The sequence below is a fragment of the Theobroma cacao genome, chromosome 10, assembly GCF_053813885.1.
Source record: "Theobroma cacao isolate CCN51 chromosome 10, ASM5381388v1, whole genome shotgun sequence".
Lineage (NCBI taxonomy): Eukaryota > Viridiplantae > Streptophyta > Magnoliopsida > Malvales > Malvaceae > Theobroma > Theobroma cacao.
In genome coordinates, this window is record NC_142648.1 from 20,057,142 (window position 1) to 20,129,230 (window position 72,089).

At 33.1% G+C, this 72,089-nt stretch overlaps 1 protein-coding gene across 1 annotated transcript; it reads left to right on the forward strand.

Moving 5' to 3' along the window:
• The first annotated feature begins 26,285 nt into the window (after positions 1–26,285).
• On the forward strand, positions 26,286–31,118 carry LOC18586803 (AMMECR1 family). The gene is made up of 5 exons (XM_018129671.2): positions 26,286–26,625; positions 27,937–28,056; positions 29,376–29,490; positions 29,855–29,945; positions 30,595–31,118. Exons 1-5 carry the CDS (start codon positions 26,522–26,524, stop codon positions 30,798–30,800), a joined length of 636 nt encoding a protein of 211 aa, XP_017985160.2. The 5' UTR covers positions 26,286–26,521; the 3' UTR covers positions 30,801–31,118.
• Positions 31,119–72,089: the final 40,971 nt, after the last annotated feature.

The window sequence follows — 72,089 nt, forward strand, 5'->3', positions numbered from 1 at the left end:
TAGGGGATTGTTGAGTGATGATCCTAATGCACATATTGTAAGAAGATATACCAATAAGGGTTTTGTACACTATCCTGTAGGCCCATAATGCATCATTGAGTCTCTTAGCCTAGTCCTTCCTTGATGGAATATGACCTTTTCTAGTATTTGGTTGATTTCCCAGTCAGATACCTCAACTTGTCTGCTTGTTTATGGATGATATGCTATCACCACCTTGTGAGTTACTCCATACTTTGCAAGAAAAATAGTGAAGAATTTATTATAGAAGTGGCTACCTTCATAACTTATTATCGCTTTTGGTATGTCGAACCTTGTGAAAATGTTTTTCCATAGAAATTCCAATACAACCTTTGCATCATTGGTAGGCAATGCTGAAGCTTCCACCCATTTCAATACATAGCCCACAACTACCAAAATGTAACGATTGTTGAATGATGAGATGAAGGGTCCTATAAAATCAATTCCTCAAACATTGAATAACTCTACTTCCAAAATACTATTTAACGGCATCTCATTTTATCTTGAGAGATTCCCCACACATTGACATCTATCACAATGCAAGACAAAATTATTGGCATCTTTGAAAAGTGTGGGCTAGAACAATCTTGATCATAAGACTTTTGCTCCTAATACACTCTCCTCTAAGATGACCTCCATAGTTTGATGAGTTACAATGCTTCAAAACACTTTCAACCTCCTCGTCTAGAATGCACCTCTTCAAAACTTTATTTGCAAATTGCTTAAACAAATACGGTTCATCCTATACAAAAAACCTAACACCATGAAGAAACTTCTTTTTTTGATGAAAATTTAAGTTAGGAGGAAGAAGTTTACTTACAATTTAGTTGACGCAATCAGCATACCAAGGTACCCTTTTTTGATCAACAAATAATAACTGCTCATGAGGTTAGGTTATTACCCCGATTAGCATTGTCCAACCTTGACAGATGATCTACTACTTGATTCTCCATGCCTTTTCGATCTCTAGTTTCCAAGTTAAATTCTCGTAGCAGCAATATCCATCTTATTAACCTTAGCTTGGCATCTTTCTTAGCAGTTAGATACTTATTCGCAAATGATTAGTGTAAACACAAACTTTCATACCAATCAAGAAAGAATAGAATTTGTCAAATGCATACACAATAGCTAAAAGTTCTTTCTTAGTAATGGTGTAGTGCATCTAAGTTTCTATCAAGGTTTTACTAGCAAAATATATAGAATGAAAAATTTTACCTTTTCTCTATCTTAGCATCGCTCCTACACCATACTCACTATCATCGCACTTGAGTTCAAATGGAAGTGATCAATTAGGAACTATAATGATGGGTGTAGATATTATCCTATTTTTCAATTCTACAAACGCCATATGACATGCATCATCAACTTAAAGGGGACATTTTTTTCCAACAAGTTACATAAAGGTTTAGAGATTTTGAAAAAATCCTTAATAAATTGTCGTTAAAATCTGACGTGTCAAAGGAAACTTCTAATACTTCTTACCAAATTTGGTGGTGGAAGTTTCTCAATCGTTTCTGTCTTAGCTTTGTCCACCTCCAATCTTTTGCTGGAAATTTTATGTCAGAGAACTATACTTCCTGTACCATAAAATGACATTTCTTCTAATTCAAAACCAAGTTTGTCTCTTCGCATCATCTCAAAACCCTGTCAAGGTTCAACAAACAATCATCAAAATTACTACCAAAAACAAAAAAGTTGTCCATAAATACCTCAAGTGAGTCTTAGACCATATCAAAAAATATTGCAATCATGTATCATTGGAATGTGGTTGGGGCATTATAGAGTCCAAATGGCATCCTTTAAAAAGCAAAAGTGACATAAAGGAAGAGAAATGTTGTGTTCTCTTATCCTCTAGAGCTATCATAATTTGGTTGTATCTCGAATGCCCATCCAAGACACAATAGAATTCCTTCCCTGATCAACAAATGGTAATGGAAAGTGGTCTTTCCTTATGGCCTTATTAAGTTTTTGGTAAACCTTGCATACCCTCCAACTAGTTACAGTTCTCATGGGAATGAGCTCATTATTATAGTTAGCTATTACTGTCATCCCCTTACTTTGGTATACATTGTATCAAACTTACCCATGCACTATCTAATATAGGATAAATAATGCCAACATCCAACCATTTGATGATCTCCTTTTTTACCATCTTTTTCATGATTGGATTAAGTCTTCATTGATGTTTTATGGTGGCTTTATGACCTTCCTTCAATAGGATCTTATGCATGCATATCGAGGGACTAATCCACTTTGTTTGTAATCGTCTATCCCAGTGCCTTCTTATGTTCTCTTAGAATTCTTAACAACTTTTCTTTTTCCTATTTAATAAGAACAGATGAAATAATAACATAAAGTGTAGATGAGTTACCAAGAGAGACATACCTTAAGTGATTTATTAGGGGTTTAAGTTCCAACTTTAGAGGTTCTTCAATAAATGGCTTTGTTGGTGTAGATGTTGATAAAGCATCCAACATCTCATATTATGTCCTCGTGACACGGGAAGGGGCATCCAATAATTTCACACATTCAATAATTTTTTTGTCATTTTTCCCTGAATTAGCTATTGAAAAGCTTCAAGCAAGTCCACAAGGTGACTTTCCTCAAACATTTCTCTTGTGACTCTATCAACTATACTCACTGCATAGCACTCATCATGATCGTTAGCAAATTTTAAAGCTTTAAAGATATTGACAGTTACATTTTGTTCCTAGACTCTCAAAGTTAGCTCTCCTTTGTTTGCATCTATGAGTGCTCTAGCAATACGTAAGAAAGGCCTCCCTAAAATGATTGGAACCTCTTTGTCTTTCTTCGTATGTAGTACCACAAAATCTGCTGGAAATATGAACTTGTCTACTTTTACTAATGCATTTTCTACAATGCCTTGCAAGTATGTGATGGTGCATTCTGCCTATTGTAAAGTCACTATGGTTGACTTAATCTCTTCCAAGCCCAATTTCTTGTAAATAGACAATGGCATCAAGTTGATACTATCCCCCAAATCACTCAATGCCTTTGTGAAAAAATATGCTCCACTGGTGCATGAAATTGTAAAATTATCAAGATCTTTGAGTTTCAACTGAAGCTTGTTTTGTATGATTGCACTGCACTCCTCAATGAGTGCCACTATCTCAAAGTCATCTAATCCTCTTTCTTCAACAATATATCTTTTAAAAACTTAACATATGAAGGCATCTGCTCTGAAGCCTCTACAAATGGTATGTCGATGTGCAACTTCTTGAATACCTCTTTAAATTTCTGAAATTGGTTTTCTTGTTGCTAAGGAAAGGATGGTGGTGTTGTGACTATAGCTTCCTTCTCCTCACTTCAATTGTTAGAACTAACTATCTATGTCTCATTATGAGCTTCTTGTCAACTTGTTTAACTTGTTTAGTATTACCCTTAATCTCTTTACCACTTCTTAAGGTGATGACCTTCACATGTTCTTTGCCTTCCCTCTTTAGATTTGTCTCAATGTCACTAGGCAACGACCCTTGAGCTTTGTTGTTAATTGTGCTTGCTAACTACCTAACTTGCATCTTAAGGTTTCTCAACAAGGCTGCTTGACTATTGATATGGGAGTTTCTCTTGGCCATGTAATGCATCATTAAGTCTTCCATGGATGGCCTCTTTCAAGAGTGGGGGCTCTCGATTGATGTAAAATCCGACCCTATAAACACATGTCATGACATACATGCACTGAGTAGCATGTTATTACGCTAGGAAAGCCCCTAAGAATGACGAAACCCGGTATTGTACCTAACGGTACACTTGAGTTGATTTAACCTCGAACTAGTTCAAATAAGAATCATAGGATGAAATTTAATATTTTACAGTCTAGGAATGACTAAAAATGATTGTTCGGAGTTCGAGGGTTTATTTGGGGAAAAATTAAAAATTTTGATGTTTAAGGGCAAAATCATCATTTTGCCACCTAAGATAATAATTTGATCATGGAGTGAAAATTTTGACCAAGATTAACTATTTGGAGTATAATTTAATGATAGGAAGTGAAAATTTTCAATTCCGGCAATTTTCAAAACATAGGGGTAAAATGATAATTTTGTCGTCTCGGGGTAAAACCGTAATTTTCACCACTCAAAACTTGTCAAAATCATAGGATTTATTTATTTTTGGTATGAATAACTATGGTATTTTAAGTGGTGAAAAAATTAAAGTTTAAACGACGAAATTTTAAAAACGGGCCAATGGAAAAGTGATACATGGCACTTTTTAATAATTTAATATTATTTTAAAGGAAAATCAGCCCATTTAAACCCCATATCAGGTGATGGTCGGCCATAAGGAGAAAATAAGAGAGAAAATAGAGAGGAAAGGAAGAAAAGAGAAAATTCAAAGGGGAATTCACGTTTTTTGTCCGTTTACGGGTCTAACGGAAATATTTTTCGACTTTAGCTTGATTTCTACCTTTCCTATGCCTTTGTTTCCATTTAGCATGCTTGAGGAGAGAGATCAAAAAGTGATACCAAGGGCTGGCCGAATTTCAAGGGGAAGGATTTTGAACTTTTTATGTTTTGATTCTTAGTTAAATTGGTAGTTTTGGTTAGTTAAATGTGTATAGAAATCAAATAGGGCAAGAAAGCATGAAATTCTCACAATACCCACCCTTGGCCAAATATTTAGTGATGTACAATGATGATGAACTGATTTTTATTCTAAGAGAAATGAAGAGAAAATGATGAAAAATGGTTAAATGTGATAGAAAAACAAAGTGAAAAATTAACCGAGTTAATGTCCCATTTTTGACCGAATTTTTCAATGAGGAAAGTGAGCTGATTTTGGTGATTTTAGAGAGTTATTGGCTGATATTTAATGATTAAAAATGTTGGAGAGAAAATGGGACAATTTAGAGTTAAAATGGAACGCGTTAGCAATGTATCGGGTAAAGTGTCAAAAATAAGTTAATACCGCGTTTAAGCCGTTTTAGGCTATTGCATTTCATACCATGCATTAGTATAGGATTTAAGTCAATTATATAGTGATTTAGCATCAATGTGGTGAATTGTGTAATTTTTGCAATGTGTCTAAAAGGAAAGCCTTCCGGTAAAGGCAAGGAAGTCGTACCTAATGAATAGTGATTGAGGCACCGAGAAAGCATTTAATTTGTACAAACTATGAGTAAACCTATTATTATTGTAAATTATCTAGAGTTTATTTTTAAATGCTCTTTATGTATTTTATGAAACAAAAATGAGATTAAAATGGGACTTTTGATGTTTTAGAAATAAATGTGACTAATAAATATATTGTGTTGATTATCTGAAATAAGAAACTTTTGATCATGAAATTGAGTAATTGGAGGCTACCAATTGTCTTGAAAAATATATTTTCTTATGAATGGCTTATGATAAATGAGTATATGTAGCTATATTTTATAATTGCATTGAGAATTTATGTAAGCTGTCTTTTACTATGCAGGGTGGATAAATAAATAAAAGCCATGTTATACTGTCAAAATTTTATTAAAATTGGTGGGTTTAGTCACTGTAGTGACGGGTTTCTGTGGACTGCCTATTAAAGGGGTACGGTAAACCCGGTTGCATAGTTACTCCGGTTGTAGAGGCGATGAGGGTAACTCCCGGGGTAGTGTTAGAGCTCACTTCACGTCAAACCCCCATGTGAATGTGTAACTCGGACAACGCCAAGGAACGGCTTGTTTTCAAAACTAACATGTGTTTAACATGTAAATATCTTAACAACCTTGGCGGACTCAGTTAGATGCCTCGGCCAAGGTATCCCCGATGACTAATTTTTGGCTTGAGCCCTATTTCTAATAAAAGTCATAAGCCTTAACAACTGTTTTGGTAAATTACAAATATTTTATGATTTAAGAAATAAATTGAAAACCTTATGAAATGGTTTGTGATTTGTTGTTTAACTTGCCTCCATTTTACTCGCCTTTAGATATTTATAATAATGTCTGTTTACTCATTGGGATTGCAAAATCTCACCCACCTCCTTTCCAAATATTTCAGGCCTGTGATAGCTTGTAGATGCCTAATTTTGTCGAGGATTCTAGTTGACCCCTTTATCTCACAGACAGTAGATTACTATCACCAACACTTGGTGTATTTATGGGCCACTTATCATTGTAATTATTATTATACATTATAACTTTGTAAATTATTGTATGTATGAATTTATTTTACTTCCACGTTACAAAAGATTACTTACACGTGTTTCTATAAATATTATTTTATATAAAAATACTATATTTTAATCAATATTTTGAATAATAATGTTTATCTATAAATTCTTTTAAAAAATAAATAAATAAATAAATAAAATAATTTTTGTCTTTTGATTTACTTAAGTCAGAAACGACTGGTAATTGTTTAAAACGGAATGTTTAACAACGATTGCTCACAGGAAAGGCAAGAAACTGATACGTAAGCCTTGCAGGGTTTCGATTGGCATTTCGGGTAATGAGTGTCAATCGAGATGTCGCGGCGGTTGTCATGAGCCCGAGGGAGGTTCCGGGTCGTGACAATTGATGTTAAAAACCAAGTGGTTTATTTAGTCTCGAACTTGATTTTCTTTCATTGTTTCCCCATGAGAATTTTGGATGGTTCCTCCATCCAGGATTATGGGTGTTGGAAAAGCTGTTGCTGTACCTTCTGTTTTTGATGAACTGAATAATCTCTGTGCTGCTAACTAGTCACTAATCACTAGTGTGTCCTTCACCACAATATTTACACACTATAAAAGGACTTTGAATAGGATTAGTGCCAAAAGAATCAAACTTTTTAGTTGGAGCAGCTACTTGTGCGGTTAATGCTGTGATGGCATCAACTTCATGAACTCTAACTACTCTTCTGTGTATGGATTGGTTTGATGGCAATTGCTTGACGCCATCTCTTCTAATAGGTCATACGCATCATCAATAGTCATTCCCATAAGAGCTCTTCTAACAGATACATCAATAGTGTCTTGAACTTGGCTACGCAATCCATTGTAAAACCTTTGCACTTGAAGTCATTTTGAAAGACCATGATGGGGGCAAAGCCTCAGTAGGTCCTTGTATCGATCTCAAGCTTATACAATGACTCACCATTGAACTATATGGAAAAAGTGATATTGTTCTTCATTTTTGTTGTCTTTGCCAAAGGAAACTGTTTTGCAAGGAACTTTTGGGCTAAGTCATTCCATGTTGTGATTGAGCCCGTGGTTGATGAATTTAACCACATCATTGCTCTATCCCTCAACGAGAATGGGAATAATCTCAATCGGATGGCATCATCTATGACCTCGTTATGTTTAAATGTGTCACATATATCCAAGAAATTTGATATGTGAGCATTTGGGTCATCATTTGGAACACCCCTAAATTGGATTGATGTCTAAATCATAGTGATAATGGCTAGCTCATTCTCAAAATTATTTGCTTGAATGGTTGGCTTTCTGATGGTTAATGAATACCTTTAACTAAAGGAATGACATAGTCCCTTAACGAATGATTTTCTTCAACTAGCCTCTCTTGGACTTGCAACTCTCTTGGTTGTTTAGCCATTGTATTGGAAGAAACAGAATCTTGTTGACTTTTTCGTCTCAGTCTAGGAACAACCATGTAGCTTAAGATTCACTTAAATTAAGCCATATTCCATCAACCTTTCAACTTCTTCATATTATATTTACTTATAATTCTTCAACCAAATCCGCTCTTTATGTTTTTTACTAAAATTTGACTTTAACTTCATTTCTAGCTTCATGTATAAGCTGTTAGTATTTCTAAGAGGCACTTTAACGTAGCCATGATACATCAACTAACTTATAACTTCAAATCCAATCTATCATTCAATCCTTCATACTTTTTTCACCATTTGACACTTCCAATCATACAAGTATCAACCTAGCATTGGGCTTTTCCATAGTATTTTAGTTCAACGATGCCACTATTGACAAACACATTCTCATACATCTCATTTGTTTAAGTTAAAGTTCAAACCTTTCAAAGATAGTCTTAGATAACCATAGCTCTATTCTATCTACAAATTTTCATAATTCATATCTCATGCCATGAGAAATCATATTTTTCCATAATCATCTTGTTCGCATGAACCTTAAACTATATGTCAACTAAGAACTAACATTATCATGTTATCATCTTGCCTTAAACAACTTATGACACAGTAGCACATCTTTATAATATCTAAGCTTTAAAGAATCACTACAAGTCTCAATTCTTATGACTTGTGCTAGAACAACTTATAATCACAACATAAGATAACAAATAACATGTTAGTGGCCTTGTCACATGCCAAATCTTCTAACGAGCCATTACAACGTATCAGGCTATTAGTTTTTTAGGACACTGCTCACCAATCTAATCTAGTTATTCCAAATCATCTTTTTTTGTGCAAATTTTCCATATCCAACCTTAGTCTTTACTTACAATACCATGACAATTCCTCATGCTATGATAATCAATGAATAAAGAGACTTACATTATGTCCCCAAAATGAATAGCTACAATCGACCTCAAATTGCAAATTATGATCATCGAGATCCAACTTGAGTACTTTTCCATTAGATTAAAGCATACCATAGAACAATTTCCTCGTCTACTCACCATAAAGCCAACCCATTGCATGTGCATGGCTGGAAATAAAGCTCTATCACGGCACTATGACACTCATACCACTTAATAATCAAGATTGTTAAGTATCTTGTATTACCAGTCTTGACATTTGATACTTAGATTATTTTGACACATTTTGGGGGCTTAAGTGGCTAGACTTTTGAGATTTTAAGTTCAGATTGTAGCATTTTAGGTGTTTTTCTAGTTTAAGTTTGATTCCATGTTGAGTAGTTAATTTAACTTATTTGAGTTTAATTTTATGTTATTTTGTTTCAAATTTCTTTAAGAATAGTTATTGCTAGTTTTTCTTATTGCTTTTGTGAGAAATTTGATTGAAAAAGGCTCATTTAATTAAAATCCATGCAAGTATGGTGGTGGTTTCACATGCATATGTATCAGTATTTTGACCATATCTCTCTATATAGAACTCCAAGTGAAGAGATTCTTGAACTATTAGAACACTAAGAGAAAGGGATACAAATTTTATGTTTACCACTTCACCCAGTTCTGATTGAATCGTAGTCAAAATATCTATCTAAGTTGGAATATTGTAGCAGTATGCATACACTAAACATGATGCGGTATTTGGAGCATATCTTTCACTCCAAAAGTTCAATTGATGTGATTCATGAGCCATTGGAAAGTTAAGAGATGAGACTAAAACTTTTATGTTTACTGTTTTGCCTAGTTCAAACCCAATCAAGGTGAAGCCACTTAAGACAGCATGGCATGAGCACCACAGCATTAGAGAACCAAGGTCACGATGCTGAGAATCTTATCATACAAACACCCAAGAGCATGGCACCACAGCACTGAAGAAATAGCATCATGGTGCTACCAAAGTTTGCCTTGGTATCGCACTGCTACCCCAAGTTTTCAATATAAAAATTTGATGAATTTTTGAAAATTAGGTTACTTAGAGCCTATTTAAAGGACCTCTTTCAAAAATTTGAAAGGTGAGGCAACAAGTAACTATTATGGAGATTAAGAGCCAAGAACAAAGCAAGAAAACAAGAGAATTTGAGAAAGAATTAAGATTGCAAAGCTTCAATAATTAGTTTCTTTCTTTACTTTTGTGTTTTTCTTTTTTTCTTTGACTTGGATTCATGGCTAAATTTCTTTGAATATTGTTTTTACTAGATATTATGAGCTAAACTATTTTTCTAGGATTGTGGTGGATTTCAACATGTAGTTTGAATATTAGCTTCTCTTTTATTTATCATGAATGGGTATAGTTTTTCTTATTTAAATATATTCTTAATGCTTTTGATTACTTGGCCAACTATTAACTAATTTGTGAATCTAATTAAAACTTGACAGAGAGATTCTAGATTGGACTAAAGGTTGAATAGTGTATGTTCACATCATTTATGGGATCTTCTTCGCGATTAGGGTAGACATATGCCAATTGCAATACATAACCAAATTAGAACACTAGCTTAATGAACTGTATTTAATTGATTCCTATAGATATATAGTGACCCAATTAAGTTAGGTATTTGTGCAAACATCTCGATAGAGACTTGTACATAACTTTAGATTCTAGGTTAGTAAAACCACCCATGAATGTAAACAACAAGAGAAACTGGTATTGGATGAAGTGTTGAATGAACCCATAATCATAGGTCTTTAATCTATTCTTTCTCAATATATTTAATTTCTGTTGATTAATTTAGTGTTTATTTTAATTTCATTTTTAATTAGTTTTTCTTTAATTTTCGGATTACTTAAATAAGATTAATTTGTTCTATAATTTTAGTACTTAGTGAAACTTTAGAAACAAATCCTTTTGGGAATGATAATCTAGATTGTCTATATTTCTTATTCGATACATATCCTTGAATGTGCAAATTCGACACCAATTCTAATAAGTCATCAATTAATCCATAATAATATCCTTTAATTGTCTGTTATAATCCTATCCATGAAAGCTGGCTATATTCTTGTAAGGCCTTCACACTCAAAATCCATTCTACCATATCTTGGACATAAGCCATCTAACTCACCATAGATCATATAGGCACATCTGAGTTCTTCATCATCTAGTCAAGCCTTTCAACTTTTTATAAATTCTAAGCAAGTGACTTTCCTCTAGGAGGAGTGCACTCAAATCCTCAAAATCATTAACATAATTCTAATACTCTAAGGTAACATCAAATATTGTGTATCTTTCATATACTAAATCAATCACTAGTTTGCGTTACTCCATGTTTTAATGCCTTAGCCATCTATCCATAATTCTTTATTTCATCACCTAGGTTTGCACCAAACCAGATGATCATCTATAACATCATGAAAATAAATAAGTATCATTATATCTTATTGTTTATGCTCTAGCAAATCTAGTAGTCCTAGGCCACTAGGATTGAGGACACACGACTTTGTCGTTGTCTTATTAAGAGTCTCTTACTCTAACATTGTGATCTAACCATGGCTCAAGATCTAGGTAGCATCCGCACCTAGTCATGATCAAGCATCAACATAGATCTCAATCATAAAGAACATCAATACATCATAATTTCAACTTTTAGAGGCTAAGATGCACATGTTCATTAGCAAAGTATCTGCTCTTGTTGGTCTTAAGGCTCAATCTCACCTACCACGGCCTCTAACTGTGGGCATATGTGGCCTAGTCATAACATCTACAAGAGTCTTCTACTTTACTGCGTCTACCACAGCCTCTATCTATAGACATATGAGGCCTTACCATAGCCTCAGCAAAAGCGTCTTGCTTTAATGCATCTTCCACGACCCTAGCAGTGGGCATCTATATCCTAGCTATAACCTTTGCATGAGTCTTTAGCTCTACCGCATATCAAAAAACCTCTCAAGTTCTAAGTGACCTAATCACATAATATAAGACTCTTTTTTAACAACTCATTTCAATCCTAAACATAGCACTTAAACATAACTTGGGTTGGTAGACACACAAGGAATCATACACAAGTCTCCTATTTTTTATTTATGCTCAACTACACAAAACAGAAACAAGATTCTTACACACAACACCAATGTTCTGTTTCACAAATAAACAAGGTGACCCTAAGACTCTACAACCTAGAGCTTTGATACCAACTTTGTCACATCCTGTTTTATGGTAGGACATTATTGGTGCATGGACCCAAATGGGTATAGCCAACTAGGCCTTAGCAAGCCTCAATACATTCATTCATTAAACATTCATAGTCATGTTCAGAAGCATACACTAATCATCCATGAGAAAACATTGTGAAAACATGCATGCAACCATAAACAACAATACACAGTTATGGAACTTCTCAACATAAGCAGTGTAAGTGTTGGGCCCAAAGAGAGTGCCAAAAGGGGGTGAATAGCACTTTCAGAATAGCATAACAATTCATTCCAAGTTGAGAGCTAATTGAGGGAACTTGATAATGGAAGTTTAATGCTTGTTGGAGGAGTGATTTAAGAGTTAAAAATAAAATGAAATAAAAGAAAGTAGACAAAGCACAATGATTTATAGTGGTTCGGTCCCCTTAACCTACATCCACTACCTTGATCTCCCATTCAAGGATTTTCAAACCAATTCACTAAAATCAGTGGAATTCCTAAGCTTCCCCCAATCTTTTACAATGGCTTTTCACAAGCTCAACCACAACCTTAAACACTGGTTTTTTTTTTGGATCAACCAAAACCCAAAACAAACTTTTCTAAGGTTAAGTTAAAACCTACAACAACCCTTCGGAGTGCCTCATACACTCTATCTAATCAAGAAATGAAGAAAAGATGAAGTACAATTGATCATCTAGCTGATATAAGTTGTTGCAAAGACCTATTTATAACCACCAACCCTAAAAACTCATTTTCAGATTGGCTACATATCATTAATCCACGTTAGAGCACCATTACCTTGCTCTAAGGGTGTTGTAGTGCTCCCAACTTATAAAAATTTTTTGTATGTCTTTTAATCGATGCCATGATGCTCCTCCTTAGGCCTTATGGTTCCAAGTTCTTGGGTCTTTATATGGATGCTATGATGCACCCTTGGGTGCTGCAGCCTTGAGCTCCACAAGGCATCGGAGTTGCCAACTCTTATGCTACCTTGGTGTAGTCTGCTGCAATGTCTCATTTTAAAACACAATTTTCTCCTATCTCGATGCTGTTGTAGGTAAAATGGTAAACATGAAAGCTGTAGGTCTACCTCTTATATTTGCAAAGGTCCAAGCATAACATTTATTGGATCTCTGTAGCTCAAGTCATGACCAAAACACGATAATATGTTCAATAAAAGTCTACACTTGGTCTCCATTGCCTTGTTCACCAACATTCAACTTTTAGCACATGCAAACCTACAATATCAAAGACCAAATCAGCATTGACTTAAATAGAGACTTTCAATATGAATTTGAGTTAAAATTACTAAATTAAAGTATATGAACATGCATTGAACTAATTAACTAAAAACCTAAAAACTATAACAAAATGACTCAAAACATGATGACTTATCTATTTTATCATCCTAAAATGTAGCTAAATAACTCTATATAATAGAGTTATCACTCTTGGTGCTGTGTTGCTGAAAGAATTAAAAGATGCTGTACAGAGCCAAGAGCCCACCATCGCGACGCTAGGTCGAGGTTCTTTCCCCCTGTATAGTCTCTCTTTTTACTCTTTCTCCCAAATTCAAACCCTCAACTTCTCTCTCTCAATTTTCTCTCTTCCAAACTCACAAATCTTCAATACTCAACAAGAAAAACCTAAAAATACTTAAAGTTTTTACTCAAAAATATAAGATTTAAGAAGTTTAACCAAGTTTCTTCTACCAAAAGTGCAGAAATTTTTGAAAATAAGTATCACATTCTTGTTAGAATTTTTGTTCTTATGGAAAGTGGTTATTTTAGGAGATTTTGGTTGATAATTCTTGAAGGGCTTTGCATATTATTGATATTATTAGACTTATGCTTGTAGTTTTGTGAAATTTTGTGGTGGATTGTGAGAATTGGATTAGTTAGCCATTATGAATAGTATAAATTTTCTGCAAATTTAAGGGATTTATGTTGGTTTGGTGATTATTGGTGGTATTCTTGTTGTTAGTTTAGATTTTTGAAAGAATTCAGTAAGTGAAAATTATTAAGGACATATTTGGAGTTAGTTGGGTGATTTGAATTTTGTGGTAAATTGAAGTTGAATTATGGCACCTAAAAGAGCTTGAACTAGTACCAATGGATATGATAGGTCTAAATTTGTGTCAACTATGGCGTTTACACAGTATAATTAATCATTAATTCAAAAATCACCAATACTAGAGAGAGGCTTCAATATACCTAATGTGTGTTATGCAAATATTTTAAGTAGCATTAAAGTGCGACATTGGGAGAATTTTTACACTCTACTTAAGGCTGCAGTGATGCCAGTTGTTCGAGAATTTTATGCTAATGCATATGAGCATGAAACTAGGGTTACATTTTGTAAAGGTAAGAGAGTGCCATTTGATAGCCTCACCATTAATCAAAATATACCAGAGATTGAGAATGATGAATATGCCCAATACGTGGATGGCAATATGAACCTTGATAAGGTCATCACCTTCCTTTACGAACTTGGCACACAATGGAAAATATCCAAGGGGGTCTCGATTTCATTCAAGGTTAGAGCATTGAACAAATTCTTCAAGGTTTAGTACCACTTTGTCATAGCCAATATGCTTTTAGTGAAACATTTGAGTGATGTCACCAAGGATAAAGCAATCTTGCTCTATGCCATGGTCACATGTAAATTCATTAATGTTGGCAAGTTAATTTTTGATAACACTGTTCACATTGCTATTTCAGCTAAGGACAACATGTGGTACCCATTGTTCATCATGGCATTTTGCAAGCAAACGGCAGTGTAATGGTCTAGTGAAGAAGAATTTTTGGACTCAAAAGCACCATTAAATCCTAATAGCATTCATAAACTTTATGAGCACTCCACTGTTGGTGGGAGTTCATCCTCTACACTAAGACCTCCACCATGCTTGACACACCTTACCATACCTCAAAAATTTGAGCATCTTGAATGCAAAGCAATGCACCAAGGAGATTGTGCGAAGGCGATAGAGCAACTATTGCAAGCTTATGCACTACATATGGGGATAGACATGGCCATTTTTCCATTCTTGCTAGAGGATCCCATAACTGATGATAATGATAAGGAAAAGGAAAAATAGTAAAATCAAGTGAGTTTTCTTTCCTTAACTTTTAGTAACATTTAGGACAATGTTAGCTTTAAGTTTACAAGGGAAGTTTAAAATTTCAAACTTTGTCATTTTTATGTTTCCATTGCATGTTATTAGTTTCAATTTGAGTAAGTTGTTTAGTTTTTAAGTTTAGAAAGTTTGTTTTCTCTGAAAATGTTGGCCGTGATGATTTGTTGCACCAATTGCTTTAATTTACTTATCTAATAAAGAAATATAGTTGTCTTATTATCCTTGTGCTCCAAGTAAATGTAAATTTTGTTTGAGTATTATGTTAAACTTGATTGTTAAGTATCATTGTACAATGTGAATGTCCACCATATTGAGCACTTGTTTCTTGCTTTGAATAATTGTGTTTATTTTTAGAATGTTTATGGAAGTATAAATTTTAGAATTAAATCTTGAGTTTTATCATTTTTTTTTCTCTCGAGGTGAAATCCTAGGCTATACTTGGTTAGGGAAATGGCTTAGGCCATTGTTGGACCGATTAAACCTTTCAAGCCACCATGTTATATTTTTATCCTTAGTTACCCTTTCCAAGTCTAAATTTTTTCCATTTCATTGATTAAACACATAATAAATAACCTTAAATATAATATAAATTTTCACTTTAACACCCATCACTCCTAGGTATATAAATCATTTTACAGAGTGTAACGAGCTAGAAATGAAAACAAAGGTAGAAAAGGTGGAAATGGAGAAAAATTCAAAAAGTCATGTAAGATTCACCCCACCACCTAACATTAAAAAGAAGCAAGTTTAAGGTGTTGAATATTAAAAAAAAGATGAAAATAAAAAATAATAAAGTGTTTGATGAATGTGAAGGTTGAAGAAAGGAAAGGGTGATTAGGAGGAATAAAAAATAAATCTCATTATAGGTGCTAGAATGATTATGTGCTTAGGGTGATTTGAGCTACATATTTTCCTAAATCCTACCTTGACCTTAGCCATACATTACAAGCTTGATAAAGCCCTAAGGATCCTTGAATAAGTGTTAGACTACATTAGTGGAGAGAGAAATGAAGAGTAAACATATAAAACTCTTGACTAATTTAAATTTTTGCATAAGCATAAACTTATCACATGACATGATTTTCATTGCATTAAATTGCACACACACATGGGATTCCATTTGAAAGTGAGCTTGCAATTTAGTGAAATGTGAACTTGAATAATATTTATACCTTGCTTGGGTTATTGAGGAAATAAAATGACTTACAAGGAACTAAAAGTAATTATTGGATTGGTGCAACTGATTTATAGTTTAATGTTTTCAATGTTCATATTTCTTTCTTTTTCTTAGAGTTTTGCTCAAGGACTAGCAAAATGTTAAGTTTGGGGATGTGATAACTCTATTTTATAAAGTTATCTTGCACTTTGTTAAGCTTAAAAAGAAAGAAGTCCTTTTGCTTTTTAGTTATTTTTATGTAGTTTTTACATCTTTTTATTAATTAGCTTAATGCATGTTTAAGTATTTTTACTTGAGTTCTTTTAGCTTATTTTCAATATAAAAGTCCTATTTTTATATTTTATTGATTTATTCAGTAGTTATTGAAGGTGTGCAAACATGTGGGGTTCAAATGGCGAAGAACCATGCAAAGATGTTTTAGGAGATTTCTGACCATGCTATAGTAATTTAAGTGTAACTCAAGCTACAGAAGTTCGATCAATGAGATTCTTAGACCGTAGGAAAGTTAAAACAAAAGGCTACAAATTTGATGTTCAGCACTTCACTCAGTTCTGATCGTATCATGGTCAAAATCATGTCAAAATTCAAAGGACTGCAGTAAACCGCACAGCAGTTAGGTCGACAAGGTAACACAGCAGCCTCCGAAGGCTAGTGCTGCCCTTATTCAGCCAAACCTCACCATGGACCAGAGAGGTTGGCACCATGGCACTGACATGTATTGCCTAAAATCTACACTGTGAGACCTTGACCATTATAGACTCGTAGATAGAAATATACGCGCTATCCCTAATTAGGGGTAATTTCGTCATTTTCTCAATAAGCCCATAAAAGTAAGTTTTAAACAATATTATGGCTTAAGTAGGCCTAAAGCATAAATGAATGATGAAAATATGGGTGAAATGACAAGGAAATAAAATTTTTGATGATTTTCATATTCTAGGGGCAAAATGGTAATTTTATCACTCGATGACAAAATGGTAATTTTGTCACTTGAGGACAAAATGAGAATTTTTAGAAAAAGATTTTGATCACATTTGACTCATCGGAGTGTAATTTGAGTTTAAGAGGTGAAAAATTTTAATTCTTACATTTTTTGAGTCCTAGGGGCAAAACGGTAATTTTAGGAGTTTACGAGGGCAAAGTTGGAATTTTAGAATTTTACACCACCTGACACTTGTCATGCCCATGGATTTCAGCCATTAACATTTTACATTGTGGATAAGTGAAACATTTTATGTGGTGGAGAGAGATTGCTTAATGGATAAGTATTACACATGGACCAATAAAAACATGTCATATGTCAAGCTTGGATTATTCTAGAATTTCCTTGCAAAAATCTATTTAAAACTCTCTTAGTCTCATCCATATGGCTAACCAAAGCATGAAGTGAAGAGGAAAGGAAGAACACAAACCCTAGGTGGGAAAATTGAAGAAAAAGTGTGGGATTTCAAGGATTAAGCTAATTTGTGGAGGGGCATTTTAGTAATTTCTAAGGGAGTGGATAAACTTGGGCCATAAATATCCTCTCCTTCTAGCAACTTCTTGGGATTTCCAGCAGCTTCTTCTTCTTATTCTCTTCCCTCTGACGTTTCTTCAATTCCTCCATGGAAGCTTGATGTGAAGCTTTCATAACTTTCTCTCTCGAGTTCTAATTTTCATACCTTGATGCCTTTTTGACTAGAACCCTTGTATTCTTCCACTCTCTCACTTTAAAACCCTTGAAAATGATGAAAATCTTGTTTCCATACTCTCTCACTAGTTAGGTGTTTTAAAGAGAGAAAGAGGAAGCTTTATTAATAGCTTGAGAGCTTTTGGAAAGAAGTTCAAAGTTACAAAGCTATCAAGGTGAGTAGTAAACTGGTATTGGGTTTTAAGTGTTGAGAATGACTAGAGATTTTATTTGTGAATATTTTGTAGTTGAGATTGTTAATTCACTTTGGAGTGATAGGAAAGTGAAAATGGATGGCCATTTAAATGGCAATTGAAAGCTAGCTAAAAGATAGCTTTTAGGGTTTATAGTATGTAAATTGACATTATGGAAATGTTAATTTGATGGTAGGTGCTAACGAAGCCCCATCACCCCAATTGGATCATTAGGGGGATTAAGAGTCGGCTAAAGGCTCAACGAATACCGGTGAGTGGACTTGCATTTTAAACTTGTTTTGGGGAATATGAAAGATTTTATCCAACTTGTCTTAGAAAATGTACCTTGGGAACAAGCTTTTAATAAAATGATTTTATATTGTGAAAATGTGTTATACAATGGTTTATGTGTTATCACAATATGGTATAATGCATGATATGCATTGGATGCTTCTTTGCATATTGATGTGGACCCGGCTATGTGCGAGTGGGAGTGCACATAAGCCGTTGCTGACCTGACTATGTGCGAGTGAGAGTGCACATAAGCCGTTGCTAACCCGACTATGTGCGAGTGGGAGTGCACATAAGCCGTTGCTGACCTAGCTATATGCGAATGGGAGTGCACATAAGCCGTTGCATATGAGATGATGACGATGGGAAGGTGTACATGATGATTGATATATATATATATATATATACATATATGGTATATGGTTGTAAATGTAAATATGTGAGCATTTGATTTGTTGAAATTTGGGAGTTTACATGTGTTACATGTTGCTATTGTTATTTTAGCAAGATGGCTTGTTTTAAAGGAAAATGAGACTTTTTCCTTGATGTTCTGACTCTCGCTACAGTGAGAAACTCTCGGGTTTGAGGACCTTCACCAGACCTGGTTCTCGCTGCAGCGAAAATGAAGTTCGCTGCGAGAAACTTTTTGTCCATTTTGGCTAACTTGTGGGTTTTGCTATATTTTTCGATTCTTTGGTACCATAGTTGAGTACGGATCTTTTAAGTGATTTACTCATGAGGGGTTTACATGAGGGGTTCTACTAAGAACTAGAACCAATTGCAATGTTTTGCAAAAGGAATGCATCATGATTTTGTTAAAAATCCCTTATGGTATGCTTGTTCCCTTCCTTGTTCAGTCACTGGGTTTATACTCACCGTTTTCAACTTCATGTTTTTAGATCACGAGGCAGCTGGTAACTAGGTCAAAGTGTCTTTATATATTCGACCCTTGGTAGGTGTCTCGGCATTCAGTAGCTGTAAATTCATCAGAGTCTCTCCGCTGGAAGTCGAGTATTCTTTTGTTGTGTATAGACAAGCTTAATGTAAATTATTAAGATACATGTTGTCTACAATGTATATACACTTGTTTGGTATGCTAGTATGAGGTGGCAATGTTCAATATTATTTTGATTCTAAGTTATGAAATATGACTTAATAGTTTATGATGGAATGATGAACATGTCAGATTAATAGGCTTGCTTGGGCTTAGTGGACTACGTCCATTGGGCCCATGCGCCGGTCATGGCCCGAAATTTGGGTCGTGACATACACCCTCTAATCTTTTAAATCAGTGGGCTATTTTGAAGGGTTTAAAAACAAGCTTTTGACTTTAAAAAAGGTCTATAGTGCATATCTCATTTTAGGAAAAACATGGCTGAAAACAAAAAAGGAAAAAGGAGAGGAAATCTTGAAGATAAAGCTTGGAAAAGCTGCACCAACTACTTTCTCTCACTAGATTTTGTTTTCTCTCTTTATCTTTCTTTGTAAAAAATGCTTTATTTTTCTGAAATGATGAGTTTTGTTATGAATATGTTGAGGTAGATCTCTTTATCTAGGATTATGGTGGATGCTATTATATAGCTTCGATATTTGAATTGGTTTTTACATACTCTTTATGGAATTATTGATGTTTATTCAAATCCGTATTTATTTTCTCTTTTGTTGCTTAATCACCAACAAGATGAGTTTAGGTTTTTGGATGATGCTTGACAAAGATAGTCTAAATAAACCTATATTTGGATAAAAATATGTTCATTCCATTTAATAAATTGAGTGAGTGATTAGTTAATAATATAGACATACACCTATTAACCATACAGTCAATTTTTAGGACCTAAGCTTAACGAACTTAACTTGAATTAATTCCCTATAGACATATAATGCGTTAAGCAAGTTAGGTAATTATATGATAGCTCAACAGAGAGCCATTTATTCTAGAGGATCCTAAACTAACATTGATCATAAAAGTAGGTAATTAACCAATCTAACATCCAAACGAAGTATTAGCTGAACCCATAATCTTAGGCTTTATTCCATTACTTCTTTATTAAATTTTGGTTGCAATTCTTAGTATAGTTTTAACTATTTAAATTTTATTTTTACTTCAATTCTTAAATCTCAATTGCTTGGATAAAATTGGCTTATTTAAATGTTAGTACTTGGCAACAATTATTAAGCCAACTCCTTATGGGATCGACAACCCTTCTTATCACTGTATTAATTGTTGATGACCACATGCACTTGTGTGAATTTCTTGCTAAATTGCGTAAATCTCTAGAGTAAATATATTGGTAATTTAGCAAGCAACACACTAGTAGCCAAGGTAGTCCACACAAGCCAAACAACCTAGGCAGATAGTAGCCTAGGAAGGCTAAACAACCAAGCAATCAAGTAAGCCAAACATGAGGCTTAACCCATGCACTAGGGTAGAAGTGTCTACGCACCCTTAAGAGAGTCTTGTTTAGTTTGAACTCTTTGTTGGTTGATGTATTTTTGAATTTGAATATAAATTTGATTAGGATTCAAATTTGAATGTTGAAGATAGGATATCCATTCAAATTTGAATCCCATAACCTTATCATGTATTTTAAATCCAAATTGTAGCTAGATAAGGGTGGCTATCAACCTATAAATACCATCTCTCTTAATTTGTAACATACACCAATTTTAAGAATGAAAACTCTCAATTCTCTCAAGCTATGTTTTCTTCCTTTTTCTATTATTTTTATTGTTTTGTAGGTTTCGAGGTTTTGATAACTCTATTATGTAGAGTTATCTTACACATATTTGGAACCTAAAATAGAGCTAAGTCCTTTAGTTTTTAAGTAATTTATAAGTAGTTTTATGCTTTCTTAGTAATAGTTTCAATTATATTATAGCATTTTCATTTAAGCAATTTTAGTTTAATTTTTTGTTTAAAAGCCCTAATTTTAGCCTTTACTTATTTAGTCTTTTATTGATAAGTAGTTTATGAACATGCTATCGTGTTTCAAGTGTAACTCAAGCTAAAGAAGTCTGATCGAGGTGATTTTTGAACTGTTAGAAAGCTAAGAGAAGAAGCTACAACTTTTGTGTTCATCACTCTACCCAGTTCTAATGAGATCATGGTTGAAAATCACTTCAAAAGAAGCAAAACTATAGCAAACTCAACACAATGTATTTGGAGCTGCAACCTCAAATCCTTCCTTGCTGCAACACCAAACTGATCAACAAAGCAAGCAGTCAGGTTAATAAGTTGGCATCGTAGTGCCAAACAAGCATCTAAGATAGAAGGTTTGGGGCTGTAATGCCAACCTTTTGGCATTGCAGCGCCAAAAAAGCATCACCACTAGGGCAAACAAAAGGTTTAGCACCACAGCACCAAAACGAACTTTAAGAAATCCCAACCCTCGGTTTTGTTTTCATCAAGTGGCTATGATTGGGGGTATAAAAGGTATTTTTTAGTTCAAAAAAGGGGGCTTGAGGCAAAGAACTTTTTGTAGGAAAAAAAAAGAAATTTTCTAGAAAAGAGCAAATGAGAGAAGTCAAAGAAGATTAAGTTCAAAAAGCTATAGCAACTCATTTCTCTCACTAGTTTTCTCTTTCTCTCTTTACCATTTATTGTAAAATTGATTTATTTTCTTAGAATACTAAACTTTGTTGTAACTATGATGAGCTAAATATCTTTTTCTAGGATTGTGATTGATCTTTTCATGTAGTTTGGATATTTTAACTCTATTTTACTTATTGTTAATGGGTATTGTGTTGTTTATTTCAAATCTATGCTTATTGCTTCTAATTGCTTGATCAACAATTAGACTGAGTTGGGTCTTTAAATGTAACTTGATAAAAGGAGCTTAGAATAAACCATAGGTTTGAATAGCATGTGCTCATTTCACTTAGAGATTTTGTGTTTTGATTAGTATTTATGATAGAAATATTCCTAAATACCATATGCAGCCAAATTTAGAGCATAAGCTTAGTAAACTTACCTTAATTAATTCACATAGACATATAGATAATTAATTATGCAAGGTATGTTTACACGACATCTCGATAGAGACTTGTAGACAAATTTGGACTCTCGGCTAGCAACAAACCCATTGATATAAGTATGAAGAGAGAGATTGAATTCAAATGAAAGGTTGAGTAATTCCACAATCCTAGGCTTTAATTCATTGATTCTCAAGCAATTTTTAGTATTAATTCCCTAGTTTAGCCTTGTTACTTTTATTTCATTTTTAATTAATTTTCAAATTAGATTTACTTGGATAAGATTAAGGTGCCTAATTTTAGTATTTAGCAAGAATTTAGACACAACTCCTTATGGAGATGATACTTTACTCACTACTATATTACTTATGCAATACGTGCGCTTGCATGTGTGCAAAGTTAGTACTAGGTTTACTTAAGCAAGAATTTTAAAAGTCTTACATAATCTTTACTTAATCGACTTCAAATTCCAAATACTAGGGGGCGTTTTATGTAAGTAAGGAAGATTCTCTGCATTTTAAATAGTTGTAATGTGCTTACAGCGTTTGGTTTGCAAAAAAGACATGGTAAAGTTTTCCCATTGTAACTAATTGCACAATGAAGGGAATATCATTCCCTTATCTTTTTTTCTGTGAAGGTCAAGTTATAACTTTTTTTCCAAATTGTCCTCACCATAGTCCGACCTTCTCTCTTTTTCTTTTTTCCAAAAATGATCTTCATACCAATGGTCATAGCTTTTCCTTCACAATTACAATCAAGGCCAAAATCATCAATCAAATGATCAAAATAATTAAATTCAAAAATCTCATGCCGCTACCATTCCAAAACAACCAAAAATAAGATTTTCTTTTTTTTTAGAGAAATGCATATTTTCCACAGCTCACCGATGGTTAGAATTGGGGTGATGAGCTTGAACTTGTACAAAATAGTAGTTTTATCAAAAACATCAAGGCCCACTATCAAAATACACATCTCATTCTTGGCAAAAAGTCGGCTAAAGAGCTTTGTAAATGTCCCCCCATTTTTGTTTCTCTTTTTCTAGCTAACAGCACTTTGTGGTGTGCTTGGAAGGAGGATTTGATCTTTTTACCTTATAAGGCCATAGCTTACTAAGTTATTTGTACTTTACTAGAGGCAAAACAAAGTAAATCAACAACAAAACAAAAACAAAAAAACTAGCAACAATCGACTTTCAACACCCCTTGGATTTTGTTGTCTTTCTTTTTTTATTTGGTGTTTTCAATTCTTTTCTTATATTTTTATTCAACATTTTAAAAACTGATTTTATATTTTTTATTTTATTCGATTTTTATAAAAGAAATGTAAACTTAAAAATTTATATTAAAAAGAATGTAAGATTCAACTTTATATTTTCATACATATGGGTAAGTTTATAAATTTATATTACATTCCCAGTAAAGTGCTTTTAAACCAAACATTATAATGTAATCGTCCCAACATCACATTCCTTGCAATCATCACTTTCTCATGTTATACCAAATGATGCTAAGTTATCTTCCCAATAATCACATTCTCAATAATCACATTCTCAACAAAATACCAAAGGCCATCTAATATCTAGTTGGAAGCTGTAAGCATACTATTTTGCAAAGGCTTTGACCATCTCATTCCAATTTGTAATAATGGTAGTGAATTAAGTATAAAATTAGTGATAAGTAGCTCTAGTTAAGGTCATTTGGAAGACTACAAGCAATTGTTCCCAATGTAGTCCTTTTATTCGTAAAGTGGTCACAACATATCTCAAGTGCATCTTGGGATCTTTAGTTCCTTCAAATTTTGTTTGGAGGCAACTTAAAGTCAATGGGTAAGCAAGATTTTAATTTTGAGGCTAAACTATTAAAGAAAACATCATTAGTTTCAAAACATCTTCTGCATTGCTCATTGTATTTTATCAATTAAAAAGGAAAATAAGATGTTTAACAGGGAAAAATAAAGAATTGGAAAGACAAGTCTAAGAGAAAGGGAAAAAATGAGAAATAGAATGAGGAAAGAGAGGAAATTTGGGAAGAAAAATGAGTTGAAGAAAGCAGTAGACAGTGAAATGGCACAATTAGGGGCAAAATGAAAACCTCGCTAATTAGAAGAAAGGAGAAGGCTAAAAATGAACGAGATGAAAGGGCAAAAAGGCGAGGAAAATGGGGAGAAAACAAAGTTGTAAAAGATGTAGGCTTGTTTAAGGTTGTTTTTAGTCATAAGTTCATCAAATTTGATTAATTTTTTAATTCAATAATTTTTTTTAAAAAAAAAAGACATAATAAGCATTAATTCTTTTATTGCATTCAATCAAGCTCTTCGTACTTTTATTTTGGACCAAATAAGCCTTTATGATTAATAATTGACTAATTATCATTAATCAAAATACTACTTATCATTTTATATCCACATAGTACTAGTGTAAAATGTGAAAAATGCCTCATCATCATATTATATTATGTCACTTTAACATGTCACATCATTATCAATTACGATATGTCAATATGTTACATCATAATCAAATATGACATGTTAACATACCAGGTCAACCTATGTGGTATAAAATGACAAATAGTATTTTAACTAAAGATTCAAAATAAAAATAGAGGGGTTTATTTGATTCAAAATAAAAGTATAAGAGCTTAATTGAACATAATAAAAGTATAAGGGCTTATTTGAATTTTTTTTAATAGTTTAAAAACTTTTTTAGGAATTATGCCTAAAAAAAATTACAAAACTACTAGATCTAGCATGTTTAATGTTGTTTTCTGACTATACTAACATCAAATTTGGCCTCAACCTATTAAATTTGGTAATTATTTTTATTTCTATTTAATTTTTTGAAAAAAGATTTAAATTGTGAATATAAGGAAATTTGATTTGTTTGAGAATATTTTTGACCATACTAACCTTAGATCCCAACTTAGTTGATCGAATTTGGTAACAAATTATAAAAAATGGATTGGGAGTCTCTCTAGAGTGCCACAGTGCACTTCATCAACCTTCTAACCCACCTTTTGGCATTTGCCCAAAACTATGCTATTTAGCACCTAAATAAAAAAAAAAAACTAAATCAATTGAGGGTAAAGTAGCATTTGATATGAGAGAAGTGGGAGCACATTTTCTACAATGTACCTAATTAAATTATATTACAGTGTTTATTTTGCAACAAACCATTGCAATATAAGATTGCAATGCAATCACATTACAACCAATGGATGTAATGTAATTACAGTTCAAAACCAATACAATCAGATCGCATTGTATTCTACAATGTTATTAATAGCATTTTTACCATTCAACTTTGTTATTTTGTTAAAAACATTTTATAATGTTATAATTTGTTTCTTTATATAAATTTTGAGAATTTTTTTTATTATTCTCAGCAGTCATGATGATTGTCAATAAAATTTATATTATCTTTTAAAAGAAAAAAAAATTAAAATAAAATATATAATATAGAAAATTATATGAAGAAATGAAAATAAAATATATAAAATTATAATCAAAAATAAAAAAATATATATGACATTAAAAATATATTTAAGAGATGATATTATATAAAAATTAACAATAAAAAATACAAGATATTAAACTTATATTTTAATAAATAGAAGTAATTCTAGAAATTAAAATTACATCCCTAGTAAAGTATTTTGTAAATCAAATATTGCAATGTTATCTTTTTTGTATTTTAATCATTACTTTAATTATATATCAAATACTGTAATATTATTTTTCTTACAATCACATTATTTACAATCACATTACTTATAATTATATCATATTGTAAAGTACCGAAAGCCAACTAAGAGTCGAAGGAAAAAAAAGTACAAAACATCATAGACAAGGAGAGCCAAAAAAATTTTGTTTTACTTAAAAATGTTGTTTTCATTGTAACCACGTTTACCATGAAAAATAAAAGCTCTTGATGAAATAAAGTTAAAGAATATTATAATTTTTTTATATTTACAAATTAATTTTTTCAAGAATAATTTTACCATCAATTAATGATAAACTTATTTGTCCCATTTGTACGAACACGTCTTTTCTTCTAATCTAATTTAATTGAAGATTTTTTTCATAATCATTCAAATTAATTAACAAAATAAATTTTAGGAGTCCGCTGTAAAAGGGGAACAAGGCACCATGGAAAGAGACGACAAAAAGTTTTTCCCTTCAATTATTTCGGTGACCAAAACCAAAATATAATAATAAAAATAATACCTCTCTTTCTTCTTCAACGATATAAAAAAACAAGAAGTTTTGCCTTTTATCGTACTTGACGTGTGAGAATAAAAAGGGGGAAGCAAGGGCGATCGGTGGAGAAGCTGCTTGTCCGTTGGCCTGAGGAGAGTGGAGAGAAAGAGAGAGGAAATTATCGTTGCAATTGGAAAAAATGGTGTCGGCGAATAGGGAAATGGTGGTCTTCTGCTTCGACACTTTGGTCGCCCACTACAACAGCGAGGAGGCTCCCCCGCCCGCCTTCGACGAGGGCCAACAGTAATTTCTCGTTTCCCTCTCTCTCTTTCTTTCTATCTCTCTATCTATCTATCTATCTTCCTTCGTAGATATGTTGGGTATGCATGCATTTGTTTAATTGAAGCATCTGTCAACGTATATTTGATCGTTTTGATGTTGTTGCGAAGTTTGCTCTTTCTCTCTTTCTTTCTTTGATAATGATGCGTTGGATGCCGAGGATTTTATTTTATTTTTTTCTTGGTTTTTGATTGTATTTAAAGTTTGGTTCTTTTCGTGGTCTTTTGATTTCCTTTCTTTTTTGTTTGTTTGTTTGTTTGTGCCTGGAATTAATTTTAATTTTGTTGGTACAACAACAATTTCATCCTTTTTTCTTATTTTTATTGGTACAACAGTAATTTCATCCTTTTTTCCTTTCTTTCAAAGTTATGTGGTGAAGTGTGGTCAACAAATAAAATTGAAGGTTGTCTCTGTGTGTTGAATAGGTGGGAACCCATTGTTTCTTAAACTATGCTATTATTACATATAACCTTAAAAAAAAACTAAATATTTTTTGAAATACAACTTCAATTCATTTATAAGGTTCAAGTTTGACCTCTTTTGAGGGAAGACATTTAGAATGGAGAAATTTATGCACTAAAAGATGCATTTGTTGACTTCTGAGCTTGCAGTTGTGTTTGTTTTGTTTAAAGATGTTAAATATTTGGATGTTTTGCATGTAACAAATTGTTATATTCTGATTTTGTATCAAATGTTTCAGCTTTGATACAAGATAGTATTCTTCAGTCCCTTCGTTAACTGGATTTTAGACTCATCAAGGATATATTGTTGACTATAAGCTTCATGATGACTTTTTGTTGTCTATGTGAGATGCTCATTGCATTTCGTGTTGATTTAATTATCGGTGCATGCTTTTGTTGGCTTCTTCATTGTTGGGGCATCACTGTTGTCTTTATTCGCATTTTGGTTGGAAAGTTCTTATAGCAATGTTTATTTCTTATCTTCTTTCTTCCAAGGTTGTGCTGCTGCACAGATTCATAGAAAACATTTTGAACATTTTCTTTATTTCTGGTTGCTTTTCAATATCCAATACAGAGTTTCAGCAGTGTTGCCCTTTTCTTTTCATGTTGCACTGCTTTTCTTACTTCGGTTTACTTATGTTGTTGGGATGTTGGTATGTTTGGCTTTTATTTTAGCAGCGGTGTCAGTGCAAACCATGTCTTCTATGATTTTAGTTTTTCTTTGATCTTATTGTATTTGTATTAGTATATCCAATAGCCCTAGATCTTTTTCAGAATAATGCCTTCATCTGAGACAAATGTCTTCTGTCTTCAGCCCCTTGTTTGTCACTTGGAAGAAGGTTGTGAATGGTGGGGAGCCTCGTTTACGTGGATGTATTGGCACTCTTGAAGCTCGCTGCCTGATTAACGGGTTTAAAGACTATGCTCTGACGAGGTATCAAGGCCTACAAAAACATTAACTTTGGATTTTAAATTTTCTCCTTGCTTTCTCTGTGTGTGTGTGTGTGTACACCCCATGTAGCTAAGATAGCAACTATGACAATGCCTACAGTGAGCTTATTAAAAATTCTCTCTTATTTATTGTCAATTTTTCTTTCATTTTTTTTAAATAAAATAAAATTCATCACATTCTACTATCCATGTATCATGAATGATATACCTGAAAATATGATTTACCTAATAAATATCGGAGATGTGGTTGGTGCATTGTAAAAAGTGGAGTGCTTCAGGTAGACATGATGAAGATGAAAAAAATGGGAATGCTGTTATAGTTACAAGTTATTGGACATCAAAGATCTGCTATATCTTTAGATTGATTATTCCTATCTCATACCAGAATAGGATGTTAGCATGCTTTTATTACGAATAATATGTTCATCTACGAAAATCGATAGAGTCAAGGTTAGGCAACTTCCTTGGAAGAATAGCGCTTTCTAACCTCTAGCCAGAGGGATTGTTATTTACTTTTGATAGGGCAAGTGCTAATAAAAGAAATGGCCTTAGTAGCAATCAGACAAATACTTAAGGAGTGGTAGCAAAGAGAAAGAAGTTAAATACAAGAAGATTTATGCATTAAAGATACACTATTAGTGACCAATAAAAATTGTTAGCTTTTTACTGTTTTCATGGGCTAGTGAACATGGTTTGACCAAAATACTGCTATATTATCTCAATTTCATGTCTTGCAGTGAATTGAGATCTGACAGTGAGATTCAGCGGCTCTCACTTTTTTGCCCTACCTTTGTTTTAGTTAACTAAGTTTGATTTTCAGGCAATGTTTGTTGTGATGCTTAATCAGTTCAGTTGAGGGTAAAATCCTGAGAGCAAATAGAGGATAATGCTTGAATGCTGATGGCACTTTATTAATATTTACTTTTGCCAATGGAGTGTTGTTAACACTTTTGCTCTGTATAATTACTCTAAAAGAAATTAAGAAACCATGAATGGCGATAATACTTTCCACCATTAAGATATCTTCTTACATAATATTCCACCCTTTTAGTGGTAATAAAATATGTATCTGGATCTCTAAAGAAAGGCAAGTTACTGCTCTTTGCAGCTTTAGTTTGGTCTGCAACCAAATGATTTTGATCATTTTAAACTTTTGTCCCTGGTCTATGTACTGCAAATGAAACTACAAGTTTTTCTTAGTTAATTCATTCTGTTACTTCCAATTTGGCATGCTTCTTTATTTTCTTCTGGCATGCCTTGTGATGTTTGCTAATGGATTTTTTGAACTTCTAATGTTTGCAGTGCTTTGAGGGATCGCAGATTTCCCCCTATACAAGCCAAAGAACTGCCTTGTTTAGAATGTACAGTTTCCATTTTGACTGATTATGAAACAGCTAATAACTACTTTGATTGGGAGGTATGTAGTTCAACTCAATTAGGATCTTTTAATATTGGAGTGAGGAATATAGACAGTGCATTGTCTTTGTCATTAATATACTTTTAACATGTTTTACTGCCTAATGTATTGGTTAATTAAATAATCTGCAATATTGAAGATTCAGATTGGTTATGGCTTTCCCTTTTGTTATTCTATTGTTTTCTATAGGGTGGAATGTTGGTGTTAATACAGTTCTGTACTTGGTAATGCTTTGACTTATGTATAAAAATTGGTAAAGCACTGACTCTAGTAGTATCTATTGGGGAATATGGCAATGATATATTCTTTGACATCTGGACTGCATTTACCTGTCCTTCCTACTTTCTGATTTTTCTTTTTTCAGGTTGGAAAGCATGGTATAATTATTGAGTTTACTGATGACTATAATATAAGGCGAAGTGCCACATATTTACCTGAGGTGCCTGCACATGAAGGTAGATTTTATTGCCTGTTAAAAGCCCAATGGAATGATATGATGTGGAGAGTTTCTTTGCTTTTCTTTCCCACTTTCTAATCTGTGTGTGTGTGTGTGTGTGTGTGTGTGTGTGTGTGTGTGTGACTATTTATCTTGTTTCAGACTGCCTGAAATTTGAATTTGAGTGGCAATGAGCAAATTTCTTGTTTCTTTTCTGGTAATTTATTCTCATCTTGTTAAGCTGTACAATGATTCCGCAATTCTTTTTATTAGTCAAACATGCTAGCTGCGTCACTAGTGACCTAGTTTTACTATATATTGCCTTCCATACTTATAACTGTTGCTCCTATGCTCTAATATTTTTAAATCAAAGCAATTGCAAGTGTTAGATTTAGGGAAAGAAAGTAATTAATAATATCTACCTCATTGCAAGAGATGTCAGGTGACTTGTAAAGCTGCCTTTTTATTTGTATTTTGTTCTGAAACTCTAGTTTTGGTGAGGTACAGGCTTTTTCTGCCAGATTTATATGCATAGACCGTCTTCTATTGAAAGGTTTACTTGTGCAAGAGTTTTATTAGTGAACAAACACTTTGTAAGTTAGTTCACCACAAACCTAGTTTTCAGAGCAAAATTTGCTGATCACTGCAACGCTTCTGTTCTGATTCAGGTTGGACTAAAGTGGAGGCAATTGACTCACTGATGCGCAAGGCAGGCTTCAGTGGCCCCATCACTGAATCACTCAGGAAGCGTATAAAACTGACCCGGTACCAAAGCACACTATTTACTATGCACTACAGTGACTATGCCTCCTATGTCAAGGCAACAAGGGGTGCAGCACCTTCTATTGCTGGTGCTAGGCTCAGCAACCACTGATTCTTCCAAACAGCTGTTACCAAATGGTAAAGCTGTTTTGGCTAAATGATAAGGATATAATTTAAACAAAAACAAAAGTGGGTGGAACGGATTTGATTGTGTTCCTACCCAGGTTGCATAAGTAATTATATTTACCTTTCAAATATCATTCTTCAAATTCGTTTGATTTTGAAGATAGATACTGTTCCTGATGTAACTCAGGTATACCATCGCTGCTTTCATCAAGACATTCATGTTCTGCAGCTTCTCTGGGAAAGCTGTTTGCTGTAAGACAGTTTGACTGAAAATCGCTCAGGGACATGTTTGTTCCCAGCATTATTTGGGTCTTTTCTCTTAGTTGCATAACTGTATGACCCCATTGACTTTCAAAGTTTGCTTGCTTCAATCCGTGGCTTGCAAGTGAGAAGTAAATGCTGAGGATAGAGCCAGAATCCACGTACACGGTTCTTTTTATGGTAAGCTCTATACCTTTAGTTTGACCCTTTTATGAATCCATGTAGGGTTAAAAGTTTTCAGGTATTTCCGATGATTAGGCCAGTGATGGTTTCTAGCTCTAGACATGTAGGATACTGATTATTTTGGTATCATAAAACTTTAGAACCATGAATCTTAGAATAACTAATATACTGGGTATGGTGCACCAAGATAAAAACATGGTAATTGCTTCATATTAATATAAGGGTTAATTACATATTTGGCATTTAAATTATATTGAAGCTGTGGATTTTGGAGATTACGAATGTGATTAAGGGGTTACGGAAATAGGAAATTATGATAGATGCTTAGTTAGTTATATCAAGTGAACACCTCCCTTAAGGGAGAATTACACTTAGTTGGTATTTGATATTTTGCTAGGAATGTGATTGTTGGGAAGATAATTTTTCAGTGTTTTGTATAAAATAAGAAAATAATGATTGTATGGAATGTGATCGTTGAAAGGATTACATTATAGTGTTTGTTTTGAAAGAACTTTACTCGGTATATAGTGTACATTTATAAAATTATCTTTATATATGTAAATATAAAGTTGAATAAACTTACATTTTTTTTAATGTAAAATTTTAACTTTTCAACTTTATCTCTTCAAATAATAAATTATAACCTAACAAAAATGACATAATATTTTAATATTAATTATTTAAATATTAAAATATGTAAAATTACTAAATATTTATTTTTACCCTAAATCTATAAATATTAAAAGTAATAATGCGTAAAATTATCACATTAAAAAAAACTATCCGAATTTTTTTAATTTTTTGTTATTAAACTTTTTTAATTAATGATTTCTGTTTTATTTTTAAAACTAAATAGAAAAAACTTTTAATAATAATTTTTATGAACAAATAGAAAAATTTCAATGTTTCACACAAAGTTTGTTGGACAAGCAGCAAATTGTAAGTAAAATGTGGTAATGGAACATTTTTTCTTTATTTTTTAACATGAAAATTTGTCAACTAAATCATCAACTTTTGATAACCCCATAAATAATCCCCAAGATAGACATTGAACAATAAAATGCCATCCTACCATTCCCACTTTTCCCACCATTTTACATGAGACTTGATGGCTGTAAACAAAAGGACCTATAAAAGATCATACAAAATTAACTTAGTCACGAAATCAGAGTTCCCATAATCCATTGCTCTGCCCATTTTCTAGCAAAATGATTCTATGCAAGCAGCATTCAAAACACACACACGCAGAAAACTAGAAACATTTGGTCCCAGCAACAATCATATTTCCAAGGCCAACAGACAGTGATATCAATCAACACCATCAGCATCCAAACAGAAACATGAGTGATTCTAAACTTTCCAATCAAGCATAGCTTTCCAGATCATAGTCTAAATGCTAATTAACAACTTACTTGAAATCTTAAAAACAAGGATAACTTAAGAAGAGTCAAACTAATAAGTTGCTAATATATTAACACCAAACATAGTTCAAACACCAAATAGTCTTCAAACAACAAGCAACCTTCAAACTCCAAGAAGAAAATATAAAGTTTCTACTGAACGGAAATCCAAAAAAGCTTGAATTGCAAATAACTAATAACTACTTGTCTATTGTACTTACTCTATATTGATAAGCCACTAAGCATGAGCAGTTGTTGTTAGGAATTTGAAAATATGATGCTCTAAAAAGCAAGTATATTCTCATTATTATATTTCATTTTTTTTATTTGTAAGGAAAGTATACTTTGACAATAAGATGAAGAGTTTATTTTAAGTAAACATTTATTATTTAGTTATAAAGATACCATGATTTTGTCGAGATATTAAAATATATTAGTATAAAGAGTCATCATAGGAGACATGCATTTTAATTAAATCTAAAAATTGTTCATAGCCAAATAATAAAATTAGTCACTTTTTTATGTTAAAGTTGTAGTGTCTAGATTGCTTCAATGAAAATAATATGACTCACTTCAAGGGAATTATAAGTCTCAAATCAACGAAATGATTGACTTTGAGTGATGACACTAACATGAATTGGAATCACATGAGACTCAAATTTAAGTTTTAACCATTACTTAAATCTTGATCTAACACTTATGTATTTATTTATGATAGAACCGAAATTTTAATGGATAATAGACTTGTGTTTTATCTCCTTATAATCCTTGATATGTCACAGGCATGATCATCTTAATGAGTTAATTTAGACTACTTATGTTGGGATTATAATTGAGGTGAGCACCTAGGAATATACATCTAAATAGTGAAGTTCATTGCATTAACATCACTTCTAGTGATTTAAGGAAGATTGGTGATTAATATGAGTCTAGTGGATTGATAAAGTAGCTACTCATCACATCTTAATACTCAAAAGATTAGATCTAGATTATTGGATGACCAATTGGATGAAATCTAAGATTAAAGGCAAAATTTACGTAAAGAGTAAAACGGTAATTTGACTTTTTATCATTGGATGGTTATGAGGGCTCACAATATAAAGTTTTCAATTTGGACAACTAATATTGAATATTAAATATTGGATCATTTCTTATAATTATAGTTAATCCAAGAGTACAACTATGAGTCTATAATGGAGTGATTTCACACTTAATAAATTTGAATTATCTTAATGAAATTAATTCTAAGTTTATTAGAGCTTGGAATATTTACATCCAAATAGATTCTCTACTTAGTTTTGTAGAATTCAACTTGTTTAAGTTGGAATGCGTGTTTTATTTAATTAATTAAATTTATATTAAAAAATGGTAACTTTTCATATTGTCTTAATTAAGATAAGAGTTGTCTCAATTTAGACAAGGTACATATGTTGCCTTAATTAAGACAAGAGTTGTTTTAATTTAGACAAGAGTATATATGTTGATTTAAAACAAAAGATGTCTTAATTATTTTTTTTTTTGTAAGTCAAAGAATTGTCTTAATGAATAAATATTCTTTTCAGGCAATGGTTGTCTTAAAATGAAAAACATTTGTTAAGATAATTATTGTCTTCAAATAAAATAATATTGGAGGATTTAATTATAATTAAAGAATTAAATAGTTTATTCTTTATTTATAATTAATTATAATTTCTTGACAAATTATAAGCGTCCATGTTTGATTAGGATTTTTTATTTTATTATTAATTCTTTTTAATTAAAGATGGATAATAATAAAACAAAATAATTATTAAATAAAGAATCATATTTTGAATTGGATAAATAACTATAATTAAATAAATAAATTATTTATTTTTTAATAATAATTTTAATTATTATTGGAGGAGTATGGTACAATCATAACACTTTACGAATGACCAACTTGGACTCTTGATAGGAATTTATTTTTAATTAAAAATAAAAATAAAATTCTCTTCTCTAGTTCTCTTGGTTAAAAAGGTAGATAATTCTTGGAGGTTCTATGTTGTTTATCGCGCCTTGAACGCCCAGGCCCAGGCTATCAAAGATAAATTTCCAATTCCAATAACCAAAAAACTACTGGAAGAATTACATAGAGCTCACTATTTCACAAAATTGGATTTATGGTTTGGGTATCACCAAGTCAGGATGCATGAGACAGATGTAGAAAAGACAACATTTCGCACTCACCATGGTCACTTAATTTCTAGTCATGCCCGTCAGCCTCACCAAAGCTCTTTCCACCTTCCAAGCCCTCATGAATGATGTATTCAAACAATTCTTGTGCAAGTTCATCTTAGTATTTGTCACAGCCCAACCTCGAGCCATAACCAGCACATGGGCCCAATAGGCATAGCCCACTAGGCCCAAGCAAGCCTCTCTATGTAAACCTGATCATTAGTCCATCTATCACACCTCATTCTTTAAGATCCATAATTCATAATTTCCAATAATAATTTCTTTAAGAATAAATCATAACAACCAAGCGTATACCATCCTCAAAATAGTGTTATCACTTGCCAAATTGTGACAACATTATTAATCAAACTAGACATATGGTGTTTACAAACAAATCTCACAATTTACATTTAAACATCCATATACACAAGCAAAAGACCCTTGACTACCAGTGGAGTGACTTTCGGTGTGGGTACAATTATTGAGTACCATGGTATACCTACCAAAAGATGAAAATGGGGAGGTGTCTCAATCTAAGATCCAACTACCTTCGGATCTTAAAACCAAAACATGAAGTTGAAATGAATGAGTATAAACCCAATGAGTGAACATAAGAAGGGAACAAGCAAACGATACGAAAAGTCTTATGTAACACGATGCACTTATGTTACAAACACTGCAATTTATATTTCAAAAACCAAACTTGATGCTATGTTGTCCTTTAAATCATTTTGAAAACATTAAGGAATTCCAACCTTCAACATTCAATGCAATCACATTACATTTCTCCAACATCTCTATAGTTTATGTGCACACGTATATAAGTATTTACAAATATATTTTTTAGACATAAGTCAAGTATATCTAGCTCACTGCCAAAGATGGTCAATACGCTCTGATGAATACAGCCATTGACCTCCACACAAGTCATGTGCACTCCCACACCGCGCATAGCTATTATTGTCATGTGCACTCCCACACCGCACACGGTCATTGTTTCATGAGCTCACTCACACCGTACACCATCATTACCATCATGTGCCTTCCCACACCGCACATACACGGTTATAAATGTCACGACCCGGTACTCTCCTCAAGCTCGTGACAACCGCCGCGATATACCGATAGACATTCATTACTCGGAATGCCAACCGAAACCCTACAAGATTTTAATATTAGTTTTCTCACCTCTCCTGTGAGCAACAGTTGCTAATATCATATTTTAAAAGATTATAAGCTATTTCTAAACCAAAACAATAAAAAAAATAATTTTTGTCTCACAAGGGTATTTTGGTTATTTTTCCCCCTAAATTTCAAAACCATCCAAATATGTAGTATATGAGTAAAAGATACATATTTCATAACCAAAAGTAAGTTTAGATGTCTAAAACATTCATGTAAAGTGAAATGATAGCTATTAAGATAAAATAAAAATATTGAATAAAATATTCTATTTTTTTATAAAATAATTTTTATAGAACTACGCGTAAATAATTTTTGTAGTGTAAAAGAAAAATAAATTCGTACATACTGTACCACAGATAACCAGAGTATGTAATTTAATTTACAATGACGTGTGGACCCCCAAATGACCAAAAGTAACAAAAGTTATGAACCTACGGTTTTTGAGGATGCAAATCCAACTGTAGCCCTCGACAAAATCAGTTATCTACTGACTATCTTGAGCCTGGAATGAGTGGAAAGGAGGGTGGTGAGTTTATATAAACTCAGTGAGTAAACAAACATCATCAAAAATATCTAAAGCCGTGTAAATGGAGACAATTTAAAATAGATCATCATAAAATGGTTCATAACCTCAAAACACATTTCAAATCATCTAAACCAGTTTCAATTCATCCAAAATATACATCGAGGCTTATGAATCTCTTAAAAACTTGGCTCGTGTCAAAACTCATTCTCAATGATACCTTGATTAGAGGCATCCAATCGAGACCGCCATGGCTGTTAAAGAAAAGTTCATATACACACAAAACACATTTTTATGTTTAAAAGCACAGCTGTTCCTTGGCATTAGTTGAATTCACTCTCACGTGGTGGTTCGACATGAAGTGAACTATAAACTTTACCTTAGGAGATACCCTTCGCACCTCTCGTACTAAGGTAAATATAACGGGGTTTACAGTTGTCACGACCCGGAACCTCCCGCGGGCCCATGACAACTGCCACGACGTCTCGATTGTCACTCATTACCCGAAATGCCAATCGAAACCCCGCAAGGCTTACATATCAGTTTCTTTTCTTTCCTGTGAGCAATCGTTGTTAAACATTTCATTTTAAACAATTACCGATCGTTTTCGGCTCATATAAATCCAAAGATAATTTAAAATTTTTTTTAAAAGGATTTATAAACAAATATCACTATTCAAAATATTGATTAAAATATAGCATTTTTATATAAAACAATATTTATAGAAACACGTGTAAGAAATCTTTTGTAATGTGTAGGTAAAATAAATTCATACATACAAAAATTTACTAAGTTATAATGTACAATAATGGTTACAATGACAAGTGGCCCAAAATACACCTAGTGTTGGTGCTGGAAACCTACTGTCTGTGTGGTAGAGATGTCAATTGGAATCCTAGACAAAATAGTGTATCTACAAGCTACCACAGACCTGAAATGTTTGGAAAAGAGGTGGGTGAGATTTTGCAATCCCAATGAGTAAACAGACATTATCATAAATATCTAAAGGCGAGTAACAGGGAGGCAAGTTTAAACAACAAATCACAAACCATTTCATAATGTTTTCAATTTATTTCTTAAACCATAAAATATTTGTAATTTACCAAAACAATTGTTAAGGCTTATGTCTTTTATTAAAAATAAGGCTCAAGCTAAAACTAATCCTCGGGGATACCTTGGCCGAGGCATCTAACCGAGTCCGCCAAGGTTGTTATAACATTTACATATGAAACATATTTTTATTTTTAAAACAAGCCGTTCCTTGGCATTGGCCGAGTTACACATTCACATGGGGGTTCGACGTGAAGTGAGCTCTAATACTACCCTAGGAGTTACCCTCCTCGTCTTTACAACCGGAGTAACTATATAACCGGGTTTACCGTGCCCCTCTAATAGGCAGTCCACGGAAACTCGCCACTGCAGTGACTAACCCACCAATTTTTATAAAATTTCGATAGTATAACGTGGTTTTTCTTTATTTATCCAGCCTGTATAGTAAAAACAGCTTACATAAATTTCCCAATACACTTACAAAATATAGCCACATATACTCATATCTCATAAGCCATTCATAGAAAAATATATAATTTTCAAGACAATTAACAGCCTCCAATTACTCAATTTCATAATCAACCCAATATATCTTTATTTGTCACATCTATTTGTAAAACATCAAAAATCCCGTTTTAATCTCATTTTCATTTCATAAAATACATAAAGAGCATTTAAAAATAAACTCTAGATAATTTACAATAATAATAAGTTTACTCACCGTTTGTACAAACTAAAAGCTTTCTAGGTGCCTCGATAACTACTCGTCGGGTATGATTTCCTTACCTTTACCGGAAGGCTCTCCTCCTAGACACATTGTAAAAATTTACTCAATTCATCACATTAATGCTAAATCACTATATATTTGACTTAAATCCTATACTAATGCATGGTATGAAATGCAATAGCCAAAAACGGCTTAAACGCGGTATTAACCTATTTTGGCACTTTACCCGATAAATTACTAACGCGCTCCATTTTAGCTCTAAATTGTCCCATTCTCTCTCCAACATTTCTAACCATTAATTATCAGCCAATATTCCTCTAAAATCACCAAAATCAGCTCACTCTCTTCCTTGGAAAATTCGGCCAAAAATGGGACATTAACTCGGTAAATTTTTTACTTTGTTTTTCTATCACATTTAACCATTTTTCATCATTTTCTCTTCATTTCTCTTAGAATAAAAATCAGATTATCATCATTGTACCTCATTGCAGATTCGGTCAAGGGTGGGTATTGTGAAAATTTAATGCTTTCTTGCCCAATTTAATTTCTAAACACATTTAACTAACTAAAACTACCAATTTAACTAAAAATCAAAACCTAAAAATTTCAAAATCTCTCCCCTAGAATTTCGTCCAGCCCTTGATGTCACTTATAGATCTCTCTCCTCAAGCATGCTAAATGGAAACAAAGGCATAAGAAAGGTAGAAATCAAGCTAAAGTCGAAAAATCTTACCTTTAGACGCGTAAACGGGTGAAAAACGCGAATTTCCCTTTGAATTTTCTTGTTTCTCTTTGGTTTTTCTTTTTTACTTCCTTTCCTCTCTATTTCCTCTCTTTTTCTTCTTTATGGCTGGCCATCACTTAAAATGGGGTTTAAATGGGCGGACTTTTTATTAAAATAATATTAAACTATTAAAAAAATACCATGTGTCACTTTCCCATTGGTCCGTTTTTAAAATTTCATCCATTTGTTTCCAAATTTTCACCATACACTTGTCCCACATATCCATAGCTTAGATAAAATTCTCAGACTTATCCAAAGTCTCGGTGGAGTAATTTTTGAAATTTACACTTTTGTCCCCGTAAAAGTGAAAAATTACATTTTTACCCAAAAAACTGAAAAATTACCCATAGACATATTTTTCATCCCTTATACTCATACCATTCTCCAATTTGTCAAATTTGATCTAAATTCTCTCAAAATCTCAAATTTTGTCCGCGGGTGGTAAAATTACGATTTTACCCCTGAACATCAAAATTTTTAATTTTACCCCTAATGAACCCTCGAACTCCGAACAATCATTTTTAGTCATTCCTTGACTATAAAATATTAAATTTCATCCTACGATTCCTATTTGAACTAGTTTAAGGTTAAATCAACTCAAGTGTACCGTTAGGTACGATACCGGGTTTCGTCTATTCTTAGGTGCTTTCCTAACATAATAACATGCTACTCAGTGCATGTATGTCATGACATGTGTTTATAGGGTCGAGTTTTACAATTCTATCCGCCCTTAAAATAAAATTTTGACCTCAAAATTTCATTTACCAGATTCGACAAATAGATGCGGGTATTGGTTTCTCATCTGATGCTCTACTTCCCTTGTCATTTCCTCCATTCGAGCACTTTTCCACAACACTTTGACCATTGAAATACTCTTGTTCCTCAATACTCGATCCTTTCGATCCAAGATACTCACAAGTTGTACCTCGAACTTCAAATCGTCATGCAACTCGATTGAAGGTGCTTCGAGGATGTGAGAGGGATCTGGTACATATTTCTTAAGCATGGAGACATGAAAAACGTTGTGGATCTGATCTAACTCCGGAGGTAGTTCTAGTCTATACTCCACTGGCCCAATTCTTTCAATAATACGAAAAGGTCAAATGTATCTCGACTTGAGCTTTCCTCGCTTTGCAAACCGGATCACACCTTTCATTATCCAACAAGATATCATAATTTACCATAATAATATAATCAAATAAAACTTAATACCACAAAGCATTCAGATTATTACCTTTCCAAGGAGAAACCTTAAGAAAAACTTTATCATCGATCTCAAACTCTAAGTCTTTTCTCCATTTATCTGCATAGCTCTTCTACCTATCTTGGGCTACCTTTAGCCTCTCTCGTATAACCTTGATTTTGTCATTAGTTAAATCAATCAATTCCACACTAACTAACTTTCTTTCACCCACTTCATCCCAACAAAGTGGAGTACGACATTTCCTTCCATATAAAGCTTCGTATGGTGCCATACCAATGCTAGACTGGAAGCTGTTGTTGTAAGCAAACTCCACTAACGGCAAGTGTCTATCCCAACTTCCAAGAAAATCCATGACACAAGCCCTCAACATATCCTCCATAGTCTGGGTAATCCTCTCTGACTGACCATCCATCTGTGGGTGAAAAGTAGTGCTAAATTTCAATTTGGTTCCGAGAGCTTCTTGAAATTTTGGCCAAAATCGAGAAGTGAATCGAGGATCTCGATCTGACACTATAGAAACGGGAACTCCATGTAGCCTCACAATCTCATCTATATAGAGCTGAGCCAGCTTCTCAATAGAGTATGTACTATGGACAGCTAAAAAGTGAGCGGACTTAGTCAACCGATCTACGATCATCTAAATTGCATCTTTTCCCCTCTGTGTCCGCGGCAGTCCCAAAACAAAATCCATAGTTACATGCTCCCATTTCCACTCGGGAACAGGTAAAGATTGAAGTGTACCTGCTGGCCTCTGATGCTTCGCCTTAACTTGCTAACATACGAGACACTTTGCTACAAATTCTGCTACGTCTCGCTTAATACCTGGCCACCAATAATTCTCCCTGATAGTCTTATACATCTTGGTGCTTCCAGGATGTAATGCATAGGCAGATGAATGGGCTTTTTTCATGATCGCCTGTCTCAACTGGTTTCCCTTAAGAACACAAACTCGGTCTCTAAACATCAAGACGTTATCCTCTTTGAGCTTGAACTCACTAACTCCCCCATCGGTCAATTTTTGAATTTCTTTCCTTAACTCATCATCAGAACTCTGAATGTCCTTGATCTGATTAAGTAACGAAGGTCGCACAATGAAGTTTGCCAACAAGGATCCATCCTCACCATTTCTCAGCTGAACCCAAAGAGATTTCATCTCTAATAATGCTGGAAAATAACAACTCTGAAGTATTGCTAAAGACGATGAAGACTTACGACTTAAGGCATCAACTACAACGTTCGCCTTTTCCGGATGATAGTCTATCACCAAGTCATAATCTTTTATCAACTCCAACCATCGCCTTTGCCTCAAATTAAGCTCTTTTTGGGTGAACAAATATTTTAAACTCTTGTGATCTGTAAATATCCGATAATGCTCACCATACAAGTAATGCCTCCAGATTTTTAAAGCAAACACCATTGCTACTAACTCTAAATCATGGGTAGGGTAATTTGTTTCATGCCTCTTTAGCTATCTAGAAGCATAAGCCACAACTTTTTCATTCTGCATCAGCACACACCCTAACCCCAACTTAGATGCATCATTGTACACCACAAATCCCTTACCACTCACAAGAAGTGTTAAAACAGGAGTGGAGGTTAACCAGGTTCTTTAGCTCCTGAAATCGATTATCACAAACATCATCCCACTCAAACTTAACTTCTTTACGAGTTAGACGAGTCAAAGGAACTGCTATTAAGGAAAACCCCTGAACAAACTTTTGATAATAACCGGCTAATCCGAGGAAACTACGAATCTTCGTCATTGTCTTAGGTTGCTCCCATTGTAAAATTGCCTCTATCTTCTTGGGATCAACATATATTCCAGCTCTCGATACTACGTGTCCCAAGAATACCACTTCCTGTAACCAAAACTCACACTTCAAAAACTTTGCATACAACTTTCTTTCCCGCAAAGTCTGTAATACTATACGCAAGTGGTTAGCATGCTCATCATTATCTCTCGAGTAAACCAAGATATCATCAATGAACACAATAACAAACTTGTCCAAGTAAGGGTGGAACACCCTGTTCATGAGATCCATAAAAGTTGTTGATGCGTTAGTTAACCCGAAAGGCATGACCAAGAACTCATAATGACCGTACTGAGTCCTGAACGCTGTCTTGGGTACATCCTGTTCTTTAATCTTCAACTGATGATACCTAAACCTCATATCAACCTTAGAAAACACTATAGCTCCCTGTAATTGATCGAAAAGATCATCAATCCTCGGTAACGGATACTTGTTCTTAATGGTCATTCTGTTAAGCTGTCAGTAATCGATACATAACCGAAGTGTACCGTCTTTCTTTTTCACAAATAAAACCGGTGCTCCCCACGGAGATATACTAGGGCGTATAAAACCCTTGTCCACCAACTCTTGCAATTGTACTTTCAACTCCTTCAACTCTGCCGGAGCCATTCTATATGGAGGAATAGAGATAGGTGTGGTACCCGGAAGTAAATCAATAGTGAATTCGAACTCACGATCGGGAGGAAGTCTTGGTAATTCATCAAGAAATACATCAGGGAACTCACTTACTACAAGGACATTCTCTAACTTAGGTTCCTCCCTCGATATATCAATCACGTGAGCCAAGTATGTCGGATATCCCTTTCGCACCAATTTCAAAGCTTTGAGGGTCGAGATTATACAAAACGGTAATACTCGATGCTCCCCTGTAAATACAACTTCTGCTCCCTTTAAACTCTGGAGAATCACTTCTTTCTTAAAACAATCCACTTTTGCTCGATGAATGGACAACCAATCCATACCCAAGATCAAATCAAAGTCCCGAATCTCCAAAGGGATTAAATCACCCATAAATTCTTCTTCCCCAACTTTAATACCACAGTCTCTATAATACGTATTTCTTACTAACCGCTCGCATAGAGGAGTATGCACTATAATCTCTTCCTCTAATGGTGACAGGTTCTTATCTGAGAATGATGCAAATGATATGCTCACGTATGATCTATCGGAGCCTGAATCTATCAAAACATGTGCATCTCTATCAAACACAATCATACTACCTGTCACTATGCTAGGTCGAACTCGGGCTTCATTCTCAATCACCGCAAAGACCCTAGTCTAAATCTGGGGCTGCGGTTTGGAAGATGGTTGCTCCGGGGTATTACTCCCATGCCTGACTGTATCACTGGGCCCTATCTGGACTGTGATCCCAAAGTGTCTCTCCGTAGTATACTAGGACGAGTTGAAGGAGTAGAAGTAGCTACTGTACCCCGTCTCAACTGAGGACAATCTCTCCTGATATGCCCCTGTTGGCTGCATTGAAAACACTTTACAGGTTGTCTACATGACCCAACATGAAATCCTCCGTAATTACAGCATCTGTCCAATCTTCCTGAAGTCCTCCCCTGACTACTCATCACTGGCCGATCAAATCTAGAAGATCTCGGCTGTGACTACTGAGATGGAGGTCTAGTGGATGCCACAGGCGCTGAGGTAGTACTTCCTGCAGTAGATGTCGAATCTCTGCCTCTCTTTGAAGACTGACCCGAGAACGTAGGTGGATTCCTTCTCTTTGCGAACTCAGCTCAGATCCGTCTATTCTCAGTGGCGAGCTTCTCAGCCTGTAAGGCCATTTGCACAACTTCCTTATGTGGCTCCCTACCAGTCACTGTCATTAGTTCCCTGATCTCATTACGGAGCCCTTCCTCAAAATAATTTGCCTGATCCTGCTCAGATTTCACCAGATCCGGCACATATAACATCAACTCGTTAAAACGAGTCTCGTACTCCTCTATAGTTAGATTTCCTTGTTTCAAGCTCAGAAATTCTCTTTTCTTTTTTTTCTGATGAAAGTAAGTAAAATACTGACCATCAAATTCTCTGAGGAAGTCAGACCATGTCTGAGGAGTAGTGGAACGAGACTTCACCGAATTCCACCAAGTACAAGCCCTCTTTTCTAGTAATCTAGTAGCCACCATTAGCTTCATATCGTTATCTAATCTCATATCAGAAAGAGTCTCCGAAACTTGATTAACCCAATCCTTAGCTGCGGTCGCATCCAACTCACCAGTAAACGAGACGCAACCCAACTGTCTAGCTTCCTTCAACTTCTTAGAAATGGAGACGTCCGGTGTCTGGGGTGGAATAGGAGGTGGTGGTACTGGGGTTGTTATAGGGGGATCAACGGGTGGAACTGGACCAGCCTGAGCCTGGCTTGCAAGAGCAGTGAGAAAAGCCGCTAATGCCTGAGCTGCCTCGGGTGTCATGGCAGGTACACCAGGAGTAGCAACAGGTGGTGGAGGAGGTACAGAAATGTCCGTAGACTCAGCAGTACGAACTACTCTAAAAGAAGACGCAGCCGACTCCTCTTCTATAGAATCCGATCGACTTTGTCTGGGGTGACCTCTTCCCCTACCGGTAGATCTAGTAATTGATGGTAGCTTACGTCGATGAGGTATAATGATCTACAAAAAGAACAAAATTGATTTAGACAACATAAGACTCTATATGCAACTAACTAATCTTAACTGAGCCATACTGACATTGTAAATTATTTTAAAAATAACTTTAAATCCAAGAACTTTAAAAATCAAAAACTTCTTTCAAAACCATAAGCTTTTAAACCAAAAGCTCTGATACCAATTGAATTGTCACGACCTGGAACCTCCATCGGGCTCATGACAACCGTTGCGACATACCGATTGACACTCATTACCTGGAATGCCAACCGAAACCTCGCAAGGCTTACATATCAGTTTCTTTTATTTCCTGTGAGCAATCGTTGTTAAACATTTCATTTTAAACAATTACCGGTCGTTTTTGGCTCAAATAAATCCAAAGATAATTTAAATTTTTTTAAAAAGGATTTATAGACAAATATCACTATTCAAAATATTGATTAAAATATAGCATTTTTATATAAAACAATATTTATAGAAACACGTGTAAGAAATCTTTTGTAATGTGTAAGTAAAATAAATTCATACATTCAAAAATTTACTAAGTTATAATGTACAATAATGGTTACAATGACAAGTGGCCCAAAATACACCAGTGTTGGTGCTAGAAACCTACTGTCTGTGTGGTAGAGATGTCAACTAGAATCCTTGACAAAATAGGGTATCTACAAACTACCATAGACCTGAAATGTTTGGAAAAGAGGTGGGTGAGATTTTGCAATCCCATTGAGTAAACAGACATTATCATAAATATCTAAAGGCGAGTAACAGGGAGGCAAGTTTAAACAACAAATCACAAACTATTTCATAATGTTTTCAATTTATTTCTTAAATCATAAAATATTTGTAATTTACCAAAACAGTTGTTAAGGCTTATGTCTTTTATTAAAAACAAGGCTCAAGCCAAAACTAATCCTCGGGGATACCTTGGCCGAGGCATCTAACCGAGTCCGTCAAGGTTGTTATAACATTTACATATGAAACACATTTTTATTTTTAAAACAAGTCGTTCCTTGGCGTTGGCCAAGTTGCACATTCACATGGGGGTTCGATGTGAAGTGAGCTCTAATACTACCCCAAAGTTACCCTCCTCGCCTCTACAATCGGAGTAACTATATAACCGGGTTTACCGTGCCCCTCTAATAGGCAGTCCACGGAAACCTGCTACTGCAGTGACTAACCCACCAATTTTAATAAAATTTCGAAAATATAACGTGGCTTTTATTTATTTATCCAGCTTGCATAGTAAAAACAGCTTACATAAATTTCCCAATACACTTACAAAATATAGCCACATATACTCATATGTCATAAGCCATTCATAGGAAAATATATAATTTTCAAGACAGTTAACAGCCTCCAATTACTCAATTTTATAATCAACCCAATATATCTTTATTTGTCACATCTATTTGTAAAACATTAAAAATCCCGTTTTAATCTCGTTTTCATTTCATAAAATACATAAAGAGCATTTAAAAATAAACTCTAGATAATTTACAATAATAATAAGTTTACTCACCGTTTGTACAAACTAAAAGCTTTCTAGGTGCCCCGATAACTACTCGTCGGGTACGATTTCCTTGCCTATACCGGAAGGCTTTCCTCCTAGACACATTGCAAAAATTTACTCAATTCATCACATTAATGCTAAATCACTATATATTTGACTTAAATCCTATACTAATGCATGGTATGAAATGCAATAGCCAAAAACGGCTTAAACGCGGTATTAACTTATTTTTGACACTTTACCCGATAAATTGCTAACGCGCTCCATTTTAGCTCTAAATTGTCTCATTCTCTCTCCAACATTTCTAACCATTAATTATCAGCCAATATTCCTTTAAAATCACCAAAATCAGCTCACTCTCTTCCTTGGAAAATTCGGCCAAAAATGGGACATTAACTCGATAAATTTTCTACTTTGTTTTTCTATCACATTTAACCATTTTTCATCATTTTCTCTTCATTTCTCTTAGAATAAAAATTAGATTATCATCATTGTACCTCATTGCAGATTCGGCCAAGGGTGGGTATTGTGAAAATTTAATACTTTCTTGCCCAATTTAATTTCTAAACACATTTAACTAACTAAAACTACCAATTTAACTAAAAATCAAAACCTAAAAATTTCAAAATCTCTCCCCTAGAATTTCGTCCAGCCCTTGATGTCACTTTTAGATCTCTCTCCTCAAGCATGCTAAATGGAAACAAAAGCATAAGAAAGGTAGAAATCAAGCTAAAGTTGAAAAATCTTACTGTTAGACGCGTAAACGGGCAAAAAACACGAATTCCCCTTTGAATTTTCTTGTTTCTCTTTGGTTTTTCTTTTTTTCTTCCTTTCCTCTCTATTTCCTCTCTTGTTCTTCCTTATGGCCGACCATCACTTAAAATGGGGTTTAAATGGGCTGACTTTTCATTAAAATAATATTAAACCATTAAAAAAAATGCCATGTGTCACTTTCCCATTGATCCGTTTTTAAAATTTCATCCATTTGTTTTCAAATTTTCACCATACACTTGTCCCACATATCCATAGCTTAGATAAAATTCTCAGACTTATCCAAAGTCTCGGTGGAGTAATTTTTGAAATTTACACTTTTGCCCCCATAAAAGTGAAAAATTACATTTTTGCCCAAACAATTGAAAAATTGCCCATAGACATATTTTTCATCCCTTATACTCATATCATTCTCCAATTTGTCAAATTTGATCTAAATTCTCTCAAAATCTCAAATTTTGTCCGCAGATGGCAAAATTATAATTTTACCCCTAAACATCAAAATTTTCAATTTTACCCCTAATGAACCCTCAAACTCCGAACAATCATTTTTAGTCATTCCTTGACTATAAAATGTTAAATTTCATCCTACGATTCCTATTTGAACTAGTTTAAGGTTAAATCAACTTAAGTGTACCGTTAGGTACGATACCGGGTTTCGTCTATTCTTAGGTGCTTTCCTAGCATAATAACATGCTACTCAGTGCATGTATGTCATGACATGTGTTTATAGGGTCGGGTTTTACAATCGTGCCCCTCTAATAGGCTGGTCTACGAAAACTCGCCCACTGCAGTAAGCTAAATACATAACCCACCAAATCAATAAAATTTCGGCAACATAACATAGCTAATATAATATTACCAGCCTGTCAAGGCAAAGTAAAACAGTTCATATATTCAACACAATTTCCAATTCAGCCATGCATGCCCACATTATCATAAGCCATTCAATTCAAACCATAATTTATAACTCAGCAAGTAGTCTCCAATTACTCCATTTTCAAAACCATCATTCAATTTCAAGACAATTTTATAAAATCATTTCATTTAATCACATTTTGCTTATAAAACATAAAGATTTATGAAATACCCCATACTTTGATATGGTGATAAATAAAGTTGATCGAATGCAAATTGAGGTCAATTAAAGTGTTTAGAAGTGATAAAAGACGAAAGGAGTAGTTTAGGATAAAATATTTCGCAAGTGAAAAAATAATAATAAAATAATAATAATTTTATCGAAGGAGAATTTGTGAGATAAAAGGCGATTTGGAAGTCAAGTGAGGCATAATAAGGTATTTTGGGTACCAAGGAGACAAGATAAATTTTTAGAATAAAATAATATTTTATTAATAAAATATTATTAAAATATTAATATTTAGCCGGATGTCGAAGTCAATTAAGAAGAAGGATCATATGGTTGATCCAAGTGGGGGAGAAGATGACAAGCCTGACTCTATAAAAATATTTATCATGACATACATGTGATGGATAGTATGTTTGCATGCTAGGAGAGTCTCGAAAAATTTACAAAAGTCGGTATTGTACCTAAAGGTACAATAAAGTTGATTTAAGCCTGGAACTAGATCAAATAGAGAATTTACGATGAAATCAAGAATTTTAAAGTCCTAGAATGGTTTAATATGGTGATTCGGAGTTCGAGGATCAATTTGAAGTCAAATCAAAATTTTCGCTATCTAGGGACAAAATGGTCATTTGCCACCTAAGGACAAAATGAGAATTTTAGAAAAGATTTTTTTGGCCCCATTTGACTTATTGGAGTATAATTTGACTTATTGGAGTAAGATTTGAGGTTTAGAAGTGAAAAATTTTAATTTCGGTATAATTTGAAGTAAAAGGGTAAAATGGTAATTTTGCCACCCCATGGGCAAAATTGTAATTTTCCACCACAGGACATTTTTCCAGCACATGGTCTTCCTTTATCCTCATTTTGACCATTGACTAATTGTGTGGTGGAGATAAAAAGGATTAAAATTTTAAAATTTTAAAAATGGACCAATAAGAAAATGACATTTGTCATACCTTTATTATTTTATTGTTTCTTATTAAAAAGGCATAAAATCAGTCCATTTTCTTCATATGGCCGGCCAAGCAAGGAAGAGAGAGAAAGAGAGGAAGAACAAAGGGAAAAACAAGAAAACCTAGGTGAAAATTCAAAGAAAAAGTGAAGAAATTAAGGAAACAAGCTAGGTAAGTTAGTTCTCCTCGATACCTAGCTTACTCATGCTTTTGTTCTTGATTTTCATGGTTGAATATTGAGTTATTATGATGAATTAAATTCTGAAAAATGGGTTAGGAGACAGAAAGTTGTTAGATTAATTTGATTTTAAGTTATGTTAGTTTTTTAAGTTAGTTTAGTATATTTAGGAACAAAACAACAAGAAAAGAATTTATTTTCCTCCATTACCATTATTGGCCGAATTTTCTAGGGGAATATTGGCTGATGATCTTGATGTTTATTTGAGAAATTATGATGAATAATGATGAATTATGAGTCTAGAAAAATAATGGGAATTTTCGAAGGCAAAATACGAATTTTTACCCAATAGGGGTATTTTCGTAATTTGCTATCGGGACTGATAATTTGCACCACACTGAGGGACATTAAGTCAATTTGGGTGCAATTGAGGTATAGAAATTGAAAAAAATTAATTTGGAGTTTAAACGGACGCGTATATCGATTTAATAGGGTAATAGGCCGAATTAGGTCAGCATCGCATTTAAGCGGTAGTCGGATAAGTTGTATATCATATCATGCATATATACTGAGCCTGAATTAATTTTATAATGGTCAAGCATTGATGTGGTGAATTATGTATTGTACATTGTGGATAGGTGGTGAGCAAATTACACTGGTAAAAGTACAGAGATTGTGCTTGAAGACTGGGATTAGGAGTACATCGACTCCTAGAACTGTGAATGGACAATTTATCTTCTTAAATATCTAGAGTAATTATACTTGTTTGATGCTTTTATTGAATGGTGAGTTTAAATTATAAAATATTATGTTTTCCAATTAAAATGTTTTTTTTATATAAAAAAATGAGATTTATACTGGTTTTGAAATCTAATATTGTTTTGGGAAAATTGAGTATATGGAGACTGTGTTGAATTTACGATTTTATATGTTATTGAAATTGTGGCTTATGACACTATGGTAGCATGATGGCTAAATTTTTGGGATTGGTCTCGGTAGACTAAATTACATTTTATTCGCCATATTATGCTACTGAAATTTTTATGAGTCTGGTGGTATATTAAATGGTCACTCAGTAGTGGGGGTTTCCGTGGATTGCCTATGAGAGGAGCACGGTAACTCAATTATATATTTACCTTCAGGGGGAGATGTTGGGTGAAGTATCTCCTGAGGTATGATTTGAGTGCACCTCACGTTGGGGCCACCACGTGAGAGTGAGACTCAGCCAACGCCAAGAAACAACTATGTGTTAGATGTGAAAACATGTTTATGGGTATGGGTCATTGAACAACCTTGGTGGTCTCAGTGGGATACCTTGACGAAGGTACCCACGAGAATGATTCTGGCAGGGGCCAAGTTTAAGAAATTCATAAGCCGGGAAATTTTGATTAAAAGAAATTATTTGGTATAGATAGAAACGAATTTTGTGTATGAACATTATTGAGATATAACATTTTTATATTGTCTCCATCTACTCGGCTTTAGATGCTTTTGATGGTAATTGTTTACTCACTGAGATTTTATAATCTCACCACCCTCATTTCCTCATGTTTCAGGCTCGGGGAATTTCATAGTTAGCTGACTTTAACAAGGACTTTCATTTGGACTCGAATCGGTAAAAGCTGTAGGTTTCCAGCTTCCGATGCATTTTGGATAGATGTGGGCCCACATGTCACTATAAACGAAATTTCATATTTTAATTATCTTTATTACTATATGAATAAATTTATTTTACTCTTACGCTACAAAAGTTATTTTAGGAAGACTTTGAAAATATTGTGTTTTAAGAAAATAGAATATTTTATTTAATATTTTTATTATATTCAAATAGCTATAATTTTACTTTAAACGAATGTTTTAGACTTCAAAATTTAATTTAAATCATGAAATATGTGTTTCCACTTACATATTACATTTTTACGGATTTCGAAATTTCAAAAAAAAAAACACAATATGTTATGTTATGATTTGGAAATGATTTGTAATCCTTCGTATTTTGATTATTTGATAACTATTGCTCACCGAGGAAGTGTGAAAGCTGATACGAGAGTTTTGCGAGGTTTCGATCGACATTCGGGGTGAAGAATGTTTGTCGAGGGTTCGCGGCGGTTGTCACGGGCTCGATGGGGAGTTCCGGATCGTGACAATTTACCATTTAAACTCATTTTTCTATCAAATCACAAAAATGAATAAAAACAACTTTAGATAATTAAGACGATAATAAGGTTACTCACAATATCGGGAGTTCGAAATACCCTACTCTTGGTCTTCTAGCACAATGTCTTTACCCTTGTTAGAGGACTCACCACCTATACACAATACATGACAAATAATTCAATATATTGTGTCATATCATTATAAATTTATTTCAGGCTCTCTGTATGAATGCATGAGGTGGTTTGGATAGTCACTTAAAGATGGTGTTCACGTTGGTTCAAGGGTGATCAAAATGGATCAGTTTTCGACCTAATTCAAACTCTTCACCTTTGATTTAACCAAAACATCCAAATTGACTTCAAATAAATTCATTTCACTTCCAATACTCCAAATCATCAAATATAAGCTAGATAACATGAATTATAGCAAAGTCATCCTCAACATTTTCTCTTGGAAAATTCGGCCATGGTGGGTGCATAAACACTATGGTTTTTCACACTTGATTTTTACACCATAAATCATTAATTCCTAACCAAATCACTTGAAATAAAATCAAATCCACCATCCACATACCATAAGGAAGATTCGGCCAATTAGGGTGATGTAAGAACATGAATTTTTCTTGTTTGCTTTTTATGCTACACATCACCAAACAACTAAAAACACTAGAATAACATGAAATCTAGCTAAATCCAAGATCAAAACTCCTCCCCCCATGTCCGGCCATCAAAGGTATCCTCTTGCAAACTTGATTCTCAACCATGGAAAATGAAAAAGAATGCTTGGGAAAGGTAGATCACAAGCTAAAATCAAGAAATTTTACCTTTACTTGCTTAATTCCTTGAAATCCACCAATTTTCTCTTGAATTTTCTAACTAGGGTTTTGTTCTTTCTTTCTTTCCTCTTTTCCTTGGTGAGGCCGAACATGAAGAATAAAATAAGAGAGGTGTGTGCTAGTTTTTAATGTAAATTATAAAGAAATGAAAACTTGCCACTTGTCACCATCCCATTGGTCCATTTTTAAACTTAATAATTAAGCATTCTCCCACCACCACATAAATATCTCAATTATCCAAAGTATAATAGGTAAAATTTAAGGGCTTGACAAGTGTTGGGTAGTGTAAAATTCCAATTTTGCCATTGGATGGTAAAATGACCATTTTGCCCATACGTCATGAAAATTTCAATTTGACTCCAAATCAATCCTCGAACTCCAAATCACCATATTAAGTCATTCTAGGGTTTAAAAATTCTCAATTTCATCTTAAAATCTCTATTTGGACTAGTTCGAGTGTAAAGCCTGACCTTATAAAATACTTGTCATGACATACATGCGATGGATAGCATGTTTGCATGCTAGAAGAGTCTTGAAGAATTTACAAAAGTCAGTATTGTACCTAGAGGTACAACAAAGTTGATTTAAGCCTCAAACTAGATCAAATAGAGATTTTAGAGTGAAATTGAAAATTTTAAAGTCTCAAAATGACTTAGAATGGTGATTCGGGGTTCGAGGATCAATTTGGTGTAAAATTAAAAATTTCACTATCTAAGGGTAAAATGGTAATTTGACACTCGAGGACAAGATGGGAATTTTTTTTGAAAGATTTTGATCATATTTGACTTATTGGAGTATGATTTGAGGTTGAGAAGTGAAAATTTGTAATCCCGGTATTTTTCGAAGTATAGGGATAAAATGGTAATTTTGCCACCCCAATGGCAAAACAGTAATTTTTCACCACCAGAACACTTGTCTAGCACATAAATTTTACTCAATTTTATCATGGATAATTGAAGGAATTTATATGGTGGAGAGAGAAAGCTTAATAGTTAAGAAATAAAAATGGACCAATGAAATGGTGACACATGGCATATTTATAACCATTAAATATTTAGCTTTAAAATTAACACAAAATCAGCCCATTTCTCATTCATATGGCCGGCCAAAGAAGAACAAAGGAGGAAAGGAAAAAAACAAGAACCCTAGGTGGGAAAATTGAAGAAAAAGTGTGGGATTTCAAGGGATTAAGCTAATAAAGGTAAAATTTCTTGATTTTGACTTGTGATTTACACTACCCATGCATTTCTCCTTATTTTTCATGGTTAGATTTCATGTTTTCATGGTGAATTCATGGCTGGTCAAAATGGGTATGGAGAGAGAAAGATGTTAGATTGATTTGATTTTAAGTTATGTTAGTGTTTTAAGTTAGTTTAGTATATTTAGAAACAAAACAATAAGAAAAGAATTCATTTTCCCCCATCACCATCAATGGCCGAATTTTTTAGGGAGGATATTATGGCTGAAATTGATGATATTTCATGATATTTTGGTGATATTTGATGTTTGGTGAGGCTAGAAATTAAATGGGAAATTTTGGTGTGAAAATCTGAATTTTTACCTAATGTATAGACATACGTGATTATTGACCCGGGACTGATAAATTGAATCTCATTCGCAGTCACTGAGGTAATTTAGGTATAATTGGAGTGTAGAAAGTGAAAAAAAATTGATTTGGAGTTGAATTGGAGGTTTTAGCCAATTACACCGAGAATAGTGCGAATTAGGTCGAATACCGTATTTAAACGGCTATTCGGACATTTTGCATCACATTTCATGCATTCATATAGATTTATAGAGCCTGTAATAGTTTATGATAAATTGACACAATTTATTGAAATTCGTGTCACGTATGATATATAGGTGGTGAACCCTCTAATAAGGGTAAAAAGATTGTGCCCGAAGATCGGGAATAGGAGTATATCGAACTCCTAGTACTGTGAGTAACCTTATTATCATTTTAATTATCTAAAGTATGTTTTAACTCGGTTTTGGTGAAATTTTATGAAAATGAGTTAAATGGCAAATTTTAGGTTTTATAAACAAAAATGTGTTTAAATGAAAAGATTTTATAAATTGTCTTGAAATGAAATAACGATTTTGAAAATAGAGTAATTGGAGACCACCAGTATGTTGTAAATTTATGATTAGAAATTGATGGCTTATGTTATATTGTTATTGTGTTGGCATGACTGGCTGGGCTGTGTTTTATGAATTGTATGAATTGTTTTATTTTACCCTTGCAGGCTAGGTAGTAATATAGTAGCCCTGTCATGCTGTCAAAATTTTATTGTATGGTGGGTTTAGCTTACTGCAGTAGGCAGGTTTTCGTGGACTAGCCTATTAGAGGGGCACTGTAAACCTCGTTATATTTTACCTCGGTTGGAGAGGCGAGTAGGGTAACTCCCGAGGTATGATTTTAGAGTTCACTTCACGCCAAACCACCACGTGAAGGTGAGCTTTGCCAACGCCAAGGAACGACTATATTTTCAAAATGAAAACATATTTTATGCGTACATGACTTTCTAATAGCCTTGACAAACTCAGTTGGGATAGCCCTCGGCCAAGGTATCCTAGATAACTGAGTATGATAATAATTTTTGGCATGAGCCAAGCTTTTTAAGAAATTCATAAGCCATACTGATTCTTGATTTAAATAAATTGATTTCATTTGGTTGAAATAAGTTGAAAGATGATAAATTACAGTTTGATGAAATATTTTAATAGTCTCCTTTTACTTGCCTTTAGATATTTTGAATAATGTTTGTTTACTCACTGGGATTTTATAATCTCACCACCCTCCTTTCCACCCATTTCAGGCATCAGGATAGTCGGTAAATAGCTCATTTCATCGAGGACTACAATTAGATTGGCATCCTCAAAATATGTAGGTTCAATTCTTTTGACACTTTTAGTCGTTCGTGGGCCACGTGTCACTGCAAATTTAATTTTATACTTTGGTTATCTATAGTACAATATATATGAATTTATTTTGCTTTTTCGCTGTAAAAATTATTTACGCAGTGTTCTAAAAATATTATTTTATGAAAAAATTAAATATTTTATTCTATATCTTTATTATATTCAAATATTTATAATTTCATTTTAAATGAAAGTTTTATACGTTTAAATTTATTTTTGATTATGAATTATGTGTTTTATACTTGCATACTACATCTTTAACTAGTTTCGAAACTTTTGAGAAAAAAATAACCAAAATGCCCCTGTGAGACAGAAATCTTTTTTTTATTGATTTCAGTTGGAAATAGCTTAAATTCTTTTAGAACATGATTTTTGGTAACGGTTGCTCACCGAGGAAAAGAGAAATTGATATTAAAGCTTTGCGAGGTTCCGATTAACAATCTAGGTAATGAGTGTCGATCGGGACAACGCAGCGGTTGTCACGGGCTTGATGGGAGTTCTGGGTCGTGACATCGAGACTTAAATCAACTTAATTGTACCATTAGGTACAATATCGTCTTTTAACGATTTCTGAGGCATTCAAGTATGCAGACACTTTATCAAGTACCTATACAATATGGCAAATATATTATAGAGTTGGGCTTGAAAATAAATGTCGTTTGTCAATACCTCCTAAGGTAATAGCATACATAACAACATGTAAACAATAATCTTTACATATTAATACCTTCCACATAGTTCATTATTTTTTGTCATATATATGGTTACACAATCCAACTTTCAAGGAAAATAATATTAACTATCATACCACTAGTTACAACATCCCAAAATTCTTAATGTATCACACACCGCAATTCACTTAGCAATTCAATATAATAATTCAAATATATAGTTCATCACATTTTACACGTACAACATAAGGATATCACTAATCAAAGGCTTGTTCCCATGCATATTTTAAAAGATTCAAATAAGTGTTTTCAAGTATTTTCTTCAAACACATATGCATTTCTTTCCAAAACATTTTTATATGCAAGTTTACTCACCTTTTATGACACCTTACCAAAACCAACACAAGACCTTATTCGGACTTGGGTCTTGAAGCTCCAATGGATCCTATAATGACCAACAAAACATTTAACTCAATTGTTTCTCAAAAAATCATAATTTATTGCTCATAAATCAACATCTACCCATTTTCAGTCTAACCTCAAGTTCTGCCTAGAAATCTAGTCTAAATAATAAACCCACTAAATTAACAACTTAAACTTGTAACATCCTTACCTTGGTGAGCTTAGTTTGAAGATGGGAAACAAAACCCTAACATTTTTAGAAATGGGAAAAAAATCTAAAATTTAGAGAATAAAACTTTAAAACTTGAAACCCATGAGATTAATGGTTTGAAAAAGCTAAAATCTTACCTAGTTAGCTTGATAAATTGAAGGTTTAGAAGCTTAAATCTTTAGTTTTTGAAATGATAGAAAGTAAGGAAATATCATAAAGAGAAAAAAGCTTTCCTTTTCCTTGAGCTTCGATTATGGAGGAAAGAAAGTGAAGAACTATTTTGGTTTATGAGAATGAAGGAGAAAAGGAAGGAAAAAGAGGGAAAAATGGAAGGAGCATGAAAGAAAATGGAAAAACTTGGTGCAAGGTTTTCTTTGGAGGAAGCCACGGGTTGGCGAAGTAAATAGGTTTAAAGAGTTGCTTTTTAGAAGGAAAAAACAAAAGAAGAGAAAAGTTATGGCTGGCCATGTAGAATAGGAGAAAGAGTCAACTTCCAAAGAAAGCTTTGACCAAGCTAAATGGTAAAATTACTATTTGGTCCTTTTCATCCAAAGTCCTCAAATTTTCATTTTTTTTTTTGCTTTTTTTTTGAATTTCAAATACATTAAATTAATTATAAAAATAAGTTTTCAAAAGCACAACCATTGGGATTTTGGGTTTAAAACATTTTATTTAAGTTCGTCAAGCATAAATGACAAAATTATCCTTTGTCAAAAATATTTATATATATATATATATTTCTATATTTATTAATTCTTTTATGAAATATAAAGTGACTCATAAAAAGGATAAAACTCTTAATTTTACTTATAATATGTTTGATTAAGTTTAATAGGAAAAAGATGACATTGCCCTTGGTCCATGTCACCACTATTATGTTTCTTTATGCGTATATTAAAATTTGGGGTATCACAGTATTCTTTGACGACATACTGATTTATAGTCGTATTTGGGCATAACATATCCAACATCTTCGAATTGTGTTCACCTTATTGAGACAACTTTGATTGTTCTTAAAACACTCTAAATGTTTGTTTGCTCAAACTCAAGTCTCTTACTCAAGCCATGTGATTTCATCCTGTGGAGTATAAGTAGACCCTTAAAAGGTGGTTGCTGATGCACTATCCCGTAGAGATGAAGATTGTCATAGCCCAAATCTCGGGCCATGACCGGCGCATGGACCCAATAAGCATAGCCCAGTAAACCTAAGCAAGCCTCCCTATGTGAACCTGCTCATCAATCCATCTATCATACATCTTATTTAAGAACCACAATTCATAATTCCCGATCATAGTTTCCTCAATAATATACCATGGCAAGCAAGTATATATACATATATATATATATATATATATATATATATATATATATCATCCCAAAATAATTTTATCAATTGCCAACTCGTGGCAGCATCATCAATCAAACTAGACCTATAATGTTTACAAAATAAATCTCCCAATTTACATCAAAACATCCATGTACACATGCAAAAGACCCTTAACTACTAGCGGAGTGACTTTAGGTGTGAGTATTGCTACTGAATGCTATAGTAAACCTACTGAAAGGTGAGTGTGGGTAGACACCTCAATCTAGGTGCCAACTCCCTCCAAATCTAAAAACCAAAATATGAAGTTAAAAAGAGTGAGAATAAACCCAGTGAGTGAACATAAGAGGGGAACAAGCAAACGATACTAAAAGTTTTATTTAACCCCGATGCATTTTTGTTAGAAATAATGCAATTTGTATATCAAAAACTAAATCCAATGCTATGTTGCATTCAAACCATTTAAAAACATTTGGGAGTTTCCAACCTTCAACATTCAACCAAATCACATTACATTTCTTAAACATCTCTACTCTATAGTATATGTATATATGTGTATAAGTATTTATGTATAAATATATATATATATATGTACATATATATGTACATATATATATATACTTTCAAATATACATCATAAACATTTAGCTCACTCTCAAGAATAGTCAACATTGTCCGATGCATGTAGCCACCGACCTCAACAAAAGTCATGTGCACTCCCACACTACACATAGTTGTTATGTTCATGTGCACTCCCACACCGCACATCACCATTACAGTCATGTGCACTTCCACACCGCACACCACCATTACCGCCGTGTGCACTCCCACACCACACATACATAGTTATAGATGTCATTTGACCATATCTCCTAAGCCATAGCATATATAACAACATGCAAACAAAAAACCTTCCACATAGTTCATTATTTTAGGCCATATATATCGTTACACAATCCAATTTCTAAGGAGCATAATAGCAACTATCATGCTACTAGTTACAATATCCAAGATTCCCAACATATCACATGCCATGATTTACGTGGCAATTCAATATAGTAATTCATGCACATTTTTAATCACATTACACATTTTGCAACATATGGATATCATTCATCAAGGGCTTATTCCCATGCATAATTTTTAAAATGTTCAAATAATTAATTTCAAGTATTTCATCAAACACATATGCATTTATTTTTTTCCAAAACATTTTATATGGAAGTTCATTCACCTTTTTTATGCCACCATATAAAACTAACACCACTAAGACCTCAATCCAAGTTGAGTTTTGAAGTACCAATAGAACTTATATTTAGCAATAAACACTAATAACCTCAAATAAATCATAAATTTGAACTTAATAATTCCAATAAATATTCACTAGATAAACTACATTTTAACCTAACATTTAACCTAGAATTCTAGTCTAATTCACAAACTCATTAAACTAACTATACAGATTTACAGTTTCCTTACCTCGGTGAGCTTAGGGGTATAAAAATCAACAAAACCTAATATTTTCAAGAAAGAGAAAATTTTAAAAAAAAATAGAAAATAAATTCTGAAGTATAAACCGATAAATTTGAAAGTTTAAAAGTTGAAAGTTTATACATACTAGCTTTAATGAAGATTTGAAGCTAGAAGCTTTAATGTTGATAAAGGTGGAGTACAAATGGAAAATGAAGACAAGAAAGAGAAAGTTCCTTTCTCTCTCCTAGGGTTCGGTTGACAAGTAAAATAGGGTTGAGAATTGGTAGTTTAGTGAACAAGAAAGAAATAGAAGAATGAAGAACCAAGAAAAGAAATGAAAAGAAAAAGAGAAAAAAATGTGATTTTCTTATAAAAAGGAAGGTGGTCTTTGGTTGAAGAAAAAAATAACGAAAGGATGGCTTTTAGGGAAAATGATGGCCGGTCACTAAGGAACAAAAGAAAGAAAAAAAATGGTGAAAGCTTTCAAAGGAAGCTTTGACCTAGTCAACAAAGAATAAAAATCAAGGGTCAAAATAATCCCATTTTGCACATTACTTTATTTATTTTATCTTATTTTATATTTATATTTTTTTCTTTTATTCTTCCTAATTGAGCTTGTTAAATTTAAAAGGTAGATTTCAAAGAAAATAAATAGATTTGGTTGAGAAAATGTTATGCGAAAACTCACAAATGGAAATACCATTTTACCCTTTTGTCCTAACAACTTTTTTATCATCTTCAAATAAATTTAAATAGTAATGGGGTGAATTTCCAAAAACATAAACTTTGAATTTTTTTTTGTTGGTTTTAAAATATTTGATTTAAGCTCACCAAGGAAATGACAAAATTACCTCAATCCACATCACCGTTCTTACATCAAGTTATGCATCTATAAAAGTCAAGGTTTCAAAAAGATGTGGGAATCTTAACATCAATCTCAATGCCTTAATTGGGATTCTTTAATGCAATCTGGGTAAAAGTTTCTAACTCACAAGCGTTACAACAACTTTTGGGAAGTATCACCATAGGTAAAGAGGGTAGTCATTGGACATATAGTGATGGGTTAATCGTTTTCAAGAACAAGGTTTATTGCCAACTTCTTCTTCCTTCTTCAAGCAATAATTTTAACAGTTCATGCTTAATGCCATAAAAGGTACCAAAAAACTCTCCAACAGGTTTCAACAGATTTTTACTGGACAGAAATGAAACTCTAGGTTCAAGACATGGCTAGACCTTGTGAAATTTGCCAAAGGAATAAGTCAAACCACTTGCAACCTGCAGGGCTATTGCAACCTCTCCCAATTCCTACACAAGTAAAGTCAAATATTTCCATGGATTTCATAGATGGACTTCCCCTTTCAAATGGAAAAACTATCTTATTGGTAGTGGTAAATCGTTTCTCAAAATATGCACACTTCCTGCCTCTAGTGCACCCCTATTCAACTCTCTCAATGGCTTCACTCTTCTTTAACCATATTTTTAAATTACATGGACTACTAGAAACCATTGTTAGTGACCAAGATGTCACATTCATAAGTTCCTTCTGGTTTAAACTGTTCAGGTTAAGTAGCTTTAAATTATCATTCAATTCAGCCTATCATCCTCAAAGTGACGGGCAAACAAAAGTAGTTAACCGTGTTATCAAGATGTATCTTCGATGTTTTATAAGAGATTGTCCACGTCGGTGGACAAATTAGGTATCTTGGGCAAAATATTGCTACAACACTAGTTACCATTCTTCTTTGAAAACCATTCCCTTTGAACTAGTTTACAACTGTTCCCTACCTCGCTTGCCCTCTTATTGTCCAAGTCTTGCACAGGTGGTAGCTGTTGATATTGAATTGTAGAATAGAAACCTACTTTTGCACGATTTGCGAGAACATCTCTTACAAGCTCAGATTGTCATGAAGAATGCATACAACGCTCGACATCAAGAAATCCACTTTGAGGAAGGTGATATGGTCCTTTTAAAACTTCAACCTTATCGAGCACTATCCCATGCCTCCAAAAGTAATTATAAATTATCTCCTTGTTTCTATAACCCCTTTCCCATCTCAACTAAAATTGGCTTTATGGCTTATCACCTCTCCCGTCCACCAAAAACTAAAATACACCTAGTATTTCATGTTTCCTGTTTAAAGAAATTCCATGGCCACAACACCAGTACACCACAGTTGCTTGCAGTTCACAAAGGTGAAATACAACCCACACCTAAAACATTTTAGACTCACGCACTCTTACAAGCACTTCACAAGTCCTCATTCATTGGGAGGGCCTTTCATCGGTTGAGGCATCATGGGAGCCTATTTTTACTATTTTGAGTCACTATCCATCCTTTGCGCTTGAGGTAAAGCACATTCTTGATAGGGAGAGTAATGTTAAAAGCCAACAATCGGACCAGCAACTAAGTGAGCCTAACTCAATCAAAGTAGTTCCCTTTAACTAAGTTTACAAATGTTTTGCACATGGGAAAAGAATAAGAGAGAAGATTAACTATTAATTAATGTGCTAACTGTCATTCTAATTTAAATTATTGTGGAGTTAGTTTGTCATTATCTATCATTTTATTTTTTAATTATTATGGAGTCAGTTTTATATTATCTACATGTTCCTAAATAGCTGGAATCAATTGCCTTTTAATAGGAGGTAGTTGCTTTTTAAAAGGAGTCAATCATGATTAGCCATGCTTGTAATTTGGTTTTAAAAGAGAGTTATAAGGAGGAATAAAGAAGCATTATTTCTAATCAAATTTTCAATTTTGTGATCAAAGAGTTCTTTCTATTGAGATCTTAATTTTTTATTTTCAAAATAAGTCAAAAATATAGGAAAACTCATAAACATAACTTGCGAGCTGAGTTGCCTTCAGATTTCAGATTGCAAGATCCCATAACTAGATCACATAGTCAAGGGCCTATAATATTTACCTTCCTCTGGTCATTAAAGATAATAGATCCAGCCCTAACAATATCATTAAGAGTCAACCCTTGAAGCCCTTCAAATCCCTTATAGATCTCAAAAACTTGCATATTCCTATCGTCTCCATCAGCCATGTGTTTAAAACAATGGGTCAATTTATCAATTCAACTATTGCAACTTTACATACATCTTTCAAATCATTTATATTATAAAAAATGCTAGCTCTTCACAACTAATACCACTAGATCTTGGTAGTGAAATTTAACCTAAATGTGTAGGTGACTAGCTAACCTTCCTACGGATAGTAACAAGAAGAAAAAGGTAGGATTTGACCTAAGAAGAATGTCAGGGTTAAGTTGAAGAAAAAAATGTTTCTTTACTTTTCCCTTTATGAGCCAAGGGAATGACATTCCCTTAGTTAATTATAATGACTTTCCCCTGCCAAACACATTCCCTTCCATTTTTGCAAACCAAACGTTGTAAAGTCATTGCAACCATTTAAATTGTAGGGAATGTCTCCCACTTACACTATAATTGATTAAAAGTTCGACAAGGAGTAAGTCCATGAATTTCTTGAAATTGGATGGAATGAAACAAATTGTGAAAGATAAAGGCAAAGGAGTTAAGTCATGCTATGTGGGACCATTTAAAGTTTTCAATAAGCTAGAGAAATTATGGGTAGATAAGTTTTACTACCATGCCTATCAAGTATACCTTATGTGTGCACGCACCTATGTTAAGGGATCCAAACCAGCCATGGAAAGATAAGTTAAGACTAACTTCGCTTTAAGAAAATTGCTTTTACCAGGTGTTTGATGTGTAAGCACACAATCAGAAAGGTAACTTAGGAAGTCAAAATGGAATAGGAACTCAAAATGGAATAGGAACTCATTCCCATACCAAATAGAAGAATAGTTTTCGATTAAATTCAAAAAAATTCAGGGGTAAATTTTCTTAAGGGGGAGAGATTGTAAAACTCTAAATTTTTTTATATGATTAGTGTAGTGTAATGGTAGTGATGTGGACCATGGGAAATTTCGTCTTTTTACTTCGTGAGCTTCATCAAACATTTTAAATCCAAAATTTTCAAAATTTATGTTTTTGGAAACTTACTTCGTAATTTATTAAATGTATTTGAAGATTAAAAGAGAAAAAAAAAACAAAAAATAAGTATTTTTGATAAAAGGGCAAAATGATAAATTTACCATTTTAACTCTTTTTCCTCCTTCTTATGGCTAGCCATCATCCAAAACTTTTTTTCTTTCTCTTTTTTTTCTTTTCCAAGTGGTGCCTTCCCCTTCATCTAGCTCAAAAACATTTTTTTCCCAAATTCTTCGATTTTCTCTTCCTTCATTCCTCTTCCACCTCATCTACAAAGAAAATCCTTAGCATTCTCCATTTCCCCCCATTTCTCTCTCTTCTTCATTTTCCTCCCATACTTCCTCACCTTCAAATTGCTCAAGTCTTAAGTTTTGATTCTTCATTTTAAAGCTAGTCAAGGTGAGATTTTGACTCACGAATTTTTAATTTAAAGATTTCAATTTTTAGAATTTTCTCTTTCTTCAAAATATTAGGACTTTGTTGATTTTCCACTTCTAAGTTCAACAAGGCAAGAAATCTACAAATTTGTGTAGTTAATTTAGTGGGTTTATGAGTTAGACTAGATTTCTAGGTTGAATTTTATGTTAAGATTTAATTTAGTTAAAATTTGTTTATAGATTTAATTAATTCCAAATTTTAAGATTTAATGTATATGTTGTTAGTGGACAATTTAGGCACGAACTCTTGGTAGTCGATAATTGGTGTCAAGAAAAGGTGACAATTGTGGTGAGTGGATATATGTCTTCAAACTTTTTTTGATATGCTAAGCATGTTTGTTTTAAATACCATTTATGATATGAAAATATTGTTAAACACATAATTTATGAGCCTTTATGAAATTTCCATGCCTGTTTAAATGTTGTTTTCTAACAATCTAAACTCATTTTTGAATGTTCTGACGCATGCTTTAATTATGGTTTATAATACTATTATGTATTATGTAGTATTGTAAAATGCATGGGAGACAAGCATTTTACCTATTTTAAATGCCTCGTTTGAAAATGGAATGATAGGATAAACTTGACAATGAAAGAGTAATGTTGAAAATATCAATCATGGACATAAGATGTATTTAGGAGATTTGTGTTGAATGCATAGCATTAAGCTTGATGCTTAATGAAAGTGTAAATGATTTCATGCAAATGTAAAAGAACATGTTTTAGTGGAGATTATCAGAGAAACATGTTTTAGTGGAGACACTCGGAGTTAAAAGACTATAAGTTAGGGATATAAGACACATTAGCCTTTATGTACAAAGTTCTAAACTCTTGCTAGCAAGAGTGATGGTGCTAGCCATATGTGGTGTAGGGATAGAATGCATGGCTAAGGGCAGAAGTGCCCTCACATGATATTGCATGAATTGTTAGTGGCTATATTCACCAAACAACTATAGATAGCTAGGCTATAACATTATTCTAGGGTTAAAGTACCCTCAGACCATGATGATGATCTTCATGGGTAGTCTCCACACTAATGATAAATGTTTATAGTGAAACTTTAGACTTTGAAACGATTTTCTTGATTGATTTTAATTTTGAATCTAAAGTTTGTTCTTTACTTGTTTTTATGCTTGAGTGAAGTCTCAAACTTGAGCATGAAGCATAAAGTACACTTAACTTCTTATAAAGGACTCAAACTAGGAAATTTGAAAGTGAAAATATGGGTTTTAAGCATGAGGTATTCATCCCCATGAAAAAGGTACTAATACTTATAAGGCAAAATACATTCCAGAAGCATTCTGCCACAAAGGTATCGATACCCTTCCCTTAAGTATAGATACCTAGAAGGCAGAAGGTAGAATGCACTCCAGAAGCATTCTGCCACAAAGGTATCGATACCCTTCCCTTAGGTATCGATACCTAGAAGGCAGAATGCATTCCAAAAACATTTTTCCACTAAGGTATCGATACCTTCCTTTTAAGTATCGCTACTAGCTATTCATTTTCTCAAAAAGGAACATTTTTAAAGGCTTTTCAATGGCACTTGCTTGCCTACTTCAAATTAACTTTCTAATGAGATTTAGAAACATTCAATTTCACCTAAATAACTTTCAATTGCTTTACGCGCTCAAGTATTTGACTTATTAGTTAGTACATAATCTCCTTTTCAAAAAGAGTAGGGTTCGAATCTTTCTTCCTCCAAATATATATATATATATATATATATATATATATATATATATATATATAACTTTCAACTACTTTACCTTTACATGTTTTATGCATAAACATCAAATTATCCTAAATTTCTCTTTTGAAAATATTTGTTAACCCATGTTTTACATAAAAATGTTAGCTATATCAACTGTTGGAAAACAAAAGGGGTTTACTTTCATTGGCTTTTCTTTAAATTACATATTCATGAATCGAACTTACATGGCTATAAAATTACATGGATTTATATTAAAAACTCATGCATTTAGCTTGTCTCCCTTCCACATATCTATTCACTGAATTTTATACTCATCCTTTCAAATTCATGTTGTGTTTTCATATCAATAAAGTGATCGACTTATCATCCTAGGGGGACTCTCCAATCATATCTCAATAGTTGTCTACTAACAGTATTTGTTAAGTGTTGTTAGCAAATCTTGGGTCCACTCCACTGTTCATGTCAAGTAATTTATTTTGTATTAACGGTGTTGGCATACATCGATCACGAACTTTGTATTAGAATATATATATATATACACACTATTAAATCTCAATGACTTAATACTTTTAGGACTATGAAAAAGTACTAATTACTATAGATATTATTTAATCGATAAATTAATAATTTATTTATTTATACATCAATTAATAAAAATTTAATTCATCAAGATATTCTTTATTTTTTTTTTCAAAACATTAAACTTAATATATGTATTGTATATTGAGGTTATACGAATATTACCTAATTACCAAATTACAAATTATCATTATTTTATGGACTTGTTTAACCATAATAAGTTCATGAATGTAAGTAGTCTCTATAAATAGAAGCATGGATATATCCATTTGGCAAATATGTCATGGGAAATAACAAAGAAGACGAAGTTGAAGGCAATAGTTCTATATTGAAGCTTATCTTGTGTAAAGATGCGCTCAAAGAACAATTACATTACATAATTTTCTCTTACAATACAAAAACACTGCATCAGAGCTTTTTAATTCACTGAAAAAAGTTAAAGATGAGGTCCAAGAAAACATCAATTTCAAGAAAAAACAAGTAATATTGGAGTCATATTCTACAAAAACCTTATAATTGAGTCATATATATATATAATTTTGATATATAAGGAGATTATTAATTTATATATCAAGTGGGGCATATGTGTTTTTTTTTAGAAATATATTATCTTATAAATTTAACGAATTATTAATTAACACATTGGTCTCAAGTTGGGACCAGGTAAAAATATAATTTAATCAAAGTTATTAATTTATAGAGGTTATACTATACATATCTTTATATGTATATATATATTAAGCACACAACATGTGCATTGAAACATCAAGGTTAGGCGTGCTTATTTGATAATTAGAATATTATGAGAATATTTACCTATGTTATGACTTATATGTTCATATATGTGCTTACATACATATGAAAATGTTGAATGATTTTCCATATTAAAACAATATGTGGCATGTTATATATATATATATATATATATATATATATATATATATATATATATATATATATTTATATATGTTCAGCACACGAGATGTGCATTGATACATCAAGGTTAGGCATGTTTATTTGATAGTTGAAATATTATGAGAATATTTACCTATGGTGTGACTTCTATGTTTATATATGTGGTTACATACATACAAAAATGTTGAATGGTTTTCCATATTAAAACAATATGTGGTATGCTTTTCATAGTTATAAAATGCTCCCTTTTTAAAAAACTACCTCTTGTTCCAGCTCGGCATCTAACCAAAACCAATCTGTTAATAAAGAAAATCTTCATTATGAAAATATTATTCAAGAAATAGATAACTGAAAAATCCCTAAGGTTCTTTAAAATCAAATATATAAATCCTCAACTTTTCATGCTTTACATTTAAATTCTTTCTGTGGATATCTAATCAAAACTAAAGAAAAAGGGATACCTATTCAAAATCAATATGAAAACATCCATCTTTTGGATCAAGAACAATTGAAAAACTCAAAAACCAAAAAGATAATTATATCCACTTTGGATTAGTACAAGTAGGAGCTAAACCTCCTACTAAGGAAGGACTAGATACATCCATCCTTATAGCTCTAAGAGATAAAAGACATCTACATTTTAATGATTCTTTGCTAGGAACAGTAGAAACAAGCCTCTGTAGAGACCAATACATTTCAATTGTTTCCCAAATTTCATGGTATCATTAAAGGATAGAAACATCTTGAATTCTTTAACGCTTCAAATTCAAACACATAATTATAAAATGAGGCCAAGGTCAGAACCATTAACCTTGGTATACAGATTATATTACAAAGCTATGTACTTTATTATCAATACTAAGGCCTTCATTTACAGCCCAAGAGGAGAAACTCTCTTAATTCAGACAGATATGTCTAGATCCCATAAAACCATACCCATAATCATTCAATGGCATGAAGTACAACTTCCAAATAGATGGAAACTCGAAGGATCCATGACTCTTGTTACCATCCAAAATACTGAAATAAACCATGTAGCAGAATATAGAAATGGTTCTGTATAACTTGTATTCAATAAACCTACAAGAATACCTCCAAGATAGTCTTTTGATCTAAGACATAGCACAGCCTCTATAAGAAGCCTAAACATTTTAAGAGAAAACTTGTCTACACATAGAACACACTTTAGAACTGCTAGAGCTTCTGTTTCTTCCACCATTAGGACAAATTTACAGGGAATAGATAATTCCTCAAATATACCTCAACCCATATATAATAGGCAAGAAAACAGCCCAACAAATTCTCCCAATATGTCTCCAACATATTCATCAATGACTAATAATCCAAATATAAATACAAATGATACAGAAAACTCAAAATATTTGTATTAGAAAAGAATTTGCAATTGATAAAGCATGGTGTAGAAAACATTTTTATTCTAGCAAAAACAAGTAAAAAAAGAAAATTATTTCAACACTTACAAAAAAGAGAAAGAAGAAATCATACAAGAATATTATAATTTTACGAACAAACATAAAATTCTAATAAAATTCTTCGAATGGTTTGAAAGATATTATTCAAAATCAATAAATGTCACGACTTGGAACCTCCCTCGGGCCCATGACAATCGTCATGACGTCCCGATTGATACTCATTATCCGGAATGCCAACCGGAACTCCGCAAGGCTTACATATCAGTTTCTTTCCTTTCCTGCGAGAAATCATTGTTAAACATTCCATTGAAAACAATTACCGGTCGTTTCTGGCTCAAATAAATCCAAGAATTTTTTTTTTAAAGGATTTATAGAAAAATATCACTATTCAAAATATTGATTAAAATATAGCATTTTATATAAAACAATATTTATAGAAACACGTGTAAGAAATCTTTTGTAATGTGTAAGTAAAATAAATTCATACATACAATAATTTACTAAGTTATAATCTACAATAATGGTTACAATGACAAGTGGCTCAAAATACACCCAATGTTGGTGCTAGAAACCTATTGTCTGTGTGGTAGAGATGTCAACTGGAATCCTCGACAAAATAGGGTATCTACAAGCTACCACAGACCTGAAATGTTTGGAAAGGACGTGGGTGAGATTTTACAATCCCAATGAGTAAACAGACATTATCATAAATATCTAAAGGCGAATAAAATGGAGGCAAGTTTAAACAACAAATTACGAACCATTTCATAATGTTTTCAATTTATTTCTTAAATCATAAAATATTTGTAATTTACAAACAGTTGTTAAGGCTTATGTCTTTTATAAAAGAAAATAAGGCTCAAGCCAAAACTAATCCTCGGGGATACCTTGGCCGAGGCATCTAACCAAGTCCGCCAAAGTTGTTATAATATTTACATGTGAAACACATTTTTATTTTTAAAACAAGTCGTTCTTTAACGTTGGCCAAGTTACACATTCACGTGGGGGTTCGACGTGAAGTGAGCTCTAATACTACCCCGGGAGTTACCCTCCTCGCCTCTACAACCAGAGTAACTATGAAACCGGGTTTACCGTGCCCCTCTAATAGGCAGTCCATGGAAAACCGTCACTGTAGTAACTAACCCACCAATTTTAATAAAATTTCGACAGTATAACGTGGCTTTTATTTATTTATCCAGACTGCATAGTAAAAACAGCTTACATAAATTTCCCAATGCACTTACAAAATATAGCCACATATACTTATATCTCATAAGCCATTCATAGGAAAATATATAATTTTCAAGACAGTTAACAGCCTCCAATTACTCAATTTCATAATCAACACAATATATATTTTTTTATTTGTCACATTTATTTGTAAAACATCAAAAATCTCGTTTTAATCTTGTTTTCATTTCATAAAATACATAAAGAGCATTTAAAAATAAACTCTAGATAATTTACAATAATAATAAGCTTACTCATCATTTGTACAAACTAAAAGCTTTCTAGGTGCCCCGATAACTACTCGTCGGGTACGATTTCCTTGCCTTTACCGGAAGGCTCTCCTCTTAGACACATTGCAAAAATTTACTCAATTCATCACATTAATGCTAAATCACTATATATTTGACTTAAATCCTATACTAATGCATGGTATGAAATGCAATAGCCAAAAATGGCTTAAACGCGGTATTAACCTATTTTTGGCACTTTACCCGATAAATTGCTAACGCGCTCCATTTTAGCTCTAAATTGTCCCATTCTCTCTCCAACATTTCTAACCATTAATTATCAGCCAATATTCCTCTAAAATCACCAAAATCAGCTCACTCTCTTCCTTGGAAAATTCGGCCAAAAATGGGACATTAACTCGGATAATTTTTCACTTTGTTTTTCTACCACATTTAACCATTTTTCATCATTTTCTCTTCATTTCTCTTAGAATAAAAATCAGATTATCATCATTGTACCTCATTGCAGATTTGGCCAAGGGTGGGTATTGTGAAAATTTAATGCTTTCTTGCCCAATTTAATTTCTAAACACATTTAACTAACTAAAACTATCAATTTAACTAAAAATCAAAACCTAAAAATTTCAAAATCTCTCCCCTAGAATTTCATCCAGCCCTTGATGTCACTTTTAGATCTCTCTCCTCAAGCATGCTGAATGGAAACAAAGGCATAAGAAAGGTAGAAATCAAGCTAAAGTCGAAAAATTTTACCGTTAGACGCGTAAACGGGCGATAAACGCAAATTTTCCTTTGAATTTTCTTGTTTCTCTTTGGTTTTTCTTTTTTTTCTTCCTTTCCTCTCTATTTTCTCTCTTGTTCTCCCTTATGGCCTGCCAGCACTTAAAATAGGGTTTAAATGGGCTGACTTTTCATTAAAATAATATTATATCATTAAAAACATACCACGTGTCACTTTCCCATCGGCCCATTTTTAAAATTTCATCCATTTGTTTTCAAATTTTCACCATACACTTGTCCCACATATCCATAGCTTAGATAAAATTCTCAGACTTATCCAAAGTCTCGGTGGAGTAATTTTTGAAATTTACACTTTTGCCCTCGTAAAAGTGAAAAATTACATTTTTGCCCAAAAAATTGAAAAATTGTCCATAGACATATTTTTCATCCCTTATACTCATACCATTCTTCAATTTGTCAAATTTGATCTAAATTCTCTCAAAATCTCAAATTTTGTCCACGAGTGGAAAAATTACGATTTTGCCCCCACACTCCAGAAATCACCAGAATTAAACTTTTTCACTTCCTATCATTAAATTATACTCCAAATAGTTAATCTTGGTCAAAAATTTCACTCCATTATCAAATTATTATTTTAGGTGGCAAAATGACGATTTTACCCCTGAACATCAAAATTTTCAATTTTACCCCTAATGAACCCTCGAACTCCGAACAATCATTTTTAGTCATTCCTTGACTATAAAATATTAAATTTCATCCTACGATTCCTATTTGAACTAGTTCAAGGTTAAATCAACTCAAGTGTACTGTTAGGTACGATACCGGGTTTTGTCTGTTCTTAGGTGCTTTCCTAGCATAATAACATGCTACTCAGTGCATGTACGTCATGACATGTGTTTATAGGGTCGGGTTTTACAATAAATACCACAAAAAATGTAACCAAATGGCAAACTACCATATGGGAAGTTGAATCTCAACATCCTCCTTTGGTAGAAGTTCAATATTCACACAAAAATATAGGGATAAGAGCAACTCCCTTAAGAATGAGACTTTCTGATTTAGGAGAAACAGTCTCTTCAAGAGACATAAAAATAATAGTTGAACAAAATAACTGTTCAAATTTGAATCTACATATTATTTCAAAACAATTAGAAAATTTAGAAACTTTGATAGAAAACCAACCCAAATCCACACAAAATCTATCAACAAATACAGAAAATATCAAAACTAGAGAACCCATCTTTAAACCTTTTGAAATTACAAAAAGATTCCATCAAGAACAACAAAATCAATTTTTAAGACAAATTCAGGACCGAATTGATGCTTTAGAAAGCCAAAATTCAGGAATAGTAATCCCTGAAACCCTAACACAACAAACCCATTCGATAAATATGGTAAATCAACAAACTGATTCAGATAGCTCTGAGGATCAACAGATTAATAAAATGGTTTAGAAAGAATCTAAAAACTTTATTAGCCTAAAGTCACAGCAGCTGATCTAAATATAAAAGAAAAATCGGTGTTT

Bases quoted from the DNA above. Each gene is read 5' to 3' on its own strand.
- LOC18586803 (XM_018129671.2), top strand. From the start codon at position 26,522: ATGGTGTCGGCGAATAGGGAAATGGTGGTCTTCTGCTTCGACACTTTG. The intron at 26,626-27,936 runs GTAATTTCTCGT...TTCTGTCTTCAG, and splicing joins GCCTTCGACGAGGGCCAACA to CCCCTTGTTTGTCACTTGGA. The intron at 28,057-29,375 runs GTATCAAGGCCT...TAATGTTTGCAG, and splicing joins AAAGACTATGCTCTGACGAG to TGCTTTGAGGGATCGCAGAT.